General features: G+C 42.9%; 2 protein-coding genes across 5 annotated transcripts; both read left to right on the top strand.

Moving 5' to 3' along the window:
• Positions 1–15,022: 15,022 nt before the first annotated feature.
• On the top strand, positions 15,023–43,258 carry NAP1L1 (nucleosome assembly protein 1 like 1). Of its 4 annotated transcripts, none has more exons than XM_032185433.1 (15): positions 15,023–15,118; positions 27,477–27,509; positions 28,214–28,302; positions 30,741–30,843; positions 34,083–34,224; positions 34,686–34,766; positions 35,013–35,141; positions 35,647–35,718; positions 36,364–36,503; positions 38,276–38,421; positions 38,507–38,526; positions 39,223–39,345; positions 40,388–40,420; positions 40,774–40,824; positions 42,520–43,258. In XM_032185433.1, exons 2-15 carry the CDS (start codon positions 27,493–27,495, stop codon positions 42,553–42,555), a joined length of 1,182 nt encoding a protein of 393 aa, XP_032041324.1. In that variant the 5' UTR covers positions 15,023–15,118; positions 27,477–27,492; the 3' UTR covers positions 42,556–43,258. The 4 variants fall into 4 exon arrangements, with proteins under 4 accessions (XP_032041324.1, XP_032041316.1, XP_032041298.1 ...); XM_032185425.1 differs by having other exon boundaries at positions 15,024–15,118; positions 35,016–35,141; positions 42,517–43,258; XM_032185407.1 differs by having other exon boundaries at positions 15,025–15,118; positions 42,517–43,258.
• Positions 43,259–47,215: 3,957 nt separating this feature from the next.
• Positions 47,216–55,008, top strand: PHLDA1 (pleckstrin homology like domain family A member 1). Its single transcript, XM_032207531.1, has 2 exons — positions 47,216–47,348; positions 50,759–55,008. Exons 1-2 carry the CDS (start codon positions 47,216–47,218, stop codon positions 51,421–51,423), a joined length of 798 nt encoding a protein of 265 aa, XP_032063422.1. The 3' UTR covers positions 51,424–55,008.
• Positions 55,009–71,165: the final 16,157 nt, after the last annotated feature.

Raw genomic sequence — 71,165 nt, 5'->3', positions numbered from 1 at the left:
GAGGGCTACTCATCCTTCCCTGCTCTCCAAAAAAGCAAAAAACAAGTTCTGTCTTTGCCTTGAGCTTCATCCTCTCGCTGTCCCCCTGATGTGCCTGGGAGGGGATTCACTGCAGAGCCACCCTCTGACTTCCCTGTGGCTGTGGGCTGAGGGAGTCTGCAGGCCATGAACACTCTCTCCCAAAGAGCCGTGTTGCCCGGGGCAGGAGGTTTTGGGGATGAGAGCATCCACATGAGGATGCTGAGCTGGGAACACAGACAAAACATCTCCAGCTGAGGATCCTGCCTGCCCCAGGAGGAGTAAACACCTTGAGCAGCTCACCCCTCGGAGAGTACCTGCTGCAGCAAAGCCCAGCAGCTCAAGGGACCTCATATACTAGGTGGTATATCATATACTATCAGCATTGGGCCTAATTTATTTTGGCTCAGCAGCAGATTAATGAGTATTTGTTGTTGTTGTTGTTGTTGTTGTTTTTTAATGCCTCTGATCTGTAGCCAGCTATAACCTCTAAGTAGACTAATTTTACTCTGCTAAACACAGGATCTGTTCTTTTGCTTATCACGATATTTGGGAGTAGCTGTAATTCAGCTTGATGGCCCTCCAAAGCTATAAGCCATGGGGTAGTTTTAGAGGAGTTATAATTTTGTGGAGAGGTTTATTTAACAGAAGGAAAGGGAATGTCATCATCCTCCCCTTTATTTGGAATATCTGTGGAAATTACTAATCCTGAGAGTTTTTCAGCAGGTATAAAAAGCAAATTGGAGTGGGATGGGGGGTTAATAATTCTCACATTTATTTGATCAGCTCTACTTCTGTTTCATTCAGATAACATCTGCCTCCAAGTCACTGCACAAATATTAATTCTCCCGCAATCTTTGAACAGAAAATGTGGCACATCTTACCCAACAACTGGAATGGATAACTGTTGGACAGACAGACTTCAGTCCTTTAGAGACTTCTCTAGGTTTTTACAGGTCTTTTGTCCTACCTCTTCATACTGTTGGTAGCACCGTTATTACTAAGGAAGAAGAAAAAACAACAAAAATAGCAATAATAATAATAGTAGTAGTAGTAATAATAATTATGATGACAATGCCCGACATCTTTCAGTCTGGAAAACTAGATTTCAGTTTTCTCTTTTTATTTTCACTCTTTTTTTTTTTTTTTCTTTTTTTTTTTTTTCTGGCTTTTCTTCTATTTTTTCCCTCATTCAATTCCCATTCACCTTCTTTTCCTAGCACCTTCATGTCTCATTTCACTTCTAAGTCTAAAAGTTAGTTGTGTTCTTACTGTTGCTTCTCACACAAGGAAGAACAAAGTTTTTGTTCCTCTGGAATCTACAAAAGACTGCTGCTGATCTTTTTTAGGCCCCATTGCAGAAAAACATGAAATGTCTTTCTTATCCCATGAATTTTTAATTTCTTACAAAAATGGGAACTATTTTCATTGTCAGAGAAATGTAGGCAAAATTGGTCTTGAAGTTGGGTTGGCCTAAAATGCACTCTCTGCTAGGTGTTCCTTATTCTCCTCTCTTTCAATTCATTGGAATTACCAGGAAGAGGACCTGTTTATCCTCAGGGCAAACTCTCCATGTGGATGTTGCAAGGACATGTTAAATCCAAAAAGACAGTCTCAACAAAAAATAACGAAAAATGAAGAGTTAAAAAAAATAATAAAAAAAAAAAAAAAAAGACAAGGAAAGAAAAAGAAAAAGAAAAGATGAAGGAAGAGAGGAAGGAAGAAAGGAAAGATTTGGGGGATTTCATATTTTGTAATGAACTGCTGTTTCACTGGAAAATTCCTGACCAGCTATAACATATGGAAAGACAAGGTCATCATGACCCAGTATTGTCATCTCCTGTTCTTTGGAGGATTAATATGGATCAGTAATAACTGCAGCAACCAGAACAATTAATAATTGAAAGGGTGCTAATGAGTGCATCGATGAAGTCAGAAGAGAATTTCTTACCCATAGTATTTTTGTCTCTTTTTGATCCTTTTCACACCATGTGTTGAGCAAAAAATAAAATAAAAAGGTTTTTCTGCTTGTAAGGCCTCATTAAGGCCTGACCATCCTTTAATTAATGGAATTATGTTTGATGATACTGTGACTGCAGGCACCTGTCTGGCCATTAAAACCCTGCCTGAATTTCCCCAGTCTTCTTGCAACCTGTACTTCTCCTTTGAAGTTCCACGAAGTTCATTACCCTTAGGGACCTGAGACCATCCGTATTCTGAGCATTACTTTATTCATGAGCTATGCAAGTCATCAGAGCGAGGTGACCACACTTTCACCGTTCACACTTCCAGGCTGAGCACTACTACCTGGTCAGGGCCTTTGCAATGCTAGCAGGGCACCAGTGAAATCATGAGCAGGCAAAAAATCCTACTCTCCAGGCTCATTTGCTGACTTCATTTTTCATGTAAAGTCAGTTTGAGCTGAAACTCAGACAATCCTTGCTAGATGTTCTGGCTGGTGCTCTGTGGTCTTTCTCTGCTGAAGGCTCTGGGCTAGAGGCTGTCTTATTGAACTGTGCTTAATAGGGGACCTCCTACTTCTCAAATTCTTTCTCCATGAGGACAGAAAAAGCTGCACCAAGAGTGTCTGCTGTTGTTTAAGTGCACAATAAGGAATGATAGGGCAAAGGAAGACCAAGACCAAGAAAGTAGTTTCATTTCCCCAGCTGCCTCATCCTTTCCCTTCAGAAAACCCTTATAACATTATTATTTCTATCCAAAATATCTTTAGGGTTTTACTGGAGATACCTTAAAATAGAGTTTGCCCTCATGTGTGCTTCTCACCACTGTATGTTTAATTTATGGGATCTGCAAAATGCCACGTATTTTTAATGGAATGTGTTTTTCGTGGATATTCTGAATGTAAAGGACAGATTAAATGCAAGCTGTAGAGCTCTGAAAAGTGCTCTAAAAGCATGTAATTCTCATTAAGTTAAGAAAGGGACCCACAGCCTGCAAACCTAAAATTACCACGGCCATTAGTAGCTACTTCTCTAGCTGAGGAACTCCTGAAGCACACCAGGCTCCTGTGGAAAGTAGGAGGAAGCAGAAGCAGGAGCAGTGTCAGGCTGCAGTTAACGGGGCTTCAAGTAGGAATTTTTATTTCCAACAGGAGGGAAACAATTTGTTAAAATAAGGTGTAATGCAGGGTTATATATAAGGTCTCCTGGTAGACAGAAACATTGGAGCAGAGCAGCAGTTGTGGTCTCCTACCCATGAAGGCAAAAGCACAGCCAATGTGGGAACAACAGGGGAGGGCTGTGAGCGTGTGGCTGATGGCATGCCATTACTTAGTAAGGAGCAGGGCATTTCTGCTCCAAGTGACCCACTTAATGGTTGTATACTCCCAGCAAACATGACTAATGCAGATGAAGCAGATAAAATACACATGCTCATGTTAAGGAAGAAAAAACCTTCAATTATACTGTTCCATGGCACTAATCCCATTAAACAGAGGCTGCATACGGAAGTGCCACTGATGGGGAAACTGCATACTAACCAGATGAAAAATCAAAGCAGGGAACAATTCCAGGTGTCACTGAAAGATGATGAGCTGTTCGGTTTGGATCTCTGCAGAAGTGGATCTAAGGACAAAGGCAAAGATGTGTAACTCTATCCTTTGCTGATGCATGCTCTGCCTCCTGATCGCCCTAAGCTTCTGACAAAGAAAATATAAAGTTCCCTTAAAAAATGATTGCTGTCCTGTGCCATGTGTGTACCCATGTCAAAGAGGTCAAAAGTGGAAAAGTGTTACCCTGAGTTCCCCCCTGAGTTCCCAAACTCCTGGGAGCTGGAAGGATTTTTAATCCTCATACAAAGGGACTTTCAATGCCTGCTGTATTCACAGATTCCCTGGAGTGTACAGACACCCATCCCACCCCTTCAGCCAACCTTGACAGTACTTCACCTAGCCTAAAGCAATGAGTTAACAACATTTTACAGTCCAGGAGCCAGCTCTATGTTTTTAATTTAAAATTTATTTTATTTTGCTGAGTAATGTACGCAGAAGATCAGGCCCACAGTCATATATCATTGCCAGCACTTCACAATTTTTTCCAGAACACTCTGAAGGAAAAAAAAAATACATGGTGGTAAGTAAACTACTGAGAGTGAAGAACATATATAATGTGAGTTGTAAGTTAGCTGCAGGCATCGAGCTAAAATTCAGGAGGCCATATGCATTTTTATTTCGTTAGAAGCCATTCCCCATCTTAGTTAAGTCTGAGTCTAAGTAGCCTCCAATGTTTAAACACTTGTGGCATTGTTTAACAACCTTTGGAGGCTTCAGAAGGACTGGGGCTTTCCTCTGGAAGAATTTCTTTTAAATATTACGTGCCCTGCACACTGCCAAGAATGCATGCTGTGAGGTGGTGGCTGTGTTACCTGACCGTGTTAGCCCTTAGCAGCTTTCTTGATGGCCTGAAACCCTCAGGAGAATACAATTAATGTCCTATGAAGAAGTAAGCATTTCTGTGAGGAGGGGCCTGGCTTCCCCTACAAAATATGACACAGCCAGGAAAAAAAAAAAAAAAAAAAAAAAAAAAAAAGGACTAGAAAGGAGATTAAAATAGTACATAGTCATTGTTTTCACGTTTTATAAAACCACACAACTTTGCTCAGTGAGCCCTCCAGTCCTTGAAGCTGCACTTCATTGCACCTGCCTTCCCAGCCTGGCAGATGTTTTGGGTTCATCTGTAGGACTAAAAATGCATGTAGCAGTAATGACGCAGTCTGACCTTGACTAACAAGTAATGATCACAGTTATTGATCACAGGAGCTGAAGGCTAAACCCGTGTTTGCAGCTCGGTGCAGAGCCTGGATGGAACTGCAGTGCAGAACCAGGCCGGCCGCCTGGGAGGGAGACTTGCAGAGACTCTGGGCCATGCAGCCGGTGCCACAGCAGGCCGGAGGGCAAGGCAAGACCAAAACCAGGGTCCAGGCCAAAGTCTGGAGGGCCAACAGTCAAAATCGCCCATTTTGGTCCCAATCAGGGTGCCAACAGGGCTGTGGCCAGGCCGGTTATTTGGGAGCAGGAACATGGGCAAAAGGAACTGATCAACACGGCTGATGCGCTCAGCAGCTAATGAGATCCTGGGAGACTGAAAAGCGTCCAGGTGGCTGCCTACCGCCTGCCTGCCTCCTGGGATTCGGGAGGAATGGCTGTAGGTTTGGATATTTTTGGAGTATGAAATAGCAGACTCGGTTTAACGAAGCACGATTCCTCCAGTTCACTGAATGTCAAGAACGCACATCTGCAGAGCAGGACTACAGCAACTAATGTTGTACCACTCAGAGTGAACTAGGGCTTTGAGCATTTATAAATATTTGAAGCAGTACTTCCCTGTGAATTTATAGCCTATTTACTAATGATATAATTATTGTAGCACCGCAACTCTCATACAAATAATTCTTCTTTGATGTTGTAAACTGTTCCGTAATGTGTAAGGTCTTTAAAATACTGCAATATCAATGGCTAAATGTCTAATAGGAAACAAGGTAAGGAAAAAAAAAGGTAGTTGGGTAGCATGGTAAAATGTAGTAGTTTATATCATTAAATGCTCGTGTTATTATTTGATAGAATCCAATATATTGATGTACGAAATGCCACTACTTGGATAGTTACAGATAAATTACCAACAATAGGCTAGCCTAAAAGTAAGACTGGTTAGAGAAATCACAAGAGATCCAGAATACAATTTATTTTCTAAGCAGATTAATAGATTGGAAACTAACAAAGGTTCTCTAGAATTCTGGAATTTACTAAAGACTTGTCATAAATTCATTTATATAATCCTGCATTTATAGAGGACATCTCACAGCTATAGAACAAATTTCATTATGCCTGTCCTTTCCTAAATTGAAGGTAGGAAACATTTTAACTACATCTGTATTGCCAGTGCTTATAAATTATTTATGCTGAAATTGTATTATTTTTCATTGTACATTAGCAGTGAATTCATGACTGGCTGATCAGCTATTAAGAACTAATCAGAGAATTGGAACTTGGGCTTTTGACACAAAGCAAAAGTTTCCTTCAGAATCTCTTTGGGGATTTGCAGACAGCCACGTTTCACCACTTATTCTGAGTTCCTTGATATTTTACCCACTATTAAATATTTCTCTGGAGTTGGAAAAAAAGCCACTCCAAAGTGATTTATTTTCAGGAAGTTTAAGTAACACATGCATATGTAGATTAACAAATCTGTGTTCTGTCTTTCCTCTCTGCATGGCACTGTTGGATCAGATACCTGTTCACCAGTATGGCATCATGTTTGGATGAATCCTCCATGCTTTACTGCGGCCAGGTATTCTTAGCTCACTGCAGATTTGCTTACCCCAGGGACACATACTGACTGTAGCAGCTATAGGCTACACCTAGACCTTTCAGGAATCTTGGCCTGAAAGGATGGAAGGGACACAGGGGGCCACTGAGGGCATCCAGGAGGGCATCCAGATGTCCCTGGGAGGAGATGTCACCCTTACAGCTCCAAACCCAAGCTGAACAACTAATTGCCATGTATACTGTCTGCTTTTCAGACCCAGACAGCACTGTGGAAAACATTAAGGCAAAACAGCACTTGAAAATAACATGTGAAATACAAATGCTAGGTGATTTGAACTAACTCTGTTCCAGGTGCTCTGTGGCACCACTTTGCAGGCACGAGCTGTGGCAAGTGCAAGCTGCCCCAGCCTGTTTCTGCTGTTTGGCTTCCTTTTCTTCACTTTAGGAGTTCAAAGGAGTGCCAGGGAATTTAGGTAGAATCAGTGAATGTACACATTTACACTTGAGCCAGCCAGCTTTCTGTGTATTGTCAGTAGGCACAAAGAGGCATTTCTAGGACACGAGCCATCCCACCTTCAAACAGAGAATTAAAACAGGTCAGGCGAACTGCACTGTACCAGAGCTTATCTTTGTCCGCTACTAGGACAAGCCCAGGAAGCTGAGACACTGAAGCTGAGAACATCTGAAGTTAGGTGGAATTAATTTCACCCCTTATTTTTAAAGGCTTTGATTACTTCAGGTAGCAAATCCCGTATCTTTTGTCAAACTTCCTCTCCTCTGCTATGCTATCCCATGCAACTGCCCCACTTTTGCCCTTCATCTTTTTCCAGCTAATGCAGGAATACTGGAGTTGTTGAGAATGGCAGATCTGATTATGGCAGTGGAAGACAGAGAAAGATGAAAGTAAAATCAGCAACATATGGCAACAAAACAAAATCACACCCACAAAAAAAAAAAAAAGAATACCCCTAACTTCAAAGCAGTTTCATCAATACCCTCAGTTTTTAATACTGTTATATTTCATAAGAAAATTGCCAAAATTAGGCTACAGATTTGATATGAAATCCATAGAGGTTATAAGACTAAATGATGTAGAAGCAATCTGTTCTGCAGAACATTAAAATGCCATATTTATAACTAGAACCCGGCACGGCTTTATAAAAAACAACAACAAAATACACACACATGCACACAAAGACCACGAATAAATGGCAGAGAACACAGCAAACTTTCGGTTCCCCAAATATGAAGGCTTTTTTTCCCCATGCAAATCTGCCATGCAAATCACGGAGAACAATTTTGATCTGCCTTCTACATGAACTTTTTGGAATTAGCCAGACGGATGTGCGAGCACTGTGTATGTTATACATGTTGTGCTACTGATTCAGGAGTTTTAAATTAATGGTAATTTTTTCATTGAGAGAAAATTAGCTGAGATATTTTTCATAACTTTTTAATCTTGCCTCCCCAAACATCAAATGCCAACAAAGCTTATATGTAAATGTCACAGTATAGTTGAGTCTTTGAGAGACCTTTGGAGAGGTTCCTCAAAGCCGGAACAGCTAGAAAAGGTTGCTGAGGGCTGTGTCCAATTGGGGTTTGAAGATCTCCAGAGACAGAGACTCCACAATCCCTCTGGGCAACCTTTTCCAGGTTGTGATCACCGTCAGAGTGAAGAAGCTTTTTCGAATGTTTAAATGGAATTTCCCCTATTTCAATTGGTGCCCACTGCCCCCTTTCTGCTCACTGAGCACTATCTAGAAGAGTCTGGTCTGTCTTCTTTACTGTCTCCATCGGGTGTTCATGGCTTTCCTTGTGGTCTCAGGCACCTGCAATTCATGAAGGCAAACCTTACCTATGAAAACTGAAGCAAAGAAGGTATTGAGCACCTTGGACATTTCTTTGTGATAGTTTCCTAGCTCTGTTCACCACTGCGCCCACATTTCCCTTCACATTCCTTTTCCTGATGAAATCCCTTCTGGTGGCCCTTCATGTCCTTTGCCAGATTTAATGATGAGCTCTGGCTTTTCTAGTGCCATCCCTGCATGCTCAGACAGTGTCTCTATGTTCCTCACTGGTAACCTGTCCCTGGTCCCACCTCTTGTTTTATTTCCTTTTTACTGCAGCTTTTTGTCCAGAGCTCCTTGTCCATCCATGCAGATCTCTTGTTGCCTTTGCTTGACCTTCTCCAGATCAGGAAGAATGGTCTTTGGGCTTGGAGAAGGTGATCCCTGAAACTCAGTGAACTCTCATGGACCCTATTCTCTCCAGGTCCATCTCCTATAGGATTCCTCCAAGCAGGTCCCTGAGCAGGCCCAAGTGTGCTGCCCCGCAGTCCAGCGTTGTGATCCTGATTTTGCATTGCTTCATCCTCTCAGGACCCTGAACTCCACCATCTCACAGTCACTACAGTGAAGGCTGCCCTCAGCCTTCACACCCCTGAACAGTTCTTCCTTGTTTATCAGTATGAGGTCATCATCAGCCCTTTGATCATTTTTGTCAGGGAGTAACGATTGATGCACTCTGTAAATCTCCTGGTTTGTTTGTGCCCTGATGTGTTGTCTCTCTAGCAGATATTGTGGTGGATGAAGTCCTCCTTGAGGACCGGGGCCTTCAAATGTGAGGTTTCTTCCTCTTGTCTGACGAAGGTGCCTCAGCTACTTCTCCCTCAGCTTGTCTATAGCCAAGACCCATAACACTGCCCCTGTTGGCCTGCCCTGAAGTCCTAATCCATGAGTTTCCCCCTGGCTCATCAGCTCTCCCTAGGCCGAGCTCCATGCGTTCCCACTGCTCTCACATGAACTCCCTCTCCTTCCCCACCTTGAAGGATACCTGGTCTGTCCTTCCCAACAAGCCTGGATCCACCATGGCACTCCAGTTGTATGAGCTATCTCACCACTTCTCTGTGATCCCAGCAAGACTGTAGGAACAGCAAACAGACCTCTAATTCGTCCTCTTTCCTTGCTGTGCTGCATGTGTTAGCAGACAGGGTGCCGAGAGGAACCCAGTTGTGCTGATTCCCCAGGAAAAACTTCCCCCATAGTGATGTTCTCTTGGCATTTCCATATTTGCTATGTGTACACCCTTCATTGCTGTACTGCTGGTTTCCAGATCTCTTGTCCACCTTTGCTTGCCGACCTGGCCCACCACATCCTCACTCAGCTGTGGGCTGTCATTTCTCTTCTGCATCATTTCTTGTTTCAAGCCATCTTTTCCAGGTTGGCCAGCCTGTTGGCAAAGATGCTCTTCCCTGCTTAATCAGGTAGCATTCTCTTCCAGCAGCCTTCGACCCTTAAAAAGGACCCATGGTGAAAAAATCAAGTCCCTGCCATTAACACCATCTGCACAAACAGTTGTTAATCCACAGGATCCATCCACTCCTTGTCAAGCCCTTGCCCCTGACCAGCAGAATCAAGAAAAAAAGACACTTGGGCACCAGGGTAATGTAGTCATGCTTGATAAACTTCAGGCCTCCCTAGCAGCATCGCTGGTGCACATCTGGAAGAGCAGCAGGGAGTAGTGGCTTGAGGACTGGACAAGCTGTGTCAGCCTCTTCAGAGCATCCCAGGTCTGGGACCCAGCAAGCAGCAAGGTGCTACGTCAGATACTGCAATATTGATTTTCAGATTTTCAGATTTTCAGCTGAATGCTCTTCCCTTCCCTCTTCCTCCCTCTCAGCTCCAGCCCCAGGTCAAAGCTACAGAGGCTACAGAGGAGGCAGTGCAAGAGTGAAGACAGAAGATGTTCATTAAAAAAAAAAAAAAAATTAAATTCCCACCTTTTTTTACACATTTATTTAAACATCGTGGAGCTAGTTCATATCTCTATTTTGATATTCTTCCGAGAGCTAGGTATGTGAGTGATCAGTCTTTGAATGCCAGCCACCTGAAGTGTTGTGTTTCAAATTATAATTTTGAGGCACTCAGTTATATAAGGCCTTGAGCTTTTTGCTGACTGAAGTTGGGTAGCTGCAATACTTTTAACCTGTATTCTGCGCTGCTTTGTGATGTCAAGTCTTCAGGCAAAAATGTTGTCTGTGTTGCTGAAAAAACAGTTTTGGAAAAATATAATGCAAAAAGCAAGTGGTCTGTTTTTGTGTCTGTGCTTACATCTCACCATCTTCTGAGTAATCAAGTTGCAAGGAAGGAAGGAACTCTGTCTCATGCGCCACATCACACTCTGACTAGGGCTACTGAGAACCTTTTTTTAAAGGGCAAGGTCAGAGATTAAACTAGTAATCACCAATTCATTGAGAATGAAATTACTCATCCAAAAGGGTTAGCCTTGGCAAAGGTTTCAACTGCTTTAAAAAAGAGTGTGGGACAAAAACTCCTAAAATTGTCAGGGTTTCATTTTGACTTTTTTAAAATTACAAAACAAAACAAAAGTAATTAAAAAAAAAAAAAAAAAAAGATCCTGGATTTAGCTTGAATTTTAATTGAAAAAATCAGAATGAATGCTAGTAAAGACATACTGAAGTGGTAAAAAGTCAAAATAAAACAAGCAAAGATGATCTAAATGGAATGTTTGGATTTGCTCCATCTGTGGGGAGGGAGGGATTACAGCCCATGGAACGGGATATTGCCTTCTCCTCTCTGTTTGGGATGCTATTTTCTTCATATGGATCAGAACTGTTCCTGGCACAGGAAAACCATCTCCTGCCAAGTTCTGGGACTGAATATGTATCTTGTCCCTGCCGGTGGTGCTACCGTGGGCATTTTTAGCAGTAACAGAGTTCTGGCAGTGGCTAGTACGCACTGCTACAGTGAAAATAAAATAAAATAAAAATTAAAACAGCAACAAAACGGAAAAACCCAACAAACAGAAAAACCCAACAAAATGAGCTCCAAACCAGGAAAACTGCAAAGGTCAAATAACTCCCTTTAAGGTAGTGAGCTTGCTCCTTTCATGTATAAGACAACTATGAGAAAGTTGTGCAGCCTTTAGACAATACATGACTTACATTTTTGCAAGACCACAGCAAAACATTGACTATATCTATCAGATTTCATGGCATTTTATCATGTGAAGTAACCAAAGACGCTAGAAACAGTGACCCCTCTGTATATGATTTTACTGTGGTGTGAAAGTTAGATATGTTCAGGCCAACCACAGGCAGTGCAAGAGATACAGTTTATTCTACTTAATGTCTTCTTTTTCTTATGACCTAACTACTTTATATGCATTATAAAAAGATTTGTTCTAATGTAATAATTTAATAATGTATCAGTTTCCACATACAACTTAGTAAAAGGTTCCATTCTACAGTAATATTTTAGTTAGTGCTCTCGTGGTTTCTTTTTCTGATACTTTTTTTCACAGTAAGCACTATATATACGTACATATATATATATATGTATAAAAGACAGTAAGTTCCAGCCCCCAGCAATGTCCCTAAAAAACGACCAGGTGCACTGTGCTTGACATTTTAACTTCTATGCTACCTGTGGGGTACTTGTACATCTATTTCTTCATTGATTTCAATACATCTCAACCCTTCCCTTTTTTTTTTTTTTTTTTTACCCAGTTTATCAGTCCACACTCTATCCCTATTTTCTTCAGCTCTCTCTAGGGCTCCTTTGCTGTTACTTTTGGTTTATATCTTCTGTATCTATGAGCAATCCCTATAATGTAAGACAAGAGTCACAATTTAATCCCCAGAGAGTTAAAAATATTGAGAAATGAAAGGTGCTGAAGTTTTATTATGTCAAAAAGTGTATAATCACATTTGATTTTTTCCAAACCATGTCATTTCTCTTTGTCTTTTATTACAGTACCTCAAAGGTTATCAACACTCTACTTCTTTAGCTTGCTGCTACCCCTGCCTGAAAATATGTCCCCTAAGGGAAAATTTGCTCTCATTTCACAAAAGGAGAAGCAAGTGCACAACAGAAATCTGTGAGAGGTGTTCATTCAGCTCTACACAGGGATTTGTATGATTTGCCATGTGATAGTTCAGCAGAACTTTCTATGCTGTCTGTGGCCCTGTTTATAAACCACAGCTTGCTTTCTGGGATGCTGTACTTTCCTTTAGAAAGCAAGTAGTTCCTCAAAAAGTAAACACTACCCAGAAGAAATAACAACAGCTTTGTATCATATCCTTCATTGGCTAGCCATATAATTTGGAATTGTCATTCTGTAAGAGTCAAAACAATTGCTTCTTGCAATCCAGTGTTTTAAGAGGAATATTCAGGATTTGCTGTTTTTATTGTGTACCTGTAAATCTCGTACTTCCGCACAGAATTTCATCGCGGTTTGAAACAGTACTGAGGAAAAGGCATCTCTTTGTGGCACTTGGGGAACCTTGGGCTTTTTGTTCTGTAAATAGTTCAGTGAGGGTGTTCTCATTTTCAGTGGCTGATGATAACTTCCATGGTGATTGTAACTAAGCCAGCTACCGCAGGCAGAAGCAGAAGAGGAGCACTTGTACCATCCCTTGTTGTAACTCAGTGCTCACACGAGGAGCACTGCCAACAGATTTCAGGGGAGGGTAACCTTGGGCAGTGAGTACTGTGCAAAACTGTTGGGGTGAGCTGACCTGAAATCAGCCATGACCAGAAGTGAACAGCTATGGTCAGAAGGTCATGGCTTTTCCTGTGGCACGTCTGCGGTGCTGAGCAGGACCCAAATACTGTAAAACTGAGCCTTTGGTAGGTGCCTAGTACTCTGATGGGGTGTTCAAGCAGGTATTCAAGTAGTCAGATCCAGGTCCTTACTAAGGGGCTCTGCATATTTCTGTTAATATAAAAGGGACTGAAAGCAGGTTAAATGCTAAATGGACCCCTTGTCACAAAGTTCTTGATCAGAACTAAGCAGACCAAGCCCCACAACCTACACATTTCCCTTAACTTAACCAGTGTAGCTTTAGTTTATCTGTAGCCTGAATACGCAAGCACATAGGATGCACACTGTGCTTAGGAGAACTGGGCCTGGATGTGAGTGCCAAACCCATTTGTTGCAACAGGCTGTTACAGAAATACTGACAGCTTTCTACAACAGCTTCAGGCCCCCCAGGTACAAGCCCATGCCCATGCTCTGTCCCCAAGTGTCCTCATGGTCTCTGCCTGGAGGTGGCTGCTGCTCGGAGCCTCTCCCTACAGCAAACATGCAAGGCAGTGATGCAAGCTGCAGGGGGAAGGACTCAAAAGTGAGCACAGCTGATAAGGTCTGTGTACTCAAGGGAGAGATCAGATTCCCTGATATTTAATAGCTCCGTGAGTAGGATACTCAACTAACATCTCGGGGAGACAGTTCAAACTCTTCTTCCTCTGATTTGGGCCAGTGATTTGACCTCAAATCACTATCCTCAGGAGGCTTGCCCTAGCTGCTGTGCTATAGGGCAGTTTTTCCTGTGTCTCTTACCAAAGCTTTTCCAGTTTCAAAAAGACTGTGCATTCAATAACCACAGCTGCACGTTTCATACAGACATGTTTTAAAGCTTTTTGAAAAAAAATCAAGATGTAATATTTTGAAAAATGATACAAGTTCATGAGGAAAATCTGCACCAGTATCTAATGCATTCTCAGGTGATTTGAATCCCAACAACACCCCAAAAATATTTGGCTTCCAGTCCAATACTGAGGCAATACTCAGCTGTGAGTTTTGGATGAATAGGAGTTTCCCTCCAGCCTAGAGGTAAGTTTGAATCACTTTTGGGAGCTTAGATATGTCCCCACTCCTTGGCGCTGATGTTGTCTAGTTTAACACTTCTGGCTTCTGCACATCTTATTTTTTTTTACATGTTTCGGTCCACTGAAGGGGCTACTGGGTCTCACCTCAGCATGTCTCGAGGTGGCAGGCTGCAGGAAGAGGAGGCCAGCCTTCGTCTTGTGAATCTAACCCTTCCCGTGTCACTTGTTTACAGCTGGCTGCCACTCCTTCTGATTGCACAAAGGGAATGTCTGCATGAAATGTAATCAGTGTTGCAATAAACACCGAACAATTGTTCACTTTTATTAAATGCCTTCTGTGTTTCTTCATGTTGCCAAACATAGGACACCCCAGGAAAAAAAAAAAAAAAAAAAAAAGGAACAAAAAAATTATCAACTAGTATGTTCTTAAAATCTGAGGGCCATGTTATATGTTAGAAAAATCACATTACATCATTATATTTCTCCCTAATTGTCACACAGACTGTGCTGTGCAACCTTTTGCTTGGATTCTTTTTTTTTTTTTCTTTTTTCTTTTTCCCAGTTTCTAGCTATTGTAAGTTGCATGTTGTAAGAAGTCCCACCTCCCCAAATTCAACATGTTGGGGAACAGAGTACCCCCAACTTCTCTGCATAAGTCCTCTTGGTCTTGCAGACGGGATTTTCATTTATTTATTTATTTATTTTGCCACAGAGACATCTGCTTTTGGGGCCTGAGATTTCACTGGAACGTGCTTTAAAAGCCTAATGTTGTGGCACTGTGCAGCGAAGGACAGGACCCCTTATCTTCTGCTTGTTTTGTGGCTCGCGTTGTGGATGTTGGGCACATCCATCACTTTCTTCTTTCACTTTCTGTTGCCACCTCCGTTATTTAGAAAGCTATGTTTACACCGCAGACTAGACAAATAGATGTGAGAATTAAGTAAAATGCAGGGAGCAGACGTTGGAGTATCTGGAGTTACGTGTTTAGCAAACAGCCCTTGTGCCACCACGCCGTGTGCCTGGCCATCCCATTTGCCCGTAACAACGCCAGAAACCATTGGCTCACTCCAGCCAGGAGGAGGTAGGAGCCTCGCAGACAATGTTAAAGCTCTTTCCCCGCCTAAAGGGCTCTGCGATTTTGTGAAGTTTCCCCAAGTTCGGGGCGGAGTGCGGGTGCTTTCTGCAAGTACGTTGGAGATGCTGCCACTGCGCACAGCGGGGAGAAGCCCCGGGGGGGGGTCGGGGCTGTGAAGGGGCCCTGCGGGAGAGCAGCTCGGGACCAGGGGCCGGGGCTGCGGCTGCGGCTGCCTCTGCTCAGGGCGTTGCGGGGCGGCCACGTTGGGGCCTCCCCTCAGCGCGGGGCGGGCGCCAAGGGAACATGGCGGGGGGGGGGGCGAAGGAGAAGAAGAAGAAGAAGGGGGGAGGGGGAGGAGGGGAGGGAGGGCGCGCGCGCGCGCGCGTTGCCAGGCGACGGCGGCGCGCGGCGGGCGGGGAGGCGGCGCCGGCCGTTACGTGGTGACGTGCGGTGTATATGAGCGCGAGCGGCGGGAGCGCGGGCCCTTTCCCCGCCAGCCGCCTCCGCGCGCCGCCGCCTCGCTGCTGCCGCCGCTGCCGCCGCTGCCGCTCCCCGCCCGCACGGCCCGGCCCGGCCCGCGCAGGTACCGGCGGGGGGGGCACGGCGAGGAGGAGGATGAGGAGAGGGGGAGGAAGGAAGGAAGCGGGGGGGGAGCGCGCATGGCGCCGGGGGCCGCCGCCCGGCCTGGCGCTGCGGGCCTGACTCCGCGCCGCCCTGCCCTGCCCGCCGCCGCCGGGGGGCCGCGGCCGCGCCTCAGCACGGAGCCGCCTGAGGCAGCGCCCCCGGCCCCGGCACGGGGCCCTCCGCGCCGCACCGGCACCGCCGCGGGGCTCCGCGGGCCCCTGAGGCGGCGGGGGGGGGAGCGCGGCTGCCGAGCGCCGCTGGGCCCCGGCGTGATGCGGCGCTGCCCCCGCGCCTCGCCAGGAGCTTGTTAGTAGCTTGTTAGTAGCTTGTTAGTAGCTTGTTAGTAGCTTGTTAGTAGCTTGTTAGTAGCTTGTTAGTAGCTTGTTAGTAGCTTGTTAGTAGCTTGTTAGTAGCTTGTTAGTAGCTTGTTAGTAGCTTGTTAGTAGCTTGTTAGTAGCTTGTTAGTAGCTTGTTAGTAGCTTGTTAGTAGCTTGTGGATGCGAACACTGTGTTGGATTCTGAATGAGCTGGTTAGCTGCTAGTCTCCTGTGGGTCCACTCACTCTCCTGACACTTAGGGCAAACAAGAATTTGAGGTTTACGTTCTTTGAAGCATAGGTGACGTAGGTGCCTCTGTACCAGGCAATGTACCAGGCTACTGGGGCTTTAGGTACCTGAAGCATCCACTACAAGGGCTTAGAGCAGGCCACTGAGACTGGAACTTGTGTTTGCATGGTCTGTGTACTGCTGCGCAAGAGGTATGTGCTAGCCATGTCCCTTCCTGCGTTCTGTGACAGGTCACACATGTCACGTGTTCTGGTTTCTGGTGATTTATTTGTTTGTTTATTCGTGTATTTGCAGAATGAGGATCTTATCCATAGGTCTTATACACAGGTGGTAGATCTGGTGCCTTTCACAGCCCCCGTTCCTCTCCTAACGTTTATAGGACAGTGAAGTGCTGCATCCATGCAGGCAGCCCAGCATTAAAGGAAGTGCCCAAAGCAATGGGTTTGCTGTAGTGGTGCGTGTCCAACCTGTACCTCACTCTGAAAACTGCTCCTGGGAGCAGGCAGGGGAACTGTTATGGTTGTCACCTCACCAGGCATCCTGAAATGGGTGCTCTGCTTTTTTCTCAGCTTCTTGCACACGTGCTGTACTAGTTATGCACAAGTGAAACCGAAAGCCAGGCAGTGTGGGTATGTATGTTATGAACCCTTTAAAGAGTTTTTGCAGCACTGAGACCGGAATCTTCCAGGCTGACACCATTTTTCTTAACGGAGTGACAGAACTGCAGATCTTCAAGAAAACTTTGGCTTACCCTGCTGTCAGTTGTGTTGGTGCAAATGTGTGTGTTCATTTAGCTCCCAAAAGTTGAAGCAGTTGTACCAAGGAGAACTTAATTCAACATGGCAGAGATCGTATCCCTTCAGGGGAGTGAAATGGCTGGAGGATTTGAATTTCAGCAGTGAAAAAAATCTCAGGGGAAGCGAGACAAGCATCTATTTGAATTCTTGATGAAAACACTTGGTGAAAGCCCATTTGTTCCAGTAGGCCAACAGGTATAATAACCGTGTGTGTCGCATCTGTTTGTATCTGCTAGTATGGCTGTAACCCCATTCATCTGGGGTTCATCCATCATCATGGATCCTCTGATGCAGCTGCAAACATGGTGCATCTCAGACTAACTGTCAAAGGTCTTGTTCTTCTTTCTTTGGGAAATTTGGGCACATTGCAGAAAATTGAGATGTTTTTTAAATACTTGTTTGTTGTCCTGCACTTGTATATACACTCTGTGGAACTTCAACCACGACTTTTCTTTCCTTACATGAATTGTTATCACTTGTATTTGTCTGGTACCAGTAGGCACTTGTAGAGAAGACACTACTTTGCAGACAGAAACAAGACTCCTTGGTGCCAGTTGTGTTTTACTACAACTGTGGGGTCTTCCGAGAGAGCTGCTGGCTGGGTGGCTGCCTTCCACCCAACTTCCCATTAGGAAACTGGTTGGTAAATAACAGGGCAGGACAGTCCTGTACAGGCGGCATTTAGTCTGAGGATTGGTTGTGTGATGATTAACCTGGTGTTTATGGGTCAGCTTTCATTGGTAAATTACTTTGAGTGCAAAAGCGATTATAATAAAGTTAATTTAATCTATCTGATCCTTGCTCTGCTCAGAGGCAAGAGCAGTTCCTTGCCACCTAAATTTGTTAAAATGGAGAGCAGTTCTTGTGTCTTGTGGGCTCATCTCAAAAGCCAGGTGTGCCTGGAAGGTGTCAACAGCAGAGGTTGTTTGGGGGATTTGTTTGACCTTCTGAAAAATCAAGCTACTGTAAAAACAATGCATGATTATTTTTTAACAACTTCCTATGCTCAACAAAACTAATGCGATGGGGAAATTTAATTATCAGTATGGCTTCATGTATTCAGTGAAAGATTGCAGATGAATGCAGCTGAAACTGTAGGCTGCAACAAGGAAGAAAACAACCTCAAACCTTTGTTAACTTACATTTGAAACATTGTATGTAGTTTTACTTTTGTTCATTATTATTCATGTCAACATATGAATAGTTTGAGCAACTTGGAGCAATTTCTTTTCCCTAAAGCTTAAACTTTTAAAATAGTTTTCATTTTGACTACTTGTAATCTGTCTTCTCTGCTGTCAGAGGCTAGGATGGTGATCTTACTTAGAGGAGAAGATGGAAAACTGTTTAGATCTTAGTATTGGGGAAATACAGGAGGCATTTAGGGGGCTTAATGTACATATACACAGAAATGACTTACAGTGGTGATGTTCTAGATTAACTTGCAGTGACAAATGGGCAGTTGCACATCAGCTCTTTAGCCTGGTCTTTGTTAACTCTCAGATGAGATATGGCCAGCTTTCCTTAGTAGCTTTTCATGATCAAAATGTAAACCAAACTTTCTAGATCTGAAAACTTCAGTTTGTAGCTGTAGCTACAAAGCATTCAGCTGTGGACTTACCATCTTCCACTTATATGGTTAGATGTTAGCATTAGTCTCATTTTTAAGTGCTGGAAATTTTGGTGAAGGGATTGGACCAAGCAGGTACTGGAAATCTGGTGTGGAGCAAGGACCTAGGCTGGAATCACAAGGACTTGTTGCAGTTTCTGACTACCTGTGGTAAAATCAGTGCAGCCCACTGCTTTGTTCTTGGTGTTGGTAAATACCAAAAGCTCCAAAGTAGAGGCAGTTCTTCCACATTTCTCCTGGGACAGCTTGTCCTTGAGGGAAAGCTTTCTTTGCCAGCTCTAGTTTGAAAAGCTGTTTTAAGCATGGAGAGGTTAGGTTTTGGGGTGGGGTGGAGGGAAAAACAAACCACCCCCCTGGCAGTGATACTGTTTACATCCCAAACAGTGTTCAGTCTGTGCTTCTGACTTTCCTGATGCCTGCACTCACTTGTGCCACTTCCCATCGTTTGCTTCTCAAGCTCTGCTCATTGCAGGTTGTGTTCAGGTGCTGCTGGAGCTGGGCCCTGAGCTCATCTGCCTCATCTCTACCACAGTGTTCAGCAGGGAATTCAGGTCTTGTCTGCTTTTGTATGTTGAATAGAAGTGTTCAGTGGGCTCAATGCAATGACACCTGCGTCTTTGCAGAGCAATTTCTCAGTATTCTGGATTCTGAAGTCATTTGAATTGCTTCTTCTAATGTGTGTTACTTTAGATATTAGTACTATTTACTTTGCCTAGGTCGTATCATCTTTTTTTAGGCAGACCAAACTGGTGAGATCTGCATGGCTTGGCCTCTTAGCGCTGGTATCACCTTCTTTGCTGTGAGGAATTTATTAGGTACTTCTGGTGCCAAAAGCACAACTGAGTGAAAGTCAGACGCAAAAGATAATTTTGTAAGTAAGCCTCACATTCCTTGGCTTTCTACAGGTGCACTCTCTGTTTCCAGACACTTGTTAAATTCTGCATCTGTAGTCGTTTGCCAAGTGCCTTGCTGCAGCCATAACCACCTGCATACTTCTCCTGGGTCCCACTGCCAGCTGCAACATCTCACCCCCAGGAGCCACTAAACTGTATCCAAGGTAGATCATTGTCTTCAATGAATGCTACCTTGTTGGAAGCAGGACACCTGAGAGCTTGCAGTGTAGCAAGAGCTTCATTTTCCTGGAAAAATGTAGAACTGAAGCTAACAAGGTGCTAAATACACTGTATGAGTTTCAAGGGCTTCTCAGGGAGCGGATGAGTTTCCCATGTTGCATTCATTAGATGTTCCAGCAAAAAAAGAAAAAAAACAAACATCTGAAACTGTAAATAAATAAACTCACTGTTCTTTTTAACTTTTCAGATAAGGCTGTAAAAATGCTTTCTAAATGAAATTGGATAGAAACCTTAATGCTGTGGTGGGTGAGTCTTGCAGATAGTGTAACTGCCAAGGTGGTTGGGTTTGATCCTGTGGCAGTCTCAGCAGTCAACTGCCTCTTCAGCTGATGTTTTGGTGTGCACAGCTTGATACTGCTCAATGTTAAAATGTAGCCTGATTCCTGAAGTGCTTTGTTAAAACACTGGTTTTGTGTCACTCCTTCAGCATGGTCAACAAACCAATTTGTTGTACGTTATGTACATCATAAACTGTACAGAGAAATACTCTTTGGAAGTTGTAAACATCTTTTTGTACATGAAGACTGATTTCAGCCCTGCAGGATGGGTGTTCCTTTCCCCTTATCAGGGATGGAAAGGAGAAACTGCAACAAGCCCTGCTGGTCAGTTTGTTTAAAAACCCACCATCCTTGGTAAGGCTTTTCAGATATGAATTTAAACTTCTGGATTAGTTTTCTAATGATGAAACACTGTCCCAAATAGAAATTGGTGTGTCTTCTGCTACAGGATCTTGGCATCCAGAACAAAGGCCATGCTGTGTGTTAATTACTCTATTTTTAGACCACGATCAGATCAGTGGCAGAGCCAAACATGCAGATATAGTTCAGTCCTGAATTTAAATTGCAATTCTATAGTCCATTTCCTTCTCTTTATGATGACTTTTTTCTCTGCAAAGGTAAACAGGTGGTACCTAAAATGAAAAATAAACACTACAGAAATAGAGGATTTCACTACTTGTCAACTGACTCTTCATTTCCTGCTTTAAAGATTAGAGCTTTCACCTTGACTAAAAAGTGCTTCCACACAAATGAAAGCGAGCCCTGCAATTACCAGTAACAAGCTAAATTAGTTATGTGTGTGATCACTGCCTTATTTTGAAGTTTTTTTTTCCCATAGTGTAACTGTGTGAAGTTTCCATGCAAGCTTAGAGTACCTCCAAGGTGTAAAACTTGTGCTTGCGTGCCGTAACAGCTATCGTGCAGAGGCTTGCAGCAGGAGTGGAATAGCTGCATGGCACAGGGCTGCAGTGGTGCTCCTACCTGAGCAGGAGCAACAGTGACAGCTGGAAGGGGAGAGAGCAGACAAATTCAGCTAACTGCGTTGTATCACTGGGTTCAGCAGTAACACGATCCAGAGTTTTATTCCCCAGTACCGAGTTGCCAATCTTGCTGTGTTATCAGAAGGCAAGATGCAGGGTTTGTTTTCAGGTAACTCCGAACTTGCCTAACCCCATTCCAGGGCTATTCTGAGAGGTGTCCTCCCTGTGGTGTCCTCCTTCTCTTGACCCTGCTCTTACTCATGCAGCTGCACATCTAACCCTGCACAAAAGAAATACCTGGCACTTCTTTTAACCTTGCTCTTATTCAAACGTTGCAGGTGAAAGGGGCACACATAGCTGAGGAAGAACCAGCTTTTCCAGCAGTATTTGCCAGTTACATTGGCTTTAGCTGGCTGGGAAGCTGTATGGTCAGCAGAGAAACTTGTTTCTTCCATCTGCTAAGACATGCATCTCCCTTGCGGTGGCCTGCGTGCTTCCATCTTAGCCAACTTAGCAGTGGCATGTTGTTAAAAGTTCTCAGTGTGTTTTGAGAAACACAACTGCTCATCTGAGATGCTTATCCTATAAATCTCTGCCTGGTCCAGAATATCTTACTCAAGCCTCTGCTAAAAAAATTCCCATGTATCCCCGTGCCAGTTAGCATTTCTGGCTGTTGTCTGAGTGTTGGATGTAGTGCATGAGCTGGTGCTTGCACAGTGAACTGCAGCAGAACAGATGGCTTTGGTTTGAGTTCCTGAGGAAGGGTCCAGTGGCACCTTCTTGTTTCTGTGCTGATGGAGCTGGATTCCTCGCCTGCACCGACACTGTTAGGCCTTGACAGCCTTTACCCTTACACTGCTGCTTTCTTGTGTGTTAGCTCCTGCTCTTACTTTTTGAAGCTTGCATTTGGGCAGACAGTCTCAACTTCCTGCTTCAGATTTGAGGCATTTTATTTGTGTTAATTTTTGCTCTCCTACATTAACAACCAGAAATCTTTTGTTAACAGCAGGACTGTGAGGCACTGACAAAAGGAAATAGTCCCTGGAGAGCTCAGTGGCTAATAATGTCTTTCATCAAATAGAAGTGATGCCTTGGTGTTCCAGCGCAGGACTGCCCATCTCATTTAACTGAGACTGATTTGTTTTTTGACCTTCAGCTTTCCTAGGGTGACATCTTTCCATAATATGAATATGATCTGTTTGTAACACATTTATATCCCGTGTTAATGGGATGCACAACAACCTCTTCATGGTGACTTTCCATGCTAATAGCATGTTTCGTGAATGTGATTGCGGAAGGAAAAAGAAAAGACTTGGTCCTCTGCTTGATTCCCTTACGAAACAGCACTTGTTTTAAACCTGACACGTTATTCAATTGCTCCTTTTTGAAGAAAAGCTAAATGCTCTCCCAGCTGCTGCTAAACCGTGTGATCCCTCCCTGTGTAACAGCTTTCCCATGTGGTAGTTGGTACCGTCTAACACTTGTGAAATGATTGATGTGTTTTCTTACATCCTGGTACCAAAAATCCTGGTCTGTAACTGTGCCATGTAGTACGTGCCTCTAAACTGTTCAGCCAGCTCCGACATCCATGGAAATGAGACGGCACCGAGCGTCGCAGCTCTTTGAAGTTACAGACCTCTCTCGGTGGTTTAAGCAAACTACCTACAACAATTATTACAAACAGCTGCACTCCGGGAGCCTGGTGGTGGATCTCTGTGCTCCTTCCTTCGTTTTTTGGATGGGGGTGGTTGGTGCTGCTTTATGTAAAGCAAAGGGTTGCAAATTGTCCCCCTGGAACGCCGGGCAGCAGCACGGCTCTGAGGGAGCTGCCAGTGAATGTATTCCTCTCGCGTTTCCCAGTCTGCAGCGAGTCCAACTTGGCTGGTGTGGCATAATTTGTCTGGCACCTTTGGTTTCTGCATGCATTGCAAATAGCAGTTGACAGGACTTAATCCTGATTTTTTTAAATGCAACTAGCTGTCCTCCAGCTGGGCTTCTTCTCATTGCTGACATCTGACTTAGGCCACTCAGTTTATTTTCTGTTGCAGCTTCGTAATTGCACGTAGGGCTCGCTAGTTCTAGGCATTTTCTGCTCACATCTTACTTTCAGTTGCCCAAGGCTTGCCAGCGACGGAAGGAGGCTGAGACTGCTGTGCTGTGGGAGAGCTGACTTGCCTGCAGTACTCTGAATTACTGGCTATTGAGGGAATTAGCTTGGGCAGAAGGGTAGATTGCTTTTAAAGACGTGAGGCTTGGCTTCGGTATTCTCAAAAGGCCTGTTTGTGTCCCTCGGACGGCTTGAGAAATTTCTCCTACTTGCTATAGCAAGCTAATTGGGTGAGTAATTCCTCCAGAGGGAAAATGTTTCCTGGAAGGGGCAGGATGGGCATGGTGCATGGTAGGTCACCCACAGAGGTGCCGAGCAGCTGAGATTGAGGGCAGACTGCCAGGAGAAAGCCATCCGGCTGCAGGCACTGGGGCTGGGGGAGGCCTCGCCTTGTCAGCTGGCTGCGAAGTCACCTCGCTGTGACCTGTCCTCCTGGGGCTGGGACGATGGCAGGGTAAGGTGACAGCAGCACGCTCCCTCGGGGTGCTCAGGCTGACCTTCTGCAAGGGAAGGCTGCTGGGCACAGCAACAGGCTTCGGCGTGGGCACAGGGGGCTGAATGTCTACAGCTGGTGTCCTAAAACTGAGCTCCACCTCGGCGTAACTGCTTTGTGAAGCAACAGCTCGTAATTGTCAGGGGTTACTGACGGACAGCTTGTGGACAAATGCACGGCCATGTTATTAGTTTCTGCATGTATAGGGCTGCACTTCTTAAATGACACCTCACTTCCAACTTTCTTTTTAAGCATGATGACAAAGAGCACATTTTTGATACTGTTTTGCTAAGATTGAAATTTTCGAGGGAGATCTGATAATTTTTTGGAATTCTGCAGCACACTCTCAAAACTGTGACTAAGCGTGTGATTTTTTTTTTCTTTTTAAGTCTCCTAACCTTTCAGTTATGAAAAAGAAGGTGCTCCTTGTGTGGCAGCAGGCTTGTGATCAAGCTTCAGCTCTCTGTGAAAGGTTTAAAACACTGTACCCTTTAGAAAGCTCCTACTGTAGCTTGTGTTTGTGTTCTTTTGCTTCCTTTTTGTAGCATTAACTTCCTATGTGCTGTCTTTAAAGCTGAGCACAGATAAGATAAGCATTTATTTTCCTTGCTTTTTTTTTTTTTTTTTTTTTTTTTTTACAGTAAGCAGCAAAGCATCTTTCCCTGCATGCGAAGCCTTGGGGCACCTCTGCCTTTGACCATAATTCAGTGCTCCTGGCTGTGGCTGCTCAAACAAGAGGGAAATGAACGTTTTCTGAGTGAGGAGGTTGTTTGCCTGCTGGATTGGAGCAGTGGAGACTCATAATCCTTCCCTTGCATCTCCCATGATGATGCTTCAAGCAGTGATACCCATGAACATCTCTTGTCACTCGTGCCAAGGTGCAGCTGCTGTTCCCAATCCTAAATGAAAGGAGTGGGGAAGGAGAGCCGTGGTATTCTTCTGGAAAGCTGAGTGGAAGGAGCATTATATGCAAAGATTGGGTTTTGGGGAGATAATGCATTTTAGTCTTGCTGTTGTATCTGAAGCTGCCAAAACTGGGACCTTGTAGTAAGTGTTGTGCAAGACCGTCTCCTCTTAGGGAAGGTGTTTCCTCAATACTCATCTGCCTCTGCAGTTTTTTCACCAGTAGAATTGTGTTTGTAGAGAAGCTTATGGTTATTTAAGTAAATGACAAGCTAAATGTGATGCAACTGTATAGCCATGCTGGTGGGTAGCACAGATTAGTCTGCCTGCCAGCGCAGCGCTGCTGGCACGGTGCCTCGCAGCCTCGTCACACAAGAGCTGCTTTCTAGAGCTGGCAGATGACAGTGCCATGACAAACAGTAGTGTCTCCTCAGTTTGAGGAAGAAACCTCCCAACTGCAAATGTTCTGATACGGAGCAGTGTAAAAAAGCAGAGGGCAGATTCAACACTGAGATATGGCAAAAGCTGATGCAAGGAGAACAAAACAGGGTAAAGCAGATAGGAACACGCTGAAGGGAGGTTCTGAACTTGCCAGCTAACATGGTCTACTTGAATTCCCTGGAAAAACTTTCTTCAAAGTTGTCCAAAGGCTTGGAGTGAGCTGGGCCCTTGTTGCAGAAGGTACGGCCCTGAAGTAAGCGGGTAGAGAGCAGGCACAGCCGCCCCTTGCAGAGATGGGAGCTCCCCAGGCAGGGCTCTGCGCTGCTATGAATGCTTTCAGCATGGTCACACGTGGCCTCGGGGAGAGGGATGAATAGTGAAAGGACGAAGGTGGTTGATGGGGGCGGTTATTCAGAACTGTAGAGACAAGGACCCGCTGAGAAATTCAAGAACGTGGAAACTGCTGGTGAAACTTCATCTGCTGCTCTTGCTCAGCACAGAAAAACTTGGTGTAATATCTGCAGGCTGACTGTTGTAACTAAAACCCACATTTCGGTGCTTTGATGCTTGAACAATACCAGCTCGCCTGCTTTGTTTCAGGGAAGACAAATCAATTTCATAACAAGCCCATAATAAGGGCTAGTTTAAATATCTGTACTTGTAAAGCCAGCGTGTTTTTTCTGAATGTAGCTGAAAGCTACAGGGGTTTCTGGGGGAGTTCTTGCTCTGTCATTGCTTGTAGATAGCCCTCTGCTAATGGCCTCTGTTGGGGATGGGATGGATACTTGTTAAACATTGTTTTAGCCTGACTCGGTCATACCTGATCTCATGGCATCATTTAGAAAAAAAGCTCAGTTGAATTTTGAAGTCAGTCTGTTTCAGCAAACCTGTACCTGGAGTGCTTCAGCTGCTGGCTTGGGGAGACACCTGGGTTGTGGTCCCTGGTGCACCTTTGAAAGAGCTGTCTCCAGATAGATAGAAGATGAAGTGCTGTTTTATGTGGAGAATGGAGATGGGAAGATGTTGGTCTCTGCATGGGGCAATAATAGTTAACGTGATTGTGCCTGTTCCACTTGTATGACAATGTGCAGAAGGCAAGGTGAGCTGTGCACCTAGATTGGGGCTGCTAGCCTCTTTACAAAGGTCCTGCATGAAGGTGTTTTCACAGAATCACAAAACCATCTAGGTTGGAAGAGACCTCCAAGATCACCGAGTCCAGCCTCTGACCTAACACTAACAAGACCTCCACTGAAGGAGCTCACTAAGCTCTACATCTAATTTGGCATTGATAAAACCTTTTGCAAACCAGAAACTGTGCTAATTGTGGTATTGCTCAAAAAATATGGAGGCTTCTAAATGAGCTGTAGTTGTTGTATGTTCTTAGTTTCTGTAGGCCTTCAGTCTCTGCTGTCACTCATTTGAGAATGGTTTGTGGAGGAGGCTGGGACTGGTGTAGAGGCAGCTTGCATCCATGTGTGAACCTGGGGTCACACAACAGGCAAACACGAGCTGAAACTTACAGAACTTCCAATGAGTCAGAAATGTTCCTGGAACTCGTCGGTTTCTTAATGAATTGTTGCATGATCTTGGGTTTGTGGCAGTGCTGCTGCTCTGTTTGATAGGAAATACTGCATTTTTCTGAAATGGATGGACAAATAGCTGGCTCTCTGTTTTTCCACGTACGAGGGAATTGAATCTGGTTACATGCAACCAGGACATATTACCAGAAACACATTTTTGTAGTCTAGATTTCTAAGTATTGTTTTGCTGGTGGAAAGTGTTGTTCATCTTGCAATACATTTGAGAACACATGTGCTTTGTGGCATGCGAGATGTGCAATAGTCTCAACACGTCGTGTTTGTAGGCTTGAGCATGCTTATGGTGATGCTGAGGTACTTAAAATTCTGATTGTTCAGGACATGGAAATTAGCTCTGTTAAATAGCTTGGTGCAGTGTCATCAAATTAATTATATGTGGCAATTCTCTGTGTGTTTTGAGGAACTACTTGGATTGGTTTTGTAAAGTTAGGATTAAACATGAATCCACAAAAAGGCATGTTTAGTATTAAAGAACATGATTCAGCAGTAAGAATTGTCTGCAATTACATGCTGAAAGTGAGTAAAATTTAGCAAAAGGGTTTTTAGCACTCTTGTTACTTTTTCTCAGATTACGTTTCATAATTTTGTTACTTTTAATTAGATAAGATTAGTTACCAGTTTTTGATATTAACACAATCCTATGGTACAAAATGCAACGTGTTTGTTTTTTTCCTGGTATTTAAATGTGTGTTAGTAGATTTATTGGCTCTAAGCCAGAGTGACATTTTCCAGTATTTCTGTATGCTTTAGAGTGAAAGTTCAAAACGTTTGCATGGGGGATATGCCACTTTAGACTACAATATGTATTTATCCTATTTCTAAAAGCTGGCATAGTTTGTTTCCTTTTAAGTGTTATGGCACTTGCCTGTAGACCTTGTAAATGAAATCTAATGCTGTTTTTGCATTTTGTGTTCTCTTCTAGGGTTTGAAATCTGAGCATGGCAGACATTGACAAGTAAGTAAAATCTGTAGGTTACTGAGGCTGTAACTGTCCTGTTATGTACTTCAGATGCCTGTTCCCTCCAGATATACGAGGGACAGGGTCTATCTACTACAACGTGATCTTGACGTTGTGGCAAGATGAGTTTTACAGCATTTGCACGTGGGAGGAGAGCCCGAGTTGCTCATGCCAAATTGGTTTGGGATCTTAACTGTGTAAGACAGGGGTAAGGAACCAGTTAACTTACCACATTAGCTGGAATTCTGTAGGGAAAAATGCTAGTACTACCTGTTACCATTATTTCACTGAACGTAGCTTTCTCTGTACTTTGAATATGTGTAGTTTTGTGGGATTTGAAGTATTGTTAGGGTGAATCTAATCTCAGTTCTCAAGGCCTGCACATCATAACAAAGAGGATGCGTAGGGCAGGAGGAGGCTTGTACTTGCTGATATCAGTAGGAGCTGAAGGAATCCTTCTGTAAAGGAATTTTAACTTCAAAACTTTGAGCAGTTTATAGAACTAGCACCTTTTCAGAGTCTGAAACTAACACTGAATCTATAAAGACAAATTTGACTTTGGCTATTAAAACTTTCAAATTTTCATAGATTAAAAATTAGTGCATCAGTTTGCTTGTACCAGTGTGATCTCTGACTCTTTGAGCTCATTTATAATTTAAAAAAGTTAACTTATTAATGCTATTATTAAATATTCCTAATAGCAAAGAACAGTCTGAACTTGATCAACAAGATATGGAAGATGTTGAAGAAGTAGAAGAGGAGGAAACTGGTGAAGATGCCAACAGCAAAGGTAATGTTGAAAACAAGTCTTTTGAAGTAGCTGCATACGTGCTTTCTTGTTAATGGTAAAATTTTCTTTTTAAAAGGAAGTGGTAAAGCTTAATGGCTTATATAACAGAGTAGTCTCTGTTTAAATTCTGAAGCAAGGACTTTTTTCCCTAGTTGTGGCTTTTATTGGTTGTACACTGTCATTCATTTTAGTCATGGTCAGTACCAGTGCAAGTAGACCTGGCCACCTGTAGGGTTGTATAATTGGAAAAGAGGAGGTTACTGTGGATGTGTTAACAAATCATTTCAAAGCTAGTAGCTGATAGCCTTTTTCTTAAAAAAAAAAAAAAAAAAAAAAGTATTTTGATTGTTTCTCTCAAGAAGGCCTGAACATGTATGAGAATACTTGTTTCATCTCTGTGCTGAGCAGTCCTACTCAAGTGTTGTAGTTAAAAATTGGGGATGCAGATAGTATCTGAGAGCAATTAGCCAAATGAGAAATAGCTTGTATGAGAGATAATCTCTGTAATAAAATAGCTTGGATTGCTGATAATGCTACATTCCATGATTTCCTGAACAAAGTAGTAACACTAATGAAAAACTAGAAAACTTTCCTCAAGGTGGCGTTAGAGGCTTTGTTATCACTATTGAAAGTGTTTCCAAAGCTGGATTGCAAAATTTTGGATAATGTAGGTCAGCTGAAGATGCTTACAATAATTAAATGTTAAATAATCAGGTGTCCCGAAGGAACCTAGAGTTGAGTAACAGTATTTTTAGTATTTAATCCCAGCAATGATACATGAGGATCTGAGAAGGGAAATTACACTATATACATGTACATCTTGGAGGGAAATTGAGTTTTGCAAGCGAAGAACATTTCAGTACTAGGGAACTTTTCAGTCTTCTGAAATGAAGACTGCCAAGCAGTTCTTTTGCTGGCTTTCTAGTGTCTTTTACCATGCACATTTTTTCCACATCCTAGTCTTTTCTTTTTTTTTTTTTTACCTGGATGATTTAATTTTTAAATATATTGAAGACTGTTCAGGTAACACTTAAGCACTCTTGCTTTTTGGTAAAAACCTAACTGAAAAACAAAAGGTTAATGTATCCAAGGACTTGCAGAACAGATATGGGGTTGGCTTTCAGTTTGAGGGAATGTTGGCACTGGCATGCCATTTTTATGGTGTGTACAGGTTTGGTATTTAAAAGAATATCTGGAAACAGACTCAAATAGCACAGTTGGGTAGGTTTTTAGGTTAAGGAAAGTAATGATTAGTAAGACCAGAGCAAACGAAGATAGCTTAACAAGATGGTTGGTGTTAACTAATGTGGTATTGTGCTTCTTAGAAGCAACTACATCTACTGCTGAAATGTGTCTTTATGGAGATCCTACAGTCTTCATGGAGAACAGGCTTCTTTTTTGGGTGTCACTTGAGATAAAATTTCTCAATATGTAATTTAATTGGTAGGACATAAAAGTAAAAGAGGATGTTCATGTGGTTATTCTAGCAAAGGGCATAGAAATGGTGAACTGAATATTACTTAACAAAAAAACAACTTGATGTATCAGGAAGGATTGAAAAGCTCCACATTCATTTGAAGGTGCCAGTTAATGAAGATATTTTCTATGCCTTATGATACACTACTTGTTTACATACCTGTAAATGTTGAAGATGGGGGAAGAAGGCAAAACAGCGTGATTAAAAATTATAATAAATTCTTATTAAAATGAACTTCTGCAGGTTGCTTAGGCACAGACTTTGAGCTGAAGTAAAAGAGGTGATGATACAGAGCACTTAAGCTAGCAATTTGTGTGTTTTCTAAAATGTACTTCTATCATATAATTTGAAACAGATTTCCCATTTGGGCAAAATGATTTCTAAAGAGGTTACTAATAGAAATTAAGTACTTAGCACTGATATTCTGTAATCAATAACGTGTCAGACTGAGTTGATTGGATTGATATGCTATTCCTTTAAAAATGTTCTAATGAATAATTTATTTTGCAAGAAAAAATATGTAAGCATAGATTTGTTAAAAAAAAAAAAAAAAATTCTAAATCCAAGTCTGAAGCAGTCTTGTTTAATCTGAAAAGGAATGGAAATCCCAACTCCAGTTTTGACTTCTTAAATTAATGGCATGAAATCTACTACCTTGCATTTTTCTAATGAGTTTCGAAGTAGAAGTCAAGTAGAAACAACGGATGCTTTTAGGAGTATCGTGTAAAGCCTGACCTTTTAACAAAAGCTCAGTTTGCTGAACAGTGGCAATTTTAATCCAGGTTTTTGATCAGGATAGGATGGACTTGATCCATGCTTCTCAAATAGATGTCTGAAATACTTTTCTGCCTGTATTTCTTTTCACAAATGTATATAATAAACTTACTGCTTTTTATAGTAATCCAAGATGAATCCAGAAGATGTACTTCTTGCATTTACATTTTTTTCTTTTCCAATTTAGCTCGGCAGTTGACTGTGCAGATGATGCAAAATCCTCAGATTCTTGCAGCTCTTCAGGAAAGGCTTGATGGTCTGGTAGGAACATCTACAGGATATATAGAAAGGTAAAATATCTGTTCTAATTTAGTATGACAGAGTGGTATACATGTATATGGTGCTCTTGCTTTGTGAACGTTGTAGGATTAATAATCATAAACAATTGTTCTGCCTAAATAGCAGCAAACTAATGTAGTCAGTCTGTAGTGCATTTCAGAACTGAAGGCTTTTTATTTGAGCCTTTCTGAAGAAAAAGCATCAGCCACTAAATATTTTAGCAGTCCCCTGCAGTTGTGAAATGGCACACTTACAGGTATTTTCCTGCTCTTTGGAATATCTTTTGTAGGTTTGCCTTAATCTGAAATATGGGCAAATATATGGTCATTTCATGGTTATAGTGTAACCAGAAAGCTAATAAAATTAGGGATGTTGTATCAATCAGTAGTTGATATGGACTCCTTATATCCAACCTTGAAACAATCTCTCTTGCTTGCTAAAATTTTCTTTACTCATGCTTTAACAAGTAGATCTTCTCTTTATTTTTTTGTAATCTGTGTGAACTTCTCACCGTATTCACGTGATTTGTAAAGCACACCTTATCTTACTGTGATAGGGTCCTGCAGAGCTATTGATGGTCACTGGGATAGCTACTGAATAACAGGCTTTGCTGCTGCTACTCCTACCCCCATGTTCCTCTGCTACAGATAGTAGCACAGAACAAAAGCACGCTTAACTAACAGCAATACCCTAATAAATGCAAGCCCCAGAAGAGCATGGGAGTCAAAGAGGACACACAGGTCCTTTCTGGACACTGTATACTACAGGCTTTCTATATCCAATTCTTTTTCTTTTTCTTCTTCTGTTTTTTTCAACAGATGTTAGTTAACTTCTACTAATCTTTCAGGTCTTCGATTTAAGAATTGAGCACAAGTCATAAGGTTGATGAATTTTATATGGCATTCTTCTAGTCAGCTGCTCTCTAAGATACTGTACCACTTCTTCATCTGTTCCAAGTACAGTAGGGCATTCTCTTAAAAAAAAAAAAAAGCATTGCAGCTTTGCTGTCGTACCAAATGCTTACTTATTTACAGTTTAAAAATAGTTGTAAAATGTGTGCAACTTTAATCTGCACTTTTTCAACATATGCATGCTGATTTCACCATGCTTTACAGGTGCCTCTTAAATTTCTTCCTAAATATTTTTTTAAAGTTTGTTTATATATGGAGTCTAGACATTAAGGAGGCACAAGTCAGCAGCAATCTGGGATCCTAAAAGCCTGTTATGTGGGCTGTAAAAGAACTAAATGCATAAGCTGGTGGGAAAGATAAACATGTTCCAGGAAAACATCTGTCTGCTCAAGCTTAGAATCCACTAACTTTTGGCAATTACCCAGTAACTCCTTTACCTGTGCCTGGCTACAATAATTTTAATGAAACTTTTCTAGGGTAGTTTTTCCCTCACCTACTATTTAGACATTGCATTCTTGTGTTACTGTAATGTTTTCTAGTTGCTTGTATTCATAGAATGGCTTGGGTTGGAAGTGACCTCAGAGATCACTTGGTTCAAACCCCCCTGCCATAGGCAAGAATGCCACCCACTAGATCAGGTTGCTCAGGGCCTCAGAGCAATGAGTTTTACTTGCCATTATTGTACTTGTGCAGTCTGGTTCGTGTTTCTTGGTCTGCTTCTCAGTTTCCTATTTTTGTATTAGCTATCTCTTTGAATCTACTTTTTTTCTAGAATTTATGGACATTATAAATGTAGTAGATCAAATTTTACAATTTGTACATCTAACTGGCATGGACTGTATCAAAATACAGCTTTCTGGTGCGTGCAAAAGATTCTAGACTTTCTAATAAAGGAATTAAAATTTGTGTTCAGATGTACTGGAATTGGTTATGTTGCATGTTATAGCATTACCTTCTGCAAATGTTGCTTTTTTAATATGAAATTACGAAGACCAGTATTTAGTCTAAACATATGCATGTGGAGTTAGGTGGGTGATTATTGCATGACTGACCTATACAGTTAATTATTTTCTTCCTTACCACTTTTTTTCTTGAACTGAATTTGCTACTTTGGTTGCTTTTACATCATTCTGATGTTCCTGAAGTGAAAGATGCAACAAATGGTGAAGCTGACTACATTCTAGAAAAAGTGATAGTAACTTGAATGTTATCAACTCCTTTTGAACATTTATGATTAAGCTTTTCTGGTAGCATGTGTAGCAGATGTACTTTTGCTCAAGTCAGGAGGTTAAGGGAAATCTTGACTTACTGGTTATCTGTGTATTGTCTTAGTAAACAGAAATAGGATATTTATATTGAGCATAGAGTCATTAGGGAGATGGATTTCACATTTTAAAGTGAACAAGGCTCTTTTAGAATGTGTCCATATCCTACCTAATTAGAAGCCAGATTGCATTAGTAATATGAACTTCCACTGTTTAGCTTACTGAACATATTCTGGTTACTTACTCTAACCTGACTCTGATACTAACAATTAAAAAGCAGCTGTTAACTACATTGTTCTAAATAATGTGACTAACTGCTTAAATACAGAAAGTTAACATGGCAATCTGCTGTAGCCATATGCTGGGGGCTGTCTCACATCATGGGCAATGGAGGCTGTCAGCAATCTACCCCATGGATGTCACTAATAGCCTTCACATAGGTAAATTTCTGTCCTAACAGTATCATAGTGTAACTTCCCACAAGTGAAACTACTGTTAACAGTTGTAGCTGACAACTCTTTACAATGAAAACTACATTAATTGCTTTCCTCTTACACATGTATAATATAGTGGCTCACTTAGAAAAAACAGTTCTGGCTCGTTTTGGGAGTGAAGGGGAATATGAAGACAGTAGTCCTAGCTTCTTTCCCAAATGAAACAAATATGAATGTTGAAGATTGACTTCTGTAGTGAAGTAATAATGGTCTTGGACTTTCATAAAACTAAACAAATTAGTAGTTAGTTCTTAATTATGCTCAATCTTACAAATTTGCTGTGTTGCTCAATGATAATGTAAAGCTTAATGTGAAGTTTTATACAAGTCTATCTCACGATACCCCAGGTATTTGAAATTCTTTGGTTCTCTTTCAGACTAAGCCTGTTTTTAAGAGATTATGATAACAGTTTCAGTCTGCATGGTACAACGGGTCATAGGTTTGATTTGTTCAGCTTTTTAAGGTTTAAAATAGTGTGAAATCTGTTTTGATGCAAGGTGGTTATTAAGGGGGCTGAGTAAGGAGGGGTAACGTGTTTAGAATGCAGTGTTTGTAACAGCTCTGTGGCTGAATTTTTCAGCTTGCCTAAAGTTGTTAAAAGACGTGTGAATGCTCTCAAGAATCTTCAAGTTCAGTGTGCACAGATAGAAGCAAAGTTCTACGAGGAAGTTCATGAGCTGGAAAGAAAATATGCTGCTCTCTATCAGCCCTTATTTGACAAGGTATTTTGATGCTAATCTGATTTGTACTTAAAAGATTTAGTTAAAACACAAAGGAACATAAACTGAAACCTTATGCATGTTCTGAATTACTTTGGTCTTATATGTGCCTGTTCACTTGAACTGACACCATTTTACCATTCATGTGAACATCACTGAGGTTAAGGGGGAGAAAGGCTCAGTCTGCTCCATGATTAACAGAATCACTTTGGTATATTAGGCCTCATCCTGTTAACAGAGCAGATACTAGGTGGTGTAGTAGCCTTTCTGGAATTCTTGCACTTATTTTAGTGAAATTTGTTTGAAAAGCTGATAACTGATTGGCCTTTCTAGGGCCAGGAAAAGTTTTGATAAGTAGTTAATATGTTGTATGAAATTAGGATGAGCAATTTATTAGTTATTAGGTATTGATGTGATGACTGAAATAGCTAGAACATGAAAATATTCTTGGTCAAATTTTTCAGCGGAGTGAAATCATCAATGCAATCTATGAACCTACAGAGGAAGAATGTGAATGGAAAGCAGATGTTGAAGAAGAAATTTCAGTGAGTATTATAATCAGTTCTCATCAATATCTCAAGCTTTAGCATGAAACAAGTTTCAATACAGTAAATAAAGCTTTCTTTAAAAAAAAAAAACTCAATGATTGCTTTTAATAATTCATAATTGATTGCTTAAAGCATGCACATGAAACTTAATCTGTGCTGTTAGCTGTACTGCATAACACAGTTAACAAGCCTGGTGGGTTATGCTTTTAAAACTTAGAAAACTAACATTTTTATTCTATCAAGGAGGAAATGAAAGAGAAGGCCAAGCTTGAAGAAGAAAAGAAAGATGAAGAAAAAGAAGACCCTAAAGGAATTCCTGAATTTTGGCTGACGGTATTCAAGAATGTGGACTTGCTCAGTGATATGGTTCAGGTAGGTGGTATCCCAGGTTGCCTTGAGGTTGCTTAAGTCCTTAATCCAAGTGTGCTCTTTAAGGAAGAAGTAGGAACAGCACAGTACTTGACAAGTCTGTTGGAGAGTGAAAATGAAGTGAGTACTTGGATGTCATCTCTGGGACTTTGACTCAAAGCAGAGAGCACTTTGAAATACCTTCTTGCTGTGTTCTTATTTGTGGAACTTGGAGTTTTACCTTACTAATGAATTTTCTGAATATATAGGAATGTGTGCATGAAATGTATTGTTGCTGAAAGCTGTACTTTGTTTGCATGGGATTCAGGCTGTGTAATGCAGCAGAAATTCTGTGCTGCTGTTGTTGCCACCTGCTGGTCATGTATGTGGAAAATGTTTCCCTGTTGTAACGAGGTTCTTGTCAAGGATCACTCATTCTAAATACAGCTTTTTCTCTCTGCATTGTCTCTTAAATCTGTGTAATTTAATCTTATGAAAGTTGAATAATTGTGGGTTTTCTTGTTTGCAGGAGCATGATGAACCTATCCTGAAACACTTAAAAGATATAAAAGTGAAATTTTCAGAAGTTGGACAGCCTATGGTTAGTTTAACCTACTGAACAAGATTGTTGTATTAAAGCTTGTGTATATCAATAACATGGCCTGTGATAACAAATTATCTTATGGCAGTCTTGAGAAATATACAGCTTCTTGTCCTAAGAAAAACAGTGCAAGATTTAGTGCTAGCCATGAAGTACCATATACATTTATATTTAACTTATCCTTCAGATTCAGATGAGTTAATAACTTGGCCATAGTGTTTGACTATTTCACCTCTTTATTTTTCAACATTTTCAGGTGCTTTTTATATAACTATTGTAATAGTATATAATTTCCTTGCCAGAGAGCAAATAGCTTGCTAAGCTTTAATATTTTAAATTTATAAGCTGTTTCTGTAACATAGCACCAGGAAATCTGTACATCAGGAGATCGCATGTCATTGCTGCAAGCAGTGTATTAAGTCAGAAGTGCAAGAGCAATGGATTAAATGAAAATACTTGAATATTTATTGCACAACTTGGGCAGCAAATTCAAGAACAAGTTCTGTGCACCACTTCTTCTCTATTGGTAGAGATGGATATGTTCTGTTGCATGTATATGTTTTTTGTTTGGCTGTTAAGTATTTAGAAGGTAAAGGTATATGTAGCTAAATTGCTAATGGTGTCTCTCTGCAATTCTTTTTTAAGAGTTTCACATTAGAATTTCACTTTGAACCAAATGACTATTTCACAAATGAAGTGTTGACAAAGACATATAGAATGAGGTCAGAGCCAGATGATTCTGATCCCTTCTCCTTTGATGGGCCAGAAATCATGGGATGTACTGGGTAAGTGCTATTAAATAGCTTTAAGGTAATGAAACAGTTTCTTAGTTATTATTATTATTCAACTGTAGACTTATATAGATCTCCTAGGAAGGTGCTGGAAAAAATGCTGTTACCCAGTAACATGTAGGCTAGGCTCAAGTTGATGTTTTTAGTGTATATAAGTAAAATAACTTTTTTAAAAATGCCATTTTATATATTCAAACTAGTCTGAAACACCTAAGAGTTTATTCTTTGTGTCCATCTAGTGTTATTTTCAGAGTTTTTAACAATATATGTACTATAAATGATATATTTAATAGTTTAATATATATGTGCATATAAATAAAAAACCACAACTATACCTATAAATGGTCTGCAATCACTGAAGCTGAAATGGAAACTAGGTAGTATAATATACCAGTAGACCTTGATAGCTTTATTTTTATTTTTATTCAAAACTACTTTGGTCACTTTTTTTGGAAACCTTATTTATGACATGCAGTTTTGAGAAGACAAGTCTAGTTTTATATTCTGTATTGCAGTAGTCCAGTTTGTTTTATAACAGTTGAATGTTTGCTTCTCTGTGCACCTTTCAATTAATCTATTTACGAATAGAGAGCAGTCATCTGTAACTCTAGTTTCCTCATGATTTTGAAAATGTCCCATTCCTTTCTCAGTGATTTCTTCTAAATTAGCTATAGCGTCTTAAATTATTTAATCTCTTTTCTGTGCACATCCACTGTGAACAGAAAGAAGAGACAAAACCTGAGTCATAATAACTGCCCTTACAGGTGTATCAGGGGTTTATGTATGTATCACAACTTTAGTTGCTTTTTTGTTAATGCCTCAATGTTTTGACTGCCCACCTGAGCACTCTTACTCTTTTGGGCATTAACAATGAGAGCCTGTTGCTGTATGGTCAGATTTGGTTTTACCCATGCACTGCTGTGCATTTTATTAATACTGTCTTTCATTACACTTCATTTCAGTCATTTAATGTAATATGTTGCTGCAAATGTCCTGAAAAGTTTAGCCTAACTGCTTGAGTGTATTTGATCAAATTATTTTGTGTTCCCCAATTAGGATTGTTACTGAAAAGTGTAAGTCCTGGCAGAGGTCCCTGTAACATGACTCTCTGCTTTTACGAAAATGATTTATTCCTAATTCTTGTTTTGTATTACAACTAAGACAGCTTATTTTTATTGCAAAACTACTTACTTCTTTCCTTTGAGTCTTTAAGGGATCTAATCAAGAAATTCTTGCAAGTACAGGCAGCCTTATTTATGTCACTACTTCATTTACATGTCCCCAGTGTACTTTGCAAGAGTCATTCAAGCCTATGCATATGATTTTGGTCTGTAAGCAGCAAGTAATAAGAAGAAATTACATATGTGCTTGATGCATTATTTTAAGGATTTATTGATTTTATAATGTGAGTGGTAAACCTTAACATATTCTAGTTTTAATGTATTAAGACCAAATATGACACTAATGTTTTGGTCACACTAAAAATGGTGACATTATTTTTTGATAGGAAACTAGGTAGAACTTTGTAGCAGATGAGACTTAATATTGCAGAGATTGAATGGTGAAGGAGAAGGTTCTGGATGAAAAAACTTCAATCCTAAAAAAAGGTATTTTTTTTTTTAGTGAGTATAGAATAACATGAAAAGATAGCACCAATTAAATGTTATCCTAACTTTATATTTACTGTATCCCTTACAGTTGTGATAACCTCAGCAGGTATTAGTAACAAGTGGAATTTTTCTAAGCTGCAACTCTCTTCTTTCCAGCTGCCAAATAGACTGGAAAAAAGGAAAAAATGTTACTTTGAAAACCATTAAGAAGAAGCAGAAACACAAGGGTCGTGGAACAGTTAGAACGGTGACAAAAACTGTTTCCAATGACTCCTTCTTCAACTTCTTTAGTCCTCCTGAAGGTAAAGAGAATATTAGTTTATTTATGTGAATTTTAAATGTCATCATATATACTTCACTCACTTGTTTTCCTTCTTTCTTTTACAGTTCCTGAAAGTGGAGACCTGGTAAGTTGTTTTATCAAAAGTAAGGAGTTTGGGCTGGGGGAACCACCAGTGGGAGAATTCCCGCCTTTTTATCCAATGTGCTTGTTCATATCGTTTAGGAATTTGTTAAATAGGTTCAGCTTTAAGTGATTCTGTATTTGACTTGGGAATATTTGTGATAAACAGTTTGTGTGAATTTTCCTTTATTAAAATTGTTGGTTTTTTTTTTTTTGAATTGGAAGGGGTAGAGTTCAGCTTAGTTCACTTTAACAGCTTGTTATTAGAGTGGAGAGCATTTTTAGGTGCTCAAGTGCTTTACAATGGGTTGATTAATAGGAACCATGGAGATATTTAATTAGGCTCATCTGGTTAGTGGTTAGTTCTTAATGCATGCAAACTGAAAGTCTATGGGAGGTATTGAACTATTTTTGTACTTAGATGTAAGTTGAGATGTGGGGGAGGAATAAAACTTTAACTCCAGAACTTGGTATGATTAAGCTTACTAAAGAAGCAAACCACTAACTGCATGATGTGAGTAGAACATCTGAAGTGTAATACTTGATCTCACAACCTCAGTTTCTATAAAGCAAATGAGGAACCATGAAGTCAGCATGTGGCATTTGTGTAAATCTGGCCGCATCAAAATCTCTGCAACTTGTGTTTTTGCATCAAAAGTAGTTGTTGACTTAATTTGGAAAATGACGTTGTTTTATGCAGGATGATGATGCTGAGGCAATCCTTGCTGCAGACTTTGAAATAGGTCATTTCCTACGTGAGCGTATAGTCCCCCGATCAGTATTGTACTTCACGGGAGAAGCTATTGAAGATGATGATGATGATGTAAGTAATGGTCTTTCAAAGTACTAAAAGCTTCCAAATGTTGCTTAAAGACTGGGTAACTTTGGACTATTGTAATTAACGTTAGCTTATTTATAATGGGAGGTATCAACATTAGTTTCAGATACACTTCCTACGATGTTAATTACCTTCCCACTGCTCCTTATTTAATCTTAGAAGTAGTGACTTCAGAGTTGTATAACAAAAGCAGTGATAGAAGCTGCACGCTTAGAGGATATGTGAGTAGAAGTTTGTGTGTGTGTGCATAACAGCAAGAGGGGTGTGCGTAATGCTTTCACTGAAATACAGTGAGCTTCTAGAGAATTAATCGATATGTTTATATAGCTTGTAAGAATGTTCTTTATAGTTACAGTGATACTTAGCTACCCAGTTTCTTGAGATTCACATCTGATCCTTTCAGGAGGGCACTCTTTAGTGAAATGTGGATATACACATTCAAAGCATGCTATTTCTTTAAAGCCAGCTCTGCAAAAGCTTTGCTTCTTTGCATTTAAAGGAGCTAAGGTTGAAAATCAACCCGCAGAAAACAAGAACAGTATATAGATAAAACATTTTTTTCCCCCTGCCTCCCCACAAACAAGCATAGTTTGACAAGCTTGATGAATTTATTGAGCTGCTTTGGGTGAGATACATCCAGCATTGAGCTGGGTTTTCAGAGTGTTGAAGGGTAACCTTTAGTCCAGAGCAGTGGATGGGGTTTGGGTGGAAGAGGGAAGTGATGGTGTGGACTGCCTGATGCTTTGACATGCCCTGCTGGACAGAGGTGTTACCACAGTTTGATAATCTCTTCCAGTGTAGCACATAAGGAATATAAAGCAGGAAGCTTTCTCTGCCAGAGTGTAGCTTAAGAGATTATTCATGCTGATTCATAAAGCTTTTTAAAATCTGTCAGCTATAGGATGCTCTCTTAAAGCACAACACAGTGTGGATGGTCTCTGGCACCTACTTAAGTTATCCTGAATGAATTGATGTCTGAAATGACTGCATTTATGACACTGTCAAAACCATTTCTTTTCTTTCCTAGTATGATGAAGAAGGTGAAGAGGCAGATGATGAGGTGGGTTGACAGATTCCTTTGGTTTAAATGGTTCCCTTTCTGTTGTCTGTCTGGAATAAGTTCCTTTAGTTTTTGAATGCTTTGGATGCTCATTTTAAGTTATGCTAATGAATGTAAGGTACAACAGCTTGTCTTTATAGATCCAGACTGGGAGGGGATAGCAACCCTAAGATATCTCATGAATCAAGTTGAAACAGTAAAAGATGATGCACTTTGTAGAGGGTAAACTAATACCAAATGCGTAATTTGAAGTGGTAGTTAATTCATTTCAGAATAGAATTTAATATTCTTGAAAGTGGTTTGGGAAGCTAATGAGATAAGCTAGCAAAATGTAAACAACTGTTTTCTTTTAGGAGGGGGAAGAGGAAGCAGATGAAGAAAACGATCCCGATTATGACCCAAAAGTAAGAAATTACAAGGCGTATTTGAGTATACATCTTCATTCACATTCTTAGTGATTTTTCTGGCTGAGACTGTTTTAGTTCCAGTTCTGACAGTAATGTTGATGTGGCAACTTTTTTAAAGTTCTTCCACTAAGAAATATTTTGTAAAAGTAATGCTTTGCTTTGAGCATGGAGATTAGTCAAACTTGGTTTTCCTATAAACTTGTCTTGCAGCAAGTTGCTGTTTTAGTTCAGTGATGAAAATGTTGAACAGAAGTCATAAGAACATGCAGAGAACTCTTCAAGTAATGTATTCAGGTTTGGGGAACTTGTTGCAAGCTGATTCTTGTACTGTGCTGGGGGAATCTATCACACTTTTTTCAAGGGGAGGTGACAGCGAACCTGTTTTTTCTTGAGGTAGCAGAAGTCAAAGTTCAGGAATACATTTACAGTCTAGCACTAAGATGTGGACAGCCAGCAAACTAGCAGCTTTGTTTTAAGTTTCAGTCAGGGCAAATGGCTATTAGGCTTGGTTAGCTGAAGGTGACTGCAAGGCACTAAATTGACAGGTTTTTTACTAGCTGAGCTAAAGGCATCTTGGAAGCACCTGATGGTGTAAGCTGCATTCAAATCCAAAACTCTGTGAACTCAAGATGTCTGCTGTGACAAGTTCCTATTATTTCAAATGAGGCAGTATATTTTTCAGTAGGAATGGTTTGAACTGCAATCAAAATACTATAATTTTAACACTGTAGTTGAAAAGATGTGGGGTTTAGAACTATTACTCAAAATATACAACCCGTTGAGGATGTTTCATCTGCAATAGTGTATTTAAATTGCTTCCAGCTCAAGAAAGTTTTGGAATCAAAATGAAACAGATGCAAATTGGACTTCTTATTTCTACCACTTGAGATTGTTTTTTGCTAGGCTAACCAGCTAAGGGCAAGATTGTTTCAGAGAACTGCCAAAGGTTTAGAGAGGCAGATGGCAGTGGGTCTACAGTGTGAAATAACAAATAGTTATAAGCTAATCACGGGCTGAGAGTTAGCACTGTGGTTGTAGAATAGCAAACCCAGGCAAAGCAGTGTAGTAAAACTTGCAATGGAACTTGTAACCACCCAGACACTTTTCAATAAGTGCCCATATTATACTGTGAGGTATAGTTGATTGCCTGCTTCAGCATAGAAATGCTCTTAATTTGCACTTGGGATTTTTCTAGCAACTGGAATTTATTTCAAAAGAAGTTTCCAGAGTGCTGAGAACGTACCATGATTTGGTGTTTCAGTGTACCACTATGCAATGGCTTCTAGAGAAAGGCTGTGCCTTTATTGACTATGGGAAGGCTTTTTGCTTCAAACTGTATATGAGGTACGGTTGTTTCTGAAGCCTATGCTTCTGAGCCAGCCTGTTTGATATGATATGTAACTGACCTCCTCCTTTTCCAGTTTTGGTGTCAGAGTATCCCACTGCACTTAATTCTGAACTGATTTTTGTTCTGCATCCATCATATATACGTATGCATTAACAAAAGTGTTGCGAATGTGCCACACCCAAAGATGATTGGTATCTTTGGCAGTATTACTAACCCTGGGCAATTAGCTTAGGGGAAGAGATGCAAGAGCTTGAATACTGGAACTTGAAAGTGTGCTTAGCAATTCTAATAACTCCTTTAAAGTATTGATATCTGTAAACTGATATTTCCTTTTTTCTCAGCAGAAGGATCAAAACCCAGCAGAATGCAAGCAGCAGTGAAGCAGTGTGTATGTGGCCTTGAGGATTACCTGCACTGTAATAGCCTAAACACAACTATTAGTTACTTACAGCCTTATGTTTTGTATCTTGGTAGAATTAAGTAACCGATTTGTTAAAAAAAATAAAATAAAATCAAAAGCATAAGAACCAGTTTAAAATGTAGGTTCAATCTACCTAGCATTTTAACAGTATAATTTTCTGCCAATATGTAGAATGCAGTAAATCCCCTAAAGCATGAATGTTAATTCATTGCTACATAGTTTGGTTCTTGTGAAGTCTTTGTCATGTAGCTATTAGACTGCAGCTGTGAAGATTATCAGAACTGTTAACCGAGACCAATATTTGTTTAGAGAAAACTCTCTCCTGAAGAACCAACCAAAGTATTTTTCAGCCCAGTAGTCTGAACGGGTTTAAGTCTGCTTGCACTAGCTGTGCCTTCATTACTTTGTTATAGAAATGGCAGTGACTTGTACTAACTAGGAGATGATGATGATGCATTTCGAATTTGACTACTTGAGAAGATTAGTATGACTTGTTTAATTTCCAGCGAGACCACATTAAACATTCATAACTGTCAGCTTGTTTATGCTATGGGTTTTTGTATTTTATGTGACATAGTGATCTACAAAAGAAACCTAGTCCTCATATTAAGGTTATTGTTTACCACTGGGGTGTGAATAAAACCTAGTATTTTCAGAAGCTAGTCTTGTTTTATTATGATGTGTGTATCTGCATGTGGAAACTGATGAGGTGTATTTTTCATGCTGCTGTTCACTCTTTGCTAGAAACAAAAATTGAGTCACTGAAAAGCAAGTTACATAGCATTTTAAAAGCAGTTTGGAAAGCTTTTGATTCACACTTTCCATTTGCAGCGTGATACTTGTGAATCTGAGCTACGTGTTTCAGCAAGTGGTCAAGACTGCCATTTTGAGAAGATGGTATTTTAGAAGTGGGGCTAGATCTGATAAAAGGACTTGAATATTGCCATGCCTGATTCTAAGGCATTGGGTTATTAGTATGAAATCTGGACCAAAGAAAGGTGCATGAATTTCCAGTCTCTGTAGACAGAGCTACATTGTCCTGAATAAAATCTGCTCTGTAACCTAAGAGACTGCTAGAACATGTAGCTATACTCTAGTTTATACTCACTATTAAGCATCTAGAGAGGAGGAACCAAAACCCAAGGAATTCTTCCTTCCTCACCGAATGTTTTGTTCACTATGCTTGTTAGCATGCTGTGGTTCATGTGTTGTCTATACTGGATGTTCACTGTAAGTTGAAGCACGGGCTAGATCTTTCATACTAGTTTTGTCTGTAGCCTACCAGTGAAGGTGCTCTTGAGACGTTGGTTTGAATGTACTCAACTTGAGGAGACCATGAGCTGATGTTGTCCATTCAACTTTTCCCAGTCAGAAGGATGCTATTGTACTCCACAGTCTTGTTCTTTACATAATTGTAGAAATTCTGATCTTCTAAATAAGTATGTAGGCAACTTTTTGAGGGATGAGAAGGTCCTCACAGGGCAGTGAAGAAGCACCCAGCTATCCGTGCATCTGTTTCTGCAGTAGCTACTCTGTTCCTTGCCACTGATATACTGAAGTAGCTGTGATGGGTTAAAGCATTGAAAAAGAAAAAAAGCAGGACAAGCAGGAGTCAACAGCCATGGAAGGATGGGGTTGTGGATGAAGTTTCTCCAGTAAGTCTCTTGCTTAGAAGGTAGGTAATACATAACGAAGCCTATACCAAGTGCCCTTCTTAATCCACAGATGCCTGAGAGGAAGCAGGTCTAGTGTGCATGAAACTGATTTCTTCTTTGTATTCCTTGAAGCTTTGAATGCTGCAGGGCATAATTTCAGAATCCCTGCCAGGTGCCATCTTTATCCTTCCTAGGTATCTATGGATTTGGGAGAAGGAGCCCTTGTTATCTAAAGCTGTATATGAAATGGTACTGTCAAAGCTGTGTTCTTAAGCGTTTATTTAGGTTAACAAATAGATCACAGCATAGAAAAATACAGTAATAAAAGGTTTAGCATAATTATGGTGCACATCTTAATGTGGATGTGGTCTTGTGATAATGTTAATCCTGACAGAATATGCTTACTTTTTGAGATGCTGACTTTGCTGGGGGTTTGGGTATCACTTGGTCTCTGTGAATGTCTTCCAGGATTAAGTTGAAACCAAGCACTTCCTGTTTAAACTTCGGGATATGCAGAGACCAAGCTGATGGTGCGTTATGACCCCTGTCAGTAACTAACACAGGGCTCTGGGGTTCACATTTCTGGACATGAGAAGTATCTGAAATCCTTACTTAGATCTCTAGCCCATTTTTGCTAACAGCATCTGGCAACAGTATCCTGAAAAGAGGAACCACTGTCACAAGTTGTCCAACAAATTTCTGAAGCCACTGTTCTTATGAAATGTAGCTTGTGTTGAAGTTCCTTTCTCATTTGTTACTTACACAATGTGATACTGTATTTGGAAAGGAGAGCTGGTAGATGTTAAAGATCACCTGCAGCCTGCAAGATCCAGAGCCGTGAATCCATGTGGGTGACAGATTTTGGTAAGCTGCTCTCTAGATTGGTTTGCTAGTACTAAATCAGCAGTTCTTGTGCTTCCCAGGCTGCAGCGAAAGGAAGGATATAATCATACAAATTGAGGTGCCAGTTCTTATGGCATTGGTTAAATACAAACTGTTTCAGTGCTTGTGATCAACAGCTCTTGTTTAGCAATTCAGAAAGGCAGTATGTAGCAGGAACATTAAACTTTCACCACTGATTGCAGTATTGTGACTCATTCTTCTTGCTTCCTATGGATTTATACCAGCTGTAGAGAAACTATTCATTAGTATTTCAGGAGAGTAGGTTAGTTATTTTATGAACTTCAGGCTAGGAAAATGTGTCACTAGAAATCTGATTTCTTAGTCAGCTGTTGCAGTACTGTGCTACACTAAAGTTTGATTTGTGCAAGTAGGGTTTTGGTTGCTATATTGAAGTGAGAACTATCAGAGGGGGGGAGAAATGAGGTTTGTGAGGAAAGGGGCAGGAGAACTAACTGTTCCTCTGCATGAGGCAGAAGGTTGCTCAGAGCTTGTGCTTGATGGGTTGGGGTGCTGCTTGTTAATTTGGCATTTCTGACAACTGTAGATTAGATTATGGTAGCATTAATGGGTTTTACTGTATGGAGTAGCTTCGTTAATATATGGTTTTAAACGGTATCCTGAAATGAAGCAGTAGACCAGATTTAAGCTTAGTATTCTTAAAGCTTGTTTTCTGGAGAGGGATGATGTTCTAAATACTTGGCGTATCAGCTTTTCTTACCAAGGTCTTCTGCAACTAGCTTCACAGGCTTAGACTTCTTAATTAGATTCTTGAAAGCAATGTTTCCTGACCTGTATAGCAGGTAGTATAACTTTGATGTGGTTTTTACTTGTTAAAAACCATGAAAAACACAGCAGAATGTAGAAAACTGCAAGAGCTTACTGGGTTCATCTTTGCCTTCAAGCTGATGCTTAAACTTTCCCTTTGTGTTAGGGCCCACTGCTGTAGACCTGAATCAGAAATTGAGAGTATGAGATTCACCAGAGATTTTTGTATTCACAAACATCTGTGCAGCAGTTGTTTCTCAGACGCCTTGTGTTGTGCTGGGTGTGGGGAGTGCAATGTGATATTCTTTCTCAGTGGAAACAAAATGCTGAGCTGTGTATAAAAGGGGACAGTCTGATAACAAAGGCATTTCTCTATGTAGTGTTATGGATGGAACTAAAGCTTCACAGGTGTTTGGGAAGGTGGATTCAGCTCTACAGCTCCTCCTTCCTTCTGTGCTGATGTAGCCTTTTCCAGGTGGTGTAGCCCTGTCCAAGGTTTGCTTGCACAGGTTAGTGAAGTAGTTGATACCCACCCCAACCTTTGGCTGCACTTCAGAACTGATCAGTTCTGTTTGAGATGCACTGAGTCTTGGAGTTATTTGAGTGTCAAAGTAGTGATCTCTAATTACTAATGCTTACCTAAAGGGAACATAAATCCATTTCCTGGAAATAGTAAGGGTCCTACACTGTCAGGTCAAGATGATTTGGAAGTTTTTGTATGACAGGCTGTGTCAAGTGATGGCTTCCATCTCAGCACTTCTTAAATCCTTCTGTTAGGCTGCTGTTAGCCTTCCACATGTGGCCTGTATCCATCAACTTTTGCAGGAACATTTGAACAAACAAAGCATGCAAGCACAGAGCACACCAAGTGAAAGATGAGGTATTCCACATTTGGATCCACTTGGTGTACGCTAGAAGTGGGCGCAAAAGGAACGTGGAGGTTTAGTGGAAGAGCTCTTGTTGTGTCAATAGGTATCTAACTGAAGTGTGCTGAGATCGCAAGAAGAGTCCCCTCTGCTGCTCCTGAATTTCAGCTGTTGTCAGACGTACTTCTATGTGCTCAAGTGTTGCAAGTACCCACCCAAACTTGATGCTTATCCTGGAGCTGATGAAAAGCAGTCGGTATGTTTGAACTCGCAGCATGTCTTACTCAGCACTAGGTGATCAACGCTGAGAGACTTCAGGTCATTTAAACCATCTTACAGGCTGGCTTTGCTCTCCAGTGGGTGCTCAAGTGCTTTATAATTTTTTTTGGAAGACAGACAGCTACCTGTGAAGTGCAGGGAACTCCGGAAAATGCCAGACTCTGCCTTGCACACACCTTCTTCGTTTGGTACTGTCATACTGTGCTTCGTAGGGAATGCCAAGGCCTGGAGCAATGCAACTGGTAGTTTGGGTAAATACTTCGTCTGGTTATGCCTGGTGTACTGTGAGATACACACTGGTATCAGTCAGGAGGAATTCATAGAAGGAAATGACTGCTCCAGATTCCCTGCTCGGTGCTTCAGTGTTCAGTCAGCAGGAAGTTCCAGTGAAGTTACTTGGAGACTCTAGAGGTCAAGAAAATCGCTTATGAAGTAAGCATTCGGTATAATTGTTTTAATCCTATTGCAACACATCAATTTGTCATGTATTTCTCAATGGCTGTCTATTTTCTCATCTTCCTTCTGTCCAGCAATGACTAGATCATGCTTCTTTCGAAGTTTCCCCCTTAACCCTTTTGCTGTTTTAGCCATTTATTTCTATGTAATGAAGTGAGTGTTATCACTTAGTGTGGGTCTAGCATCTCTGAAATTAGTAGTTGATTGTTGGTATCAAGCTGCTCTTTTTTATTACCCAGGAGAACACTAAAATTATGGGCTTCTTAGTCTTTTATGGTGGCTTCCCAAAACAGTTTTTAACTTGCCTCAGGGTTTGAAAAGAACACTAAGAGTAATTACAGTAAGAGTAATTAAGTTTACACATACAAAATTTATTCTACTGCAGCCTTTAAATTAAGGAGCTTATGATATACTGAATGTACCTAGTGACCAAATATTTGTGTTATCAATATTAACTTAGAGCATTTAAAGAAAAAGAAACATTTAATAAGGGAAAAATGGATCTTAGATTCTTTCAGGAATCATTTTTTTTAGGTTGTAGTATTTCAGGTTTGACAGTAGGAGGCATCTGTGCATCAGCTATATCAGCAGAACTTTCTCAAAGCAGGAACAGATGCAGAACCTGCACAGTATTTAGTGAAACTTCACGGTAGCAGCTGTAGATCATTTAATATCATTGCAGTGGTTTAAATACATATTTAAAGACAAGTCATGTAAAACCTCAGTGAGACATGTAGTGGGCTTAACCATGTTGAATGTGGGTTTTCAAGATACTAATTTTTAAGAAATGTTTCAGGAAGTTCAGCTGTGACTTCCATCTAGGAAAACAAGGCTTGTTGTTCTTTGAGTTCTGAGCAATAAAATTTGGGACATGTTTTTACCATGAAACTGTCAGTATTTCCTCTAACCTGAGTTTCCTAAATTCTGACTGCTCTGGTGTTTTTGGTCAAATGTAGTGTATTTTAAATGGCTGTTAATACTTGTTGACATACAGAATACAGTTTGAAATGGATGTTTTGCATGCTTACTTTTGATCACATGCTTAGGTGAATTTCACCAGGAATAAACAGTTGTTGTGAGTACCTACATTAGCAGAGTATGTCCATGGTGCTTAGAGTTGGGTTAAAAAGCTGACATCCAGCATTTGCTACAAGACAACTGAGAGCTTTATATGATGGAAGGCCAAAATGAAACAAACTTAATCCCCTTCTATATATAGGATGAAATTCTATGGCCTTCTGTACTCAGCTTTTTGGTTGATTAATTGCAAGTTACTCCCAGTGCTGAGAACAAGCAAAAAAAAAAAAAAAAAAAAAAAAAAAACAAAACAAACCTCATGTTAACACACTCTATGTAAAGGTTACAGTGCAGTGTTGCAGGGGAAAAAAATGGATGCTTGCTGCAGAGTAACATGTGGGACTCTACAGTAGTTGCCATGCTGCTGGGTAGTGTGTTTGCTAGGAAGCAAAGGACTGTTCACTTAGAGTAATGAAGCAGCAACCAGAAGTGTACAGGTCAATTAGAGTCACAGAATGGTTTGGGCTGGCAGGGACCTTAAGGCCTACCTGGTTCCAACCCCCTGCCATGGCAGGGACACCTCCCCCCAGAACAGGTTGCCCAAAGCCCCATCCAGCCTGGCCTTGAGCACCTCCAGGGATGGGGCAGCCACAGCTGCTCTGGGCAGCCTGTGCCAGGGCCTCACCACCTGAAGGAAGAATTTCTTTGTAATAGCTAATAAAAAATGGAAGATTTAGATCTTAAAACCATTACTTTTTGTCCTGTTGCTCCACTCTCTCCCCAGGTTTTCTGTAGGCCCCCTTTAGGAAATGGATCTGTTGGAACTTGTGTTCTGTGGGTGTAGTGCAATGTCCTGTGCCTTATAAACACGTTTTAATCAAGTTGTAGATTGCAATAGATGAATATGGATGAATGTTAATACTTTGACACTTAATCAAGAGTTAAGTAGATGCAGAACAAATGTGAAAAGCTGGGAGCTTCTCTTACTCCCTTTGAGCTGTGTGTGAGGCTCCTTGTGTGAGCATCAGTAGGTGAAGATGCAGGTAATTGCATGGGGGATTTAGGTAGAAATGGCAATGAGCTACAGCTTGAGACAACCGAATGATGTTCAGCTCTTCTTAAAATGAGTGTGTGCCTCTAATAAAATAAATGTGAGACTTGTGAGAATGGATTAACTTTTAGTGCACATCCTAAGCCCTGAGGGGAAGGGACTAGTCTCTGAAGTGACCTTTAAGCTATTAATCCATCTTTTTGTTGTAGCTCGTAACTTACCTTTGTTCCTGATGTGAGCTTCTTCCTAGTTACTGCAGGAAAGGTAAAACAACCACATCACTTTTAATTGCCTTCACTACTTGAATCATGGAGAGGTAAACGATTAATCAAAATTAACTTACCTTTTATGCTTGAAGTTCAAACTTTTGCAAGATAGGCAAGAGGAAACTATCAGAGAGAAACTCCATTGAAGCAATCAACAATGTTGATTTTTTTTTCTATGTTCCTGTTGACCTCTGCCGTAGCCTGACCTCCTTCCTGGCTGCTAAGAGCAGGGTGAGGGGGTGGTTTTCATTTTTATGGCCCTGTTAAATACATGTTTAAAAATAAAAAAAAATAAAAGCAAAGCAGTGTTCTTGAAGTAGAGAGGGACATACAGAGCTCAGCCTATGTTAGCTGGCAGTGCCAAATTCAGTTACGCTGCCTCTTGATCTTGCATCTCAGACATCAGAGTTTTAAAACAGTTTAACTCTCAGTCACTTTGGTTTTCTATGCAAATAAATGCCTTCTGCAAACATAAGCCAAAAGCTGGCCGGGGGGCAGGCATCTAACAATAAGCAACTGTGTGCTAACAGCGCAGGATCGCCACGAAAATGGGTCTTATCGGGGGGCTAGTTTGGACATTTTACGCGTTTCTTCTTGACGTTTCGAAGCAGTGAGCGTTCCCCGGAGCTTCCCCTTCCTCCCTCATCCCTCCCCAACCTGCTGCAGGGGGCAGGGGACCGTGCTCGCCTTGCAGGCTCAGCAGCGGGGCGGGTGGGCGGCTCCTGGCATCGCCGAGCCCCGACTCCTCCATCCCATCCCGGCCGCCTCGGGGGCTCCCCTTGTGGCTCCCCCTTTGCCGGGGGTGCCCGGCGAGGAGGCGGCGGTGCCGGGGCGGCGCCGGCTCCCCGCGTGTCGGCGGGGGCCGCCCTTTCCGCTGGGTGTCGCTCCGGCCGGGGTGGGCGAGGCGAGCTGAAAAAGGGGAGCGGGCGGGGAGGGAGGCAGGCGGGGAGGCAGGGCGCAGCCACGCCGCGCCACGGGCGGCAGCCGCTCCGCATCCCGCGGGCCGGGGCGCTCCGGCGGCGGCTCCTGGGCTGGTGCCGGCTGCCGCCCGCCGAGCCCAGCCCCCGCGGAGCCGGGAGGATGCTGGAGAGCGGCTGCAAGGCGGTGAAGGAGGGCGTGCTGGAGAAGAGGAGCGACGGGCTGCTGCAGCTCTGGAAGAAGAAGCGCTGCATCCTCACCGAGGAGGGGCTGCTCCTCGCGTCCCCCAAGCAGCAGCCCCAGCCGCAGCCCCAGCAGCCGGCCCAGCAGCAACAGCAGCAGCAGCAGCAGCCGCCGGGCGCCGAGCCGGCCGCCAAGATCAAGGAGCTGCACTTCTCCAACATGAAGACGGTGGACTGCGTGGAGCGGAAGGGCAAGTACGTCTACTTCACCGTGGTGATGGCCGAGGGCAAGGAGATCGACTTTCGGTGCGCGCAGGAGCAGGGCTGGAACGCGGCGATCACGCTGCAGATGGTGCAGTACAAGAACCGCCAGGCCATCCTGGCCGTGCGCTCCACCCGCCAGAAGCAGCAGCACCTGGCGCAGCAGCCCCACGGCCCCCGCATCCGCAGCGCCTCCAACTCCGCCTAGCGCCGGCCCCGACACCCCCCCAGGGGGGCTCCGGCCGACCCCCAAGCGGGGCACCCAGCGGACTCGGCCGGGAGCCCCCCGCCCGGCCGCCCTCTGCGCCCAGGAGCCCCTCCAGCCCCGGGTTTGGGGAGCTCGGGACGGATCCTGCGGTGCCCCGGGGACTTCAGGCAGACGTGACGTACTGTAACTTTACCGTGTCTTATTTATTAGTTCGGTCGTTTGTTGGCTTCTTGTTTTCAAAGGCTTGTTTGCAGGACGTTTCGGAACGCAGGCTGTGCCCAAAAGGCGAAGGAAAAAGCGGGGGGTGTGTTAGCGCCCTGCAGAAGCCCCGGGTAGCCCGGCCGCGTGCGATGTGACAGAAAGTCCTTCGGTTTTACCCGAAATATGCTGTATTACGCTAACGTGGAAAATGTGATGTCTGGCTCAGAATTTGGCTGAAACCCATGCTGCGCGTGAAAACTCTTCTCCCCAGTGAGAAGAGCGATTACAAATCGGGCTTTAAATGATTCTCTTTCAAAATACACGCCTGGTGGAAGACGATAAAATTCTATACACGCTTGGTTATTCAAAAAAAAAGTGATGCTGGGGGTTGTTCCGAGACTAAAACCCATCTGTTTGACGTATGAGCTGAGGGGAATCCAACCCGATTCCTCGGTGGCGCAGGAATCACGGCTGAATTCCGCGATGGGTTTGAGGCTTTGGCTCCTTCAGGCCGGGGGGCAGGAGCTGAGAACCAATTATGAGCGTTTCTTAGCATCCGAGTTCAAGGCTCTGTCTGCTTGTAAACGGTCTGGGCTCTCGACCTTATTTTCATGGCAGTTTTTAAATGTCTCGCATTAAAGTAGCCCCTAGTTTAAAATTCATCTTGCATATGTCTTAGTGTCCAAACGCATCGTTCTGGTCACAGCCCCTGTAAGCTGAGATAAACTAGATTAATTTTGGTGTTCAGCACTGTCAGATGCTGAGAGAGGCGTGCGATCTCGCCTCTAAAAATGTTGATGAAGCCACCAAGTTGGAAAACAAAGGGCTAATTGCACAGCTGGTGCGTCTTCCTGTGCCTCTCGCAAGCCGCCGGGAGTTTGGCCGTGGGCGCGAGCGAGCACGGCTGGGAGCTGCTCACCGGGGTGGGATGGGCACGCACCCTGTGGGTGCACATCCCGTGGGATGTGTGTGCATCCAGGATGCACACCCCATGGGATGTGTGCTTCCCAGGGTGCACACCCCATGTGCATCCCCGGGGAGCACCCTCCAGGCAGCGCCCACTTTGTGGTGCTCTCTGGCACGAGTTGCGCTCATGAGCGGGGCAGACCAGCTCGGGGCCCCTCGTCTCTGGCTCAAGGTAAAAGGCTGCAGCCGCAGAGCTATTTATTTTAACTAACGCGGCGAGGAAAAACGCTTCTGGCCCCTTGACAAGTTATGTGAGCATAAACAAAACCTTTCAAAGCTGCGCATCCAGCACCCCATTGTTTGTGTAACTGAGACATAGTTTGACTGTAAAACCCCCACGATCTTGGTTCAAGCTGTTTCTCTAAGTGTTTCAGGCAAAACTGAAGCGACACTCAAAAGGAGAAATCAGAATTTGCTACTGCATGCAATGGTCCTTTCTGGCCTGCTCTGCACCTGAGCTTACTCCTAGCCCTGTAAGGAGTAGCCGGAGATCTCTTTTTGTCCTCTTCTTCCTTCCCCTGCCCTCAGCTGTCTGGGTCACACATGCAGACACACAAAATGTGGCAGAGTTAAAGCCCAGACCTCCCCCGTCCTCCGTGGTTACCCCCGAGCACTGCTCTCAGATCTGGCCCTTGAAAAGGTTGTGCGACAAGCCTGGGGAGGTAGATTACAGCTGTCCTAACAAAGTTATTACTTGGAGACTAATTGAAATCGAAGGTGCCCTGCATCTTCTAGGATTAGATTCGCTGTCTTGGCAGTCATAATAGCCAATTTCCACATCTCTGTACATCTGCCATTATCATTCTGCTAATGCTTGGATGTTAGAGCTGCAAGGGGATTCTCTAATGAGCTAGTCGGAGACTTACAAAATAGGCTGTAATTTGTAATTTGGCTCCTCTCTTTAGAGTCGTTAATTACAGTTTACTGAGTAACTAATCCACCTTTTCAGATATACAGACATATCACTGGTATCTCACCTACTAAAATATGTTTCAGCCTAATGAAGAATAAATGTACTTGATGAAAAACTGTTCCTACGTGATTGGAGATGTGCATGTTTCTCTGGTGGAGGCAGGTATTCCTGTCCCAGGCAGGCACAAGCCTAACGGAATACTACAGAAGTCTACGGATCTGGTGTAAAGCTGAAATGTTACTGCTCTTCTGGGAGTATTTGTACTCTGAAAACAAAAGATGAGGGTTTTAGTGATATAATTGACATAAAACGTTGAAGAAGCAAAGGAAATTCAAAATGAAAGCTGTTTATTCACGGATTCAAGGTCAATGCTGTGTTCCACCTCAGATTTCTTGTTTTAAATTGGTTTGAAGGATGCTCTCAAAACCCTTTGGACTGATCTAGTTTGCTGACAAACTTTTGCCTGCTGTCATTGCCCACCGTGTTACCTTGTAGAAATGCTGGTGTCAGACAGTCACGCCACAACATCCACCTCGAGCTGTTTCTGTGCCTCAGCCTGGGCTGACAGGTCACGGGTGGGATGGGCATGGGCACCCAACGTGCTGGAAACCAAAGGGAAATGAAGGGGCTGGGGTTCCCCGGGGACAGTTGTGCTTGCTGCTCATGCCGTGTCAGTGTAAAGAAGGCTAAGGTGTCCGACGTGGTCAGTCTGGTAACTTTCTCACCCTCTAAATTCCCTGTGTCCTTAACTTGATAGCAATTTTTGACCATAGTCCTCACTGGAGCTGCTTGGTTAAATACTGTCTGTCACTGCCTCGTAAGAAATGGCTGTGAAAGTAAGTCCAGCAGATAGATTATGCTCCATCCTAGTGGAACTGCAAGAAAAGGAATAACAGTGTCTTTCCCCTCACCAAAACAAACAAAAACCCCCACAACCAACCAAACTAGAAACAAAGCAATCCCCCCCCCCCAAAAAAAAAAAAAATAAATCACAAAAAACAGTATATGGTTGAAATAAATTTATCAAGAATAAACAACAATGCCAGTAAAACACAAACGGGAAAATGCTTGGTATAGGTAACAAAATTGTAGACAGTCAACGAAGAGGTCAAAATTTTACATCTTGATTAAAAATAAAGAAAGAAAAGTGAAGAGTGGCTGAGGGGCAGGATGCAGCCAGAAAATTCAAGCTGTGGTGACCGTTTTGTACCAAGAAAATTTAAAAATTGGGGGGAAAAAGGAAAGATCGAGTGGATGTTGTTTTTGTGACATCATGAAGTATTTCCTCTCTGTTACTGTTCATGATATGCAAATGCCAGCTTTGGAATTATAGCTGCAGTGATGTACCAAATGTTTTCTAGCATATCCTATTGTGAGCAGAAATATCAGTGTCGTCAAAAAGATTGTGTGTAAATATGACTCATAAATGATTTCCGAGAGATGTGATTTATTTTTCATATTTTTCAAGATGCATTCCATTTCAAATAAAGAGGTATCTATTGAAAGAGTTCTCGCTATGTTGAAGGAATGGTTGTTTGGGCTCTTTTCTAGCTTTAAAATGATTAAGAGCTGATCTAAGCTTTTCCTGTGGCCTAAGAGGAAGGCATTCAACCCGTGTAGATCTCTTCTGAAGGAAAGACCCACCTAGACGCTCCAATCAATCTTTACACATAGCATGATTATGGGGCTCAGTGTCCTGTTCCCCTTCTTGCAGTGAGAGATGTGAGTGCCCACACTGAGACCCCCTAATTTCAGTGGTGCTCTGCTTGGCTTTCAAGGCATTCCTTGTAACAACTAGGAGACTCTCCGTTTCCTTAGTAAACAGCTAAACTGTAGGCATTCGAACTTAATATTTGATACATAAACAACTTATTAAAGAGCTTACCTCTCACAAATGCTGATTCTCAGCAGCTTTGAAAAGTTATGTGCTTGCAATTAAGTATCTGTGGATTTATTGTCTCCTCAAGTGCCCACCATTGCTTATGGCTTTTAGAGATGCCCCTCATGAGCTTTTAACACGATAGTAAGTGTCTCTGTAAGGACATAAATATAGCAGAACAAGGATTGTACTGCTTGACGTTGTTTCTGTTCCTGCGTCAATGGTGATGTCTTTATAAAGGTGTATAAAAAATACACCTCTGTTTTTCTGCTTTAACTTTTGACTAAGAGGATGCAAAACAGTACATGCAAAATGGTTCTAAAACCAGGGCCATTGTTTTCCTGTTGGGGAATGTTGTTTTTCCAGGGTTTTCTCAAGATATTTTTCTGATCAAACAAACAAACAAACAAAAACCATAATGAACATGGAAACTCGGAAACCAGTGTAAGCTTCAGCAATTAAGTTCTGTGGACCTGATTCAAAGTTCATTGAAATCAACAGATTTTTACTTTTATTTTTTTTCCCAGAGTAAGATTATGACATTTTGTAAAAACAGTGGATCCTTTTCTGTTTCTGTTTAGAAAACAAACGAATGAGGGCCCAGAAGCGAGATGTCCGCCCAGAACCCGTGCCAGTAGTGAGGGTGCAGCGATTAGTGTAGCACTAACATTGCCCTTTCATCTTTTCCGATGAACTCAGGGGGAGAGCAGCAAGAAGATGGAACAATGCCTGTGTTTTCCAAACAAAATGAAATATGAAAGAAGTCCCATCTGAAGGGCTTTTTTTTTTTTTTTTTTTTTTTTTTTTTCTCCCTCAAAGGAAATCTGTGCTGGCATAGTTCTTTGCAGACCTGTTGAATTTGCATTGTTGAATGAAACAATTTCATTTTTAATTAAACCCAAATCAAAACTAAATGCAAAACTTTACTTGTCTGACTGCCCGTTTCCAAGCAGCTACAAGTTAGCCCTGTCTAGAAAGTGCCCAAATGGCCTCTCTCACCTTACCCCCTCTTTTTTAGATCAACCATTGCAATGACTGCCAACTGGAGTCTTCTAAACAGTTTATTTCTAAGATATGAAGCTACAAACTGTACTGTGGGGACTCTAGTGTTCTTGATAAGATTTTTCTGTCTTTCCACGGAGAGATTTTTGGCTTGTGAGATAAGGACTCTGGAAACACCACACAGCTCCTCCCTGCTGCTGACAGCATTGCCTCCTGCTTCCAGCATTGGTGGTGGGCAGAGCAGAAGACAGTGACCAATCCTGGTAAGAGCTGAAACCCTTCAAGGTGTCCTGACATTCAAGGGACCAGTGATGGGGCTTTTAGGGTCTCGGCCTAATGCTACAAACTGAATTTCCAGGGAAAGCGCCATCAGCTCCCGGGTGAGGGGCTGGAAGTGAAGTCATCTTGCTAGCTGTCACCCACTTGATGCTCGTGACTGGCACAAATGGCCTGGTTTGATTGCAGCACTCACTAGTTTTCCTAAAGAGACTTTGTAGGGAAAGCCAGAGGCATTTCATTTAGTTTTTTTTTTGGATGAAAAATCAAAACAGAGACATTTGCCCCAGTACAGACTAATCACAGCCGCTTTGAATTGGCCAATTTTACAGTCTTTTCGAGTCCCCCTGATGGATGTCTCTATCAATGCCAGCTGCCGCCGCGTAGGAAATGGTCAGATGGTGGCTTGGTTTACCTTTTGTGCAACAGGGTGCTATGACAACAGCGGGCTTCACACAAACAAAATTTGTATCGACCCTGCCTCGTAATCTTTGTCCTGCAATGGTTTGTAATCAGCCATTGTAGATTAAACGTGCCAGTGAATGCATATAGGGTGAGTAACCATTAAAACAAGGCGCACTGCGCTCTGCGGTTAGCGGGATATTTCGAATGAGACAATTTACCACGCGTTTTGTAATGCTTCCAGCAAGATGAGGAAATCACCGCTTTTGTTTTTAAGATCTTGTCAGTGTTTTGTAAATATTTCTGATATTTATGACTGTACATATGGTGTTGATTATAACTTGCAGGGGACTCAAGTATTGTGTCATACGCTGTTTAGGAGGCGATTATTTCATTAACTGTAATTTTAAACCACGTTTTGTCCCTCGCTGCATCTTTTGTACCTACGGCCTCCTGCAAAGCTAGAAATATGGAAATAGAGAGCGAGACAGGGCTGTGTGAAAGCACAGACACAGCCTGTTCTTGGCTTTGGTGCCAGGCCCGGGGTCCTCTGAGGGAACGGCGCTCTTCACACTGTGGCGTGCTCGGGGCCCAGCCCGCGGATGATAGCTGCTCATGCTGTGACAGCCCCTCTCCGCAAGGCTCTCAGCCCTCTGCCTCTCCTATCTCCACCTTGGAGAAGGGGAAATTTGGGACTGGGACGCCTGTGCCACCTGTCCAAGGTCATGCAGGAGCAGGCCGGGTGCTTGGGGCCTCCGAGCAGTGATGGTGCCTTGGTCAGGGAGCTGAGCATGACCACAACACCACGGGGTGGGACCCACAGCCACCACAGGGGGTTAGTGCCAGATTCGGGTGGCTCCTGCTCCTGGTTATTGCCCCTGTGCAAACAGCCCAGCAGGAGTGGAGGGATCTGAAGTTATTGCCCATTTCCTGAGATATTCAGCTCCTCTGTTTGCTGAAGACTGCAAGGGCAAAGGGAGGTTATCGGCCCCGTGATAACTTGGAGGGATGGTGTAAGTATGAATCCAGTGTCAGAGTAGATTTTTCCAGCACTGGAACTGACTTAGCTAAAACATGAAAAACAAGAGGAGGGCCTGATGTTCTTCTGTCCTTGTTTTATTGCCATTCTGCTGTCACCTGCCCATTCCACACAGAAACTGGGAGTTATGAGAGAGATTCCTCTAGCCAGAAACATCCCATACAAAAGCTTTTCCACCAGGGGAAAAGAAAAAAAAAAAAAAAAAGAGGAAACCCTGATTGATGTGCAAGGCTGCAGCAACTCATAGACAACTGGCTGATGCCAGGGGATGCGCTGTGCAAGGCTGCTCTGTGCTTGCACAACCACCCTGTAAGCCCTCCATGGGGCTGAAAACACCCCCCACCCCCCACCCTCCTGTGCCAGCAGTTGCTGCAACATGCAGATGACCTTGCTGGAGGCTTTTTTGTGTGTGTACACTGTAGGATGAGCAAGAAAAAAATTACTCATTTCTTCTAAAATTCAGCCTTGAAGTGGAAAAGCTATTTCTTTATTTGCGTTTTAGGGCTGCTAGTACTCTTTGCCAGCCACAGAGTGATGCCTCGAAGTGTGCTGGACGTGTACTGGCCGCCCTTTCCGTTTTATCGCAGATAGCTAATATTTCCTGTCCCACTAAAAGCCACGTCCCCCTGGTACTCGTTCCTGGTGCTTGGCTCCCAAGCAAAGTCACAGCTCCTGTCACACGGCAGCGGGCTGCGTGCTGATGCTGTGTGGGAGCGATGACGGGGGCATCAGCGGCAGGGAAGTCACGCTGACAGCTCTGCTCCCCGGCGGCGCGTGGTCGGCATTCCTCACCGGGGCACCCGCGGGCCTGGGAAAAGGCTGCGGTGCTGGGGAGGGTCCCTCAGTGAGTCTGACAGTCCCTTGGGGCTGAGGGAGACAGAGGGGATGGATGCTGGTCATATTCCCATGAGCATCTCTTCGTGATGCCCCAGGGCCCAGAGGGGTAGCTGCAGTGCTGTGAGCACAAGTCGGGTGCTGGGCCACATGGAGCACCTCCTGGCTGAGAGGGCAATAAGGTGTTACAGCCGATGTCGGGTGTAACACTAAGTCATTTTTTGTCCCATTCTCAGTGCCAGCACCATGCATGAAGCAGAGGACTGTGATCACTTCATTTTAGGAACCAGCCCGCAGGCAGTGGAGAGCAGCAGCTGCAGAGGAGCATGAGCTGCTGCCCCAGGGAAGCCGCTAGGATCACTTCCAAACAATTTGGAAATCGTTCCTTTGTGTTTTCCTGAGGGCTTAAGGAACTCGCCACAAGTCCTGGGCCATGGCCGGGCTGGCTGGTGTTGTGAAACTGCAGCCGGGAGGGAGCAGTGCCCTGACACCCCCCGGCATGGGGCCTGGGCCTGGGCCCTGACTCAGCCGGGCAGGAGGCGGCTCAGGGCTCGCTCGGCTTTGGTCACTGGGGGTGAAAGCTGATGGGAGAAGCCTTCTTGGGTGCTGAATTATTACAAGGAAACAGTTTTTCTCCCCCACATTTTCCTTAATTCTACTTGTTTCAGTCACAGAGCCACCTACCAAAAGGTATTTTCTTTCCATAATGTAATTCTAAGCAATTTGGTCATTTTCCCTGCAGCAATTCTGTCTGCCTCCAAAGCTCCATGTGCAATGGTAAGTGCTTACACAGGTATCCTTAACACAGGATTTAATTGTTGTTCTGGGCGATGGCACTACTCTCACACAATGCAAAGCTTGCATAAAAGGGAAGACGACATATCTGCAAAGCTGGCATGGCTACTAAGATCATTTTGCCAGCTTTGATTTCCTAATTTTTTAATTTAATGAGTCTTCAGAGGATTTCACGGTTAATTTTCAGAGCATTCACTTCAGGATCCTTTTCAACGCACCCACTCAAGTGAAGTCAGAATCTTAAATCAAGCTGAATGCATTTTTGCTGAGCTCTGGCTGTGTGTATTTTTTTCCAGCCCTCTCCCCTCTGCACCCAGCCTGCAGCTGCTGGTGGGAGAGGTCCATGCACCACAACGCTGTCAGCTGCTGGCAGAGGGGTCGGCGCCTTGTACAGGTGCTGCTGCTCTTGGTCAGCCACAGGCATGTTGCCTGCTCAGTCTCTACACAGCCCTAATCTGTGAGGTCTGCCCGTGTGCCCTCCCTCCCCAGGGAAGGTGTTCCTAGCCTCTGTGACTCAACAGCCTTCTGACAGAGAATCAAAACCCTGCATCCAGCCCCAAATCCCTGCACTGGCACCTCTACATGAATGGGAAAGACAGCTTAGGAGAAGCTGGTTTATGGTGATACCCATTCACTGATCAGCTGTGTGGACTCTGTGGCAGTCCAACCCCCTTATCACACCAGCTGCCCGAGGGGAAGGACACGATGTGCATTCATGTTTGCCCTTCAGCCCAAGCTTGCCCAGCAGCGCATGAGAGCCCCGGATCCTCCATGGCAGGGAAGCACTGGTGGAATGGCTGCAGAAGCACCGTGTCCTCAAAAGCAGCGGCTCCATGTAGAGGTCTGGGGCTAGGGGATGCCAGGGCCTCTCCCTGACACTCTCCAGGCCTGTAACCAGATACAGGACCGGTGTCCAAGGCAGGCTTTCTGAAGGACTTCAAAGCACAGTGGTGGAGGTTTAGCAAAGACCAGACGTGGCTTTCCTCAGCTGAACATCACCAACCCCATGGAGACTCCTTCACACGGTGCGAATGAACCTCATGGGTGTCCTCACAGCCTGCAGGGCTCCTGCTCCTTGGAGCAAGCTCCCTGGCTCCTCTTGCAGCCACCTTTGTGTCAGTGGCACTATTAACGAAACCTTTGCAAATCTGTAGAAGGAACGGGTAAAACAAACCTATGGAGCAGTCAGGAAAATAAAGAATAAAGCTCTGGAGGTGAAGTTATGGCTACACAGAAGCCTATGGCAAAATATCATTGACTTCAGTGAAGGGCTTTGTCCTTTTGGAAATTTGGGATCCTTTCTGCCAATTCAGTTGCCAATATGAAAACAACAATAAAAATGAATAATCAGTCTCATTCAGTATAATTTGTTTTGGCCTCTTGGTTAATGGGAAAAGGAGAATCAGGCACCAAAAAGGAAAAGCATCAGATATCCAAATACTCATCCCCTAATCAGTGATTTATGACAAACAAGTCCTACAGGGCCCCAGGAGAACAGGCAGAGCCCGCTGCCGAAGCTCTGACGCTTGCTGAGAGGCTGAAGAAAGAGCTCATCTGACAAATGGTCCCAGTTGTGTACACTGGCCCCTTGAAGGGACAGCTGGCCCGGGCTCCAGTCTGTCGCAGCCGTTTCAACACAATCCCCCTTTCCTGGTGGTGAATTCAAGTCAGACAGGGTAACAAAATAGGTGCTGCTCATGTTTCCCAGGTTGCCGGCACCCCAGCTTCCCCCAGGAGGGCATAAGTCACCCGGAGGTGAATCTAAGAACTGGGGAGCCCGTCTTATCGTGGTAGCTCTGCAGCTGCCTGCTGTGTTTGAGGCTGGCCAGGTCCCAGCAGTTTGGTCCAAAGAAAATTCCCAGCTCTAACCACTTCAGAAAAATGACCTAGCTAAAATATTTCTCGGAGCTAATGGAGCTTGGACTTGTGTTTAATCCTAGTTGGAAGCTTAAAATATAGACATGCGCAACCTTGAGCCAGAAGGCTGGGCCAGATGGCCTCCAGAGGTCCCTTCCAGCCTCGGCCATCCTGCCTTTCAAAACTAAGGAGGCCACGCTTGGTAGCTCCCAGGGATGGCCCTGCCAGGTCAATGAGCTGCTTCTGGTCATAGCTCTGCTAGAGTTGCTGCAAGCCCTGGGAATGCTGCGGCAGAGGCCAGGCCCAACAGGATGTGACAAAGGAGTGGGAATCTTGCTTCGTGTTGGTTTCTATTGAATTCGGATGGAAATCAATTCTTGGACCTTTAAACTGGGAAGTGCTGACGGGAGGTCTGGCTGGAGGTGGTGGTGGCATCCCAGGGAGACGAAGAGGGCACTCTCCTTCCCCTATGTTTGCCCATAGCCAGGGGAGCAGCATTTTGGGGCAGAGGCCCTCATCTTGCCTTGTTTGTACAATACGTCAACAGTGGGATTGTTTCCCAGGGCCAGGCATCCTACACCTTGAGGATGTTGCAAGTAATAATAAGGCAATGTTATTCTTTAATGACTGCTGTGCTGTCATTATCCCACAGGCTAATTATGGCATCAGGGATATTGTTGTTATTAGCCCTCACTCTAATGTCTGCTTTTCTGAGAAGAGACATGGACTTCATAGCATTGACCAAGGAGGAGAACAATGGATTTCATCCAGCTCTCCATCTCTGTTCTGACTCATCTTCTCCCTCTCCAATTGCTCTGTTTTGCCCCAAATCTGTTCTTCTGCGGGTATGCCCAGCTCACAGCAAACATCTCCACCAGCAGCACAGGCAGGGAAACTGTTGTGTGACACGGTCATCGGTGGATGGTTTATCTAGCTATAATTCCCATGGCTCCAGCTCTGTGAGTGCTTATACACAGACCTCATTCTGCAGGGGTGGCAAGGGTAAAGGTCAGGGTTTGTGAATCATTTCCTCCTGGCTGTGGCAGTGAGGTTGGTTTGCAGAGTGAGTCATGGCCGCGCAGCCCGGCACGGTGACAATCTCCAAGAAAAAGACCTTCAGGTCATAAGTAACCCTCAGACACGGCAGCCAAGTTGCCATCACTGTTTACCATCCTTGTTCGCAGATATCTTTGCTTACTTAGAACGGTAGGTACTGTGGGTACTGTATACCAGTGTGTGAGCAACCATGTGTCTCCTGGCCATATTGCAAGGCCTGCTTGCCTTTGCAGCTGCTCGTGCTGGGGGCTGCCTTGGAGAGAGTTGTGCTTGTGCAGCGTGGTCTTCACACCAACCCAGGGTGAAGCAGAAACATCTGCAGCATCTCCTGAGGATCCCCAAGGGTCCTGCACAGGGCTGGATTTGAGAAGGGAAAGCACAAAGCGCAATGCCCATCCCTGGTCTCCTGTGAGTGAAGAGGTGATGCCAGAGCAGCACCAGCAGCATGGTGGGTTTCACGGCTGCCCTGCCCGCAGTGACTGACACTTCCTTATTTTTAAAATAACCAGCAACATGAAGTCCCAGCATTTCACACGTTTGAAGGCCAGATTGTTTCCTCTGCAAGTAATCCGTAGCCATCTCCGATTACTGCAGAAAAACAATGGTTATCCTAATAGCATAACGTCCTGTGTTGGATGCTTTCGATGCTGATGACTGCACTGCGATTAACAGAGTCACTCCAAATCACAACAGTAATTGTCACATATGTGTGAAGGTATCGCTCAGCCTCAGGGATTTAGGCCTCTGTGGCATAGCATTAATGAATACAATCCTTTCATTCACTTTAGGGCTTTAAGTCTTTCTCACATATCTTCAGTATCTTCAGAACTACTAACCATAATTCACACGAAAAGCCTGAATGTGAAACACATGTTTCAGCAGGATTTTAAATCCTTACAGTCAACATTTGGCTTGAGACACTTCTCTTTTTCCTCCCTCAGGAGCTTATGGATACTGTTGTTCAAATGCACAGCAACTCTTGGAGGCTTTGCTCCCTTTGTACCTCCTGAAAGGCAACAGATTTATTCTTTTGAACCAATCAGCAATAATTGAGGAAGGGATGTAAGATAATTTTGAATTTACACAATGTCCTTCCATGCCAGACTGTGCCTGCTTTCTTAACAAGGCTTTAGCTTTCTGCTGTGTTCCCATATATTGGTAACATGCGGGACTGTGCTTCAAAAATCTTCCACATCTCCATTTTTGTCTCATTATAGCAAGTTGGTATGCTTTTCTTTACATATCTCAACAGTGAATCTTCTTGTCTGGTTATAATGTTCAAGACTTTGTTTTTTAAATATGTTAGTAACCTCAGGTACACTTGTGTGTCTAGTCATACTCAGCAATGGGTTGTTTTTGCTTTATGATCACTTTCTGGATGGACCATCTTGTGCGCAAATCAACGATGATTTCTTTCAGCTTTCTTTTTCAGCTTTTTTTTTTTTTTTTTTTTTTTTTTTTTTTTTTTTTTTCTGCCTTTGCTCAAAACCCCTCGCCATAAATCTCTTTGGGGAAAGCAGGATGAAATGTTCCACCTGTCTTTAAAACCATACTGCTCCCGGGGGAGCATCCTCCTCCTCCTGTGTTTGATGAAGCACAGGGATTCCTCCGGATGCGAGCTTTTCCCTCAGCCCTGCCGCTGGTTAGCACATGGCCTTGGCAGGAGATGGGGAGGTGCGCCCAGGAGGAAATCCTATTTGTGAAGGGTTTTGAGCCTTCAGATCCGGCCTCAAGTGTGAAGCCCAGCATCCTGCTCCTGTAGCTCTGGTGCTGCTTTCTGCACACCGAGTTTCCCATGTGCAAAGGCCGTTTTTCTTGCTGTCCCCACTCTCTGCCTTCCAACACATTGTCAGCATAAAGCATGCAGATAAGTGCTCAAGCATTTCCTGAGCTCATAGCCCTGTCTCCTGAGGGACAGTTAATCTGATCCAGTCAAAAGCCTGAGTACCGAGTGTCAGTGTGTCTCTTATATACACACCGCATGCAATGGTGAAGGTTTCTTCCCTTCTCTGAATAAGCCACTAAAGGATACCCCTCTCTGCAACTGCCTAGCAGCAGGGGCATTTTTGCTATAATATTATGTATCACGTGTCTGTCTAAATATAATGACATTCTGCTTTATACATAGACTGCCTCTATATATACTCACACTATATATACACAACATATATTGTAAAACTATTAGTAGACGTCTTTGGCTTTTGGGGGATGCAAAGAACTCCCCTCAGCAATGGGGTTTATTTGGCTGGAGCAGTGGCTTTAAACTGCGGTCTGTGGGCCCGCTGGGGGTCTTAAAAAAGGAGCTACAAGGAACAAAACCCAGTAGGTTCAAGAATCTCCATCCGTGGGCCTGTAAGCAATGCACCAGAAAAGTCTCACAGCCCTGAACTTTGCAGGGGTTGAAGCACATTTAGCCCATAGCCTTGTTTTATTGCCTTGTAAGTGTCCAACCGGTCCAATAAAGTGGCACTGGGACAACTGATACGCATATAATTTAAAAGATTTTCCCAGTTATCCTGTTTCTACTAATTCTTATTCCAAGGTTATCACTACTTTATGTATAGCCTGCTTGACTAATTTTATCCATCTGCTCCTATGAAGGCTATTTCGTTTTCCTGTAAGAGAAAGAGAAAGCCTCAGCTCTAAAGCTGAAGTTGTGCCAAGCCTAATATCCAGCCAGCAAATGTTTTCTTCTTCTTTTAATTTGATTTAATTTTTATCCCAGCCCAGTATATTGTTTCCTTGCATGGGGAAAATGTTAGTGCAGTGGGCTGGTAGGACACCTGTTGTGTAAATCTTTGCGATTTTTATAATGTGAGCTCCTGCTGGCAGAGACAGCTGTGTCTCACATTTAAACAGAAAGGATAAGGTATCAGAGGAGGAAGGAGAGAAAAAAAGGCTTAACATAAGAAAACAATACATCAGTGGCCAGAATCTGTTGTCAAGTTTTATAAGCTAAATGAGTTACAGTTGAAGGGGATATTAAAAGAAAACCATCCTGTTCCTAGAAGACAAAGTGTGTTTTCTTGCAGGGATTCCCAGAGGATTTTGCATTTCTGACAACGGACGGAGCTGACAGCTGGTCCACACAAAAATGTACGTGCTAATTAACTTATCCCTCCTGTTACACCCAGACAATATTTAACAAGCAGACACATTGCTGAGGAATACTGGCAAAACTTGGGGGGCTTCCTTGCACAGCACCGAATTCTTCTAACTTGCTGCACAAGTTCCTCAGTCCCGCTGGGTCAGCAAAATCCTTGGCACGAGTGAGGAAAGCGGGACTGTTCCCTCCATCAGCAGCACTTTGAAACATGCAGGGTATTTTTTCCATTGCAGCTCAACCTCCTCCTCTTCACCACAGAGGTTCATGCCCAGCAGCAGAAGCAGAGCCGCAAAGCCAGACTTTTGCTGGCCCCCTGGACATCCATGGGTTATCCCACCGGTAAGGAGGCAGGACCTCACTGCCAGCAGCGATGGCTTGGGATGCTCGTGTTGGGCACGTGTTGGTTCTCTCTGGCCAAAGCAGGAGGCAAAGGCTGCCTTCACCAGGCTGCTGGGAGCAGCCTTGCAGGTGGAGGCATCACGGTGCTCAAATCCCTCCAGGCTCCAGGTGGGAGATGGGCTCGAGCCCATTGGAAATTTTGGAATTGGAAATTTTGTCAATGCACACGAAGGGGAATTGGGTCTTCAGGGATCAACCCTACAAGCAAATGACAACAACGCTGTGGGAAGAGTGATGTATGAGAGAGGTCAACATTTACAATCGGATTAGCTCAGACTTTCTCCTTCAGTGTTTATACCATTGCTCAGATCATGTAAAGTTTACTCATAGTCAGAGAGTGCTTTCCAACAGCTTCTCCTGAATATTTTAATTCATTTATTTCTCCCATCCGCTTCCCTTTCCTCTTCCATTTCACTATTACAGATGTCAGTTCAACAAATAAAGTATGTGGGCAGGACAATGAAACTATTCTCTTGTAAAAAAAAAGATAGAGAGAGAGAGATTATTTCATTCTCCTGCTATTAACTTTAAAAGAAAAGGCCTTTTGTACCTTTCATACAAGCGGGTGTAATGATACAGTTGTGTACCTCGGCTCCTTAGCTTCTGAGGAAATGATTCAGGAGAGCATCTATTTGGAAGACTGTCAGTATATCCTGAAATTTCTTCTACCTAGGAACTTCTTTCAAGTAAGACAAAATAATTCCTGAACATAACACCACACAGGTAGCCTGGACTGCACTGCTTCCCTTCATCTGCTCCACACTCCTGGCTGGGCTGTTAAAGGATCTGGGGGATTCTCCATCTATCTGGATAAATAATCTGATTTTTCTTAATTTCTACATCATGTTCTATTATGAGGGTAAGGGAATGAGGGAAAGGGGGGAAAAAGAGGCTAGGATAAGTGAAGGAAAAATATATCTTCTGGGAAAATAAATAAATAAATAAATAAATAAATAAATAAATAAATAATTTTGGTGTTTTGCCTGATATTAGGACAAGTACTATCTGTTCAGAGTATTTCGCTGCCAAGTGAATAAGAAAATAAATAACTTTTTTGATATATTATTTTCATTATTTTCACAAAAACATTTGTGTTGCTATTGCAAATACTGACAGTAGGAACACGTACACCATTGTTCTGAAAACACAGGTGGTATCTTCCTAGCCAGAAAGGGCTGTGATTTTTCTCATGCTTTGAATTATTTTCTCTCCACACATGGCCTGAGATGTGGTCTGCTACGAGCACACAGTATTTCAGCATCCCGCAGCACGTTTTAAGGAGATGGGTTTAGTGCCAAGACATTAATGCACCTTGTCAGGACAAGAACAAAGTCCCATTGGATGTGGCTTTCACCCCCCAAGCTGTGCACCACCTTCTCCATGTGCCTCTTGTCTCTGATCGCATCCCCTGTGGTAATTACACCATGCACTTGGCCACTGAGGTGGTGTGGAAGGGCTGATGTTTCTCCAGAACAGAAGAACTTAAATTCAGCACAAAAATGCCACCCTGGATTGTGGTGGCCCAGCAATCGCAGTGCTGTGTGGACACAGCCCGGAGGAGCTCCCTGGCACTGGGACCCAGTCGTGCATCACGCGGCACATTGATAAGGATGGACATTACTCATCAGTGCCGCCGCGCCAATGTGGCAAAACCGTCATGGTCTATTTTGAAAGCGTTATCTCACACTCATTTCCTTGTACATCATGCGTTAGTCTCAACAATAAGCCACTAAAATAGGACACCGCTTGTTTCTAGGAAAATCTTCTGCTACTTGCCATCATTCAGCGTGTTTGCTTGTGAATGACAAGCCTGAAAGTGCTACACAGCAGGGTTTAATGAAGCCACTTGGTAGCAAGTCTGCATATGCCTCTGTGAGTGACTGACACTTGTCTATGCTCTCCTGTGCTTGATCTTCACAAACTTTAAATTTCTGCCTAGATTTTATTCAAAAGATGATTTAATGAGCCACAGTCGTTTCTTCTCTTATTTCAGATCTTCATGCCATTAAGGCAATGACCAGGCAAATTGGCACAATACTTGAGTTAAAACTGGCCAGCATGACTGACTGTAGCTTTGTAAATAATATCATAAGATGAATAAGGGCAAGGAACAGAACTGACTTTATTTGAGACCAGATTTTGACATCCTTCTGATGAACAATAACGAAGCCTTTGAATAATCCTGTTACTTTCATTTTATTGATTTCTGTAAATCCTCTTTCAGGGCAGGACTCAGCATAATCTGGGCCTTTATGATTTAATATCCTGTGGTGACAAGGCAACTTTACTGCTCCAAGTATTCTGAATATTTCATAACTTGACTCTGTCTTGATGTCTTTGTCTTCCCCTAAAACCTGGTTAGAATTTGTCTGTTTGGATCTATCATTTTTAAGCTTTCCCCTGAGTTTTTGAAGAGGTCACTGATTAAGTGCGATGCATCTCCTGGAGACAGTTTTCCAATATTTTAGACCAATATTTAAGCACAGAATGACATCTGCATTGTAGTCTGATGACCAGTTAAGTGTTTAGCTTGGAGCTATGACCATGTCTGAATTCACTCCAGCCTTTTTTGTAATGAGAAAAACACCACCAACCAACTCAACATCTCTACCCACTGGGAAATACTGGGTTGTTTCCACCATGTCGCCAAGACCAATTTTTCAACCCCATTCAGATTTAGATGAGGACTGCACCCGATTCCATGTCTGCACTGTGCATGCAGGCCAGCCCTAGCTGTAGCGGGTTAAAATGGTGTGCCAGGCCAGGGTGGTGCTTGGATGTGTCCCTCCTGGCCGTGAAATTTGCCCTGGTTTCAGCTCCTGCAGGTGGCCATGCAGTGCACTGGGCCCTCAGTGCCCACGTGTGTGCTGCTCCCTTCGTGGCTCCCTGCCACAGGGGCTGGCACAAGTCATTGCCGTTGCTGTGTTCACCCACATGTATGTTAAACTTGCTTCTGAAGTGTGCTGATCCAAGTGCATGATCAAGGGACAGGAGCTTGCAATCATCAGGCAATGCCTGCAGAGAAATCAAGCTGTCTCTTTGCAGAGTCCCAGGCGTGGCCCCTCCTGTCCTGTGTGTCCCACATGTCCTGGTGATGGCTCCATGTGACAATACCCTTCCTGAACTGCTCCAGCATTGCTGTTACAATGCTATGGGTGAGTTACAAGTCCCTGGGCTTGGGCTGCTTTCAAAGGAGGAGAAAGCAGAGGCATACTTGGGTGGGCTGGTGGGATGTGGGCAAAGCAGGCAGCAGATGTCCAGAAGGAAGAATGTGAATGCAAGGGGTTGGACCAGAAAACAGTGAGCTTAGACCCCCACATACTTAGAAATACAGAGATATACAGGGGCCCACTAATACTTACATGAACATTTTCTGCTGCAAGTTTTACCCATATTTTATCTCACACCTTGCAAATAAGTTTCCTCTGCTTTTCACATTCAGATTCTTTGAGAGAGATAGAAAATGCTGAAGTCTTGCAATAAAATGCATTACCATAAAAGAGCTGCTGGCCAAGCCACACAGGAAATGCAGATCTATATTAGCATCTGAAACAGCTGAGAAGCTGTAGTCTTAAGGGCTGACCCCGGGAATCGTGTATGAATGTCTGAGTATGAGTGCAAATTCAGTCCTCGGAGGCAGAGGGTTTTCAGGAGAAACTTTCAGCTGTACCCCAGACAGCTCTCTGTGTTTGGGAACCTGCCTCATCTGCTGTCTTTAGGATAAAGTAATTTCCCCTTTCCCTTGCTTCCTTCTTCTTCCTCCTTTCCCTATTCCTATAGGAGAGGGACAAGGTTAAGAAACAGCTTGTTGGATACCCTGGCTAAGGTGGGATTTCTGTTGCTATTAATATATGGGAACACTACAAACTCAGGTTGAAATATACTCAATTAAATCAGTGGCATTTATCTTTACTCTTTAGATTTGATCTCCAGTCTTTTCTCGTGACTTTCTCCCATATTAACTTCCATGGCAGGATGGAGGTTGGAGGAACTTATCTGTACAAAAAAAATCTGAGGGAAATATCATGCTTCTAGCACGTGTCCATAAACAACAGGTCTGTTGTTTTAAATCCACCTCACCTGAAACGTGTAATTCTGACTTGGGTAGAGTCAAAATGTAATTCTTACTGGGTAGAGGGGTCAGCCTCTCAAGGCTTGGTTCAGAACAGGCATAAGAAGGAGACTTATTCTTCTATTTTTCTCAACTGAACAGAATTAGTCATTTTTTAGTGTTTCCTGATGTCCGTTCCCCCCTGTTCTCTCAGATTAACCCTGCTCATTTTCCTCTCCTGCTCTGGTTTCCTATCTGTGCCTGTAGCAGAAGTCCTCAGCAGGCTGCAACGCATTCAGATGCTGTGGGCAGACTTCTGGGCCCAAAGAAGCACATCCATCCTTGGCCGAATACCACAGCCTAATGCGTTCTGCATATTAACTTCTGTCTCGCTCTCCCAGGTACCTTACGCAGCCCACAGCACCAAATCCTATTTCTAGAGCTGTAAATGTAAATCGGTGTTCCTGGTGGTCACGTTCCAGTGATATCTGCACAGATGAACACTGCTGCCTGATTTATGCACCTACTGCTGTAAGCCTGTATGTCTTTCAATACAGTGGCTTGCAGGGCCTGAAAATTAGGTTTACTGCAAATTTAAGGAAGCAACAAAAATTTAGAATTGGCTTATGAGGGAGATAAGCTAGTTGATTTTACTTTGCAAATTAGTATATTTATATAGCTATGCCTACGTGTTTTTCTGCTATTATGCACAATATAAAAGCTACATTTGCTGTGAGTTGTTAGCAGCCATTTTGGCCATCACCTTGTGGTGATATCTGTCTGTTAGTTTGCAGCTGGCTTTATCTTATAGGAGAAACAAACACTGTAGGGATTTTACCAGCATAGAAATGGACAGGCTTATGTGCACTGATAAAGTCTGCCATCATTTGGCTATGGTGACAGGGCATGTTCGCATTAATACTACATGTCGTGCCGGTCACCTCCCATTCAGGTCCACCTGCATGC

The sequence above is a fragment of the Aythya fuligula genome, chromosome 1 (genome assembly GCF_009819795.1).
Source record: "Aythya fuligula isolate bAytFul2 chromosome 1, bAytFul2.pri, whole genome shotgun sequence".
In the NCBI taxonomy this organism is placed as follows: Eukaryota; Metazoa; Chordata; class Aves; order Anseriformes; family Anatidae; genus Aythya; species Aythya fuligula.
Note: the sequence above shows the minus strand (reverse complement) of the source record. Positions and strands in the feature narration are given on the sequence as shown.

Bases quoted from the DNA above. Each gene is read 5' to 3' on its own strand.
- NAP1L1 (XM_032185407.1), top strand. The intron at 28,303-30,740 runs GTAATGTTGAAA...TTTCCAATTTAG, and splicing joins TGAAGATGCCAACAGCAAAG to CTCGGCAGTTGACTGTGCAG. The intron at 39,346-40,387 runs GTAAGTAATGGT...TTTCTTTCCTAG, and splicing joins TTGAAGATGATGATGATGAT to TATGATGAAGAAGGTGAAGA.
- PHLDA1 (XM_032207531.1), top strand. From the start codon at position 47,216: ATGCCAGACTCTGCCTTGCACACACCTTCTTCGTTTGGTACTGTCATA. The intron at 47,349-50,758 runs GTGAGATACACA...GGGGTGGGCGAG, and splicing joins CTGGTTATGCCTGGTGTACT to GCGAGCTGAAAAAGGGGAGC.